The sequence below is a fragment of the Manis pentadactyla genome, chromosome 13, assembly GCF_030020395.1.
Source record: "Manis pentadactyla isolate mManPen7 chromosome 13, mManPen7.hap1, whole genome shotgun sequence".
NCBI classification, from domain to species: domain Eukaryota; kingdom Metazoa; phylum Chordata; class Mammalia; order Pholidota; family Manidae; genus Manis; species Manis pentadactyla.
In genome coordinates, this window is record NC_080031.1 from 4,999,291 (window position 1) to 5,069,807 (window position 70,517).

The 70,517-nt window shown below is 50.6% G+C and overlaps 2 protein-coding genes and 1 pseudogene across 3 annotated transcripts; 2 read left to right on the forward strand and 1 right to left on the reverse strand.

Moving 5' to 3' along the window:
* Positions 1-522: 522 nt before the first annotated feature.
* IL10RA (interleukin 10 receptor subunit alpha) lies at positions 523-12,793 on the forward strand. Of its 2 annotated transcripts, none has more exons than XM_036919888.2 (7): positions 523-682; positions 2,699-2,813; positions 3,397-3,581; positions 4,471-4,640; positions 5,212-5,362; positions 6,842-6,963; positions 10,229-12,793. In XM_036919888.2, the coding sequence occupies exons 1-7, from the start codon at positions 628-630 to the stop codon at positions 11,117-11,119; spliced, it is 1,689 nt and encodes a 562-aa protein (XP_036775783.2). In that variant the 5' UTR covers positions 523-627; the 3' UTR covers positions 11,120-12,793. The 2 variants fall into 2 exon arrangements, with proteins under 2 accessions (XP_036775783.2, XP_036775784.2); XM_036919889.2 differs by having other exon boundaries at positions 4,471-4,622.
* A 7,848-nt stretch (positions 12,794-20,641) lies between these two features.
* On the reverse strand, positions 20,642-27,474 carry SMIM35 (small integral membrane protein 35). The gene is made up of 3 exons (XM_057490659.1): positions 26,978-27,474; positions 25,919-25,952; positions 20,642-25,177 (listed from the first exon to the last, which is right to left on the reverse strand). The coding sequence occupies exons 1-3, from the start codon at positions 27,201-27,203 to the stop codon at positions 25,078-25,080; spliced, it is 360 nt and encodes a 119-aa protein (XP_057346642.1). The 5' UTR covers positions 27,204-27,474; the 3' UTR covers positions 20,642-25,077.
* Positions 27,475-36,901: 9,427 nt separating this feature from the next.
* LOC118929697 (SET domain-containing protein 9-like) lies at positions 36,902-38,810 on the forward strand (annotated as a pseudogene).
* The last annotated feature ends 31,707 nt before the right edge of the window (positions 38,811-70,517 follow it).

Consider the following 70,517-nt stretch of genomic DNA (forward strand, 5'->3'; position numbering starts at 1 on the left):
GAGAGCCGTTGTGGGCACCCCTCGGAAAATATTAAGTTAGGTACAGGGCTGCTTGCCTAACCGTTTGGTTTAGCGCAGAGCTGTAAACACCAAGGTCCTGGGGCAACACCGAGAGTTGCACACGTGTCCTAGCACACGTGTCCTGAGTGCGTGGGACAATCTCCTTCCCTTAGTGTGAGTGGCCCCCACAGCTCCGATTTCAATCCTATTCGCTTGGTTAAATCGGTTCTGACACCACCCCACGTTCCACACCCAAAGGAGGGAGGCTGTCCCTCGCCATCTGCTCCCCAGCGCGAGCGCGGGCACACACACCCCTCCAGGCTGCTCGGACCCCTTCCCGCAACCGCCCTAGGCCCCTAAGAGCGGGGAGGGGAAGTTGGCAGGAGCTCCGCATCCGCCCCGGGGCCGCCCTGCCCCCGCATCCTCCGCACAGCCCGGCCCCAGCTCCCCGGCACTTCGGCCTCGGGGGCGGGGCGTCTCGTGGCCCCGCCCTATGACGCAAGTCTCGGGGCGGGGCGGCCGGGCAGCCAGCCGGAGCCTCCAGTCCCCGCAGGGCAGAGCTGCGGCTGGAAGCGCGCTGCCGGCTCGGGCTCGGGCGCCTTCCGCGGAGGATGCGGGGCGCCCAGCATGGTGCCGCGCCTGGTAGTGCTGCTGGCGGCGCTCCTCGGCTCTCGCGCGCAAGGTAAGGACCCGGCGCTGCACCACCCTCTCCGCGCCCGCCCCGCGGGGCTGGGGTGTCCAGACCCGGCTCCCGCCCCGGCCGCCCCTCGCCCGTCGTCGCCCCTACATTAAAGTTCTGCGTCCCACGGAGAGAGGGACACCCACTATCTGGCTCCTCCCGAACACCCCTCATTCTGGGTCTCAGGCTCACCCGTGTGGAAATGAAGGAAAACCGGGGGCGGGGTTGGGGGAGGGACGGGAAGTTGAACGAAGTTGAACTCCCAACTCTGCCCACCCCTCCCCCTGCAAGCCATACATTTAACCCTGGCTTCTTTTTTTCTGGTTCAAACGATGGGACTGCCCTTCCCTCCCGGGAATGACTTCGCACCCCTCCCAGCCCTCCGCTTCACCTGTTTCTGCCCCCTGCCCCCTCGTCCAGCCCCGCTCTTCTCCCCGATGATCGCCCATCACCCCATCCGACCATTCCTGCGCCTGCTTTGGCCCCTCGTGTGCACCCCCCTCCCTGCGCCGACCCCTTGGCCCGGGGGGGCTGACCCGCCGGCCGTCCTGGAAAGTCTACGCAACGCCCAGGAGAGGGAATGAAAGGGCCGGGAGCTCAGGGAGCGAGAGCAGAGCCAGGGAGAGCGGGGCTGCAGCCGCCGCTACCCGACGCCGAAACACACAGTAAAACACGCAGTCAGCCACTCACATGATCGGAAGCCGAGCTGGGGACCGAGAACCCCACACCGCAAAGGCCAGCTTCATTTTCTCACTTTCCACCTAATGTTTTGAAATCAAGACACGTACTTGAGAATTGAAAACAGTACAAGAAAGCAAGCAAAGGACAGGGACAGATGTGCTGAGTGAGAATGACAGAAAAAAGGCATTATTCGAGAGATGATGAGAAGTTAGAGAACAAGGGAAGCCTGAGACCGTTGCTGTCAGAGACATGAAGGGATAGAGTCAGAGAGAAGAGGAACTGACTGTGGGTACATTGCCCTTGATTGGCAAGAGTCAGAATAGATGTATGTATTTCATCCTTACAAATGACAGAACAGGTTCAGCAAGGTTAAATAATATTCCCAAGTCACACTGGCAACTGCTGGTGTGAGGCTCCTGAGGGTGGAGTGCCCCACAGTGAACAGTGTGTGTTTGGGGGTGAGGGTAGGAGTGCAGGAGATGGAGATGGGCTTGGGGATTCAGTGTCTCACCTTGGGGCCAGGGGTGCTGGTTCTTCGGGAAATGTCCTCAACCCAGCAGGGGCCAGAGCTGCTTCATTCTGTCTATTCTTATCTCGGGCATCGTGTTGTAGGTAAAGCCCTTCTAGAAGCTGGGGAACGGGGCAAGTGCTCCACTTGGCACTGCCCTGGAGACCTGTGAAGACAAACAGGCAGATGCCAACAAGCAGGAAATCTCTGTACCCAAAGAACCCCTGAGAGGGGAACTTGGGCTGGGGCTGGGGCCAGGGTGGGGACCAGGGGTGGGGATGGGAGCAGCCGCTGGGATGAGGCTGGAGCCGGCAGGGACCGGGCAGAGCCAGGGACTGGCTCCTTTGAGAGCTCGCTGCAGACACACCGCGGCCCTCAGTCCCTGCTCTCCCGTCTGGGATGCCTCAGGCCCAGCTCGGCTCTGCTCAGCCGCCACTTCTGCTTCTGATCACAGATAGCACAGGACCGTGATTTAAGGACACAGCATTAGCTCTAGAATCAGACACTTCTGGATTCAAGAGCCCACGGTGCCCCTTACTAGCTCCATTGGTCTTGGGCAAGTCACTTAACCTCTCTGAGCCTCCATTTCTTTTCCTGTAGCAGTGGGCTCATAAATGCCTACCTCGAGAGCTGTCGTGATAATTAAGTGAGACGATATATATAAAGTATTTAGCAGATTGCCCACCTCATAGTAAAGTGCTTAATAGATGGGAGTTGTTGAAACGTTTGCCACCGTCCCCGTCATCATTATTGATGCTATTGATGAAAAGTTGGGAGTCGCTTTCTGCCGTTAAGAGAAAGGGTAATGACACTCTTCTCCCTGGGGACAGAACTGCCCCGCCCTCCATCTGTGTGGTTTGAAGCAGAATTTTTCCACCACACACTCCACTGGATGCCCATCCCGAACCAGTCTGAAAGCACCCTCTATGAAGTGGAGCTCCTGCGGTAAGGAAAGGGGAAGATGGAGAAAGGAGGGAGGTGGGAAGGGAGGGTGCGGGTTCATCTCCTTCTAGTCCTCTGGCCCTGTTACTGAAGTGATGCCAGGAAGGACCCTGGCATGTTCCCATCAGCTGGCAAGTACTGAGTCTCATACATGTCGAGCAGTGGGCTAGGAGTCCTGGGGTGAGAAGGCCGAGGTACGGCCTTCACCCTCAAGATTTTTCCACCTTGTTGGAAAAATAGGAAAAGTATCCATAATACAGTTGGAGAACCAGGAAACCCTAAGGACCGCAAATGTAGCTGGGAAGGGAGAGAAATCAGGTTGCGCTGCAGACGGCAGCAAGTCTTCCAGGGGGAGATGGGATTTCGAGCTACTCATATTCCCATCTAAGAGTCTTCTAGCCCACAGAGATACTGATACACGGCCCCAGAACCAAGGGAGATCTTGCAGTTAGATGCCCTCGACTGGAGGAAATACCCTGAGGGCTATACCACCGGGGAGCTTTCTCTCCTGGCCTCTTGCTTTCCTTGCAAAGAGGTAGTTTTGAGCACAAATTCCTCTACCAGTCCCTCTGCTGCTATCTCCCAGGTATGGAACGGAGGCCTGGACGTCCGTTCCCAGCTGCAGCCAGACCCTGGTGCTGTCCTGCGATCTCACCGTGGCGACCCTCGACCTGTACCACAGCAGTGGTTACCGAGCTAAAGTCCGGGCAGCAGATGGAAGCCAGCACTCCAACTGGACCACCACCCAAACCCGCTTCTCCATGGATGAAGGTGCCTTTCCTTCCCTGGGCCTAGAAAATGGTTGCTGGGGCCCCTTCCAGCTGGAAGCTCTAGTGGAGAACTTCACTCTCTTCCCGTAGCTTGCCAGGCCAGCCCGGCTTCTGAGCCAGGGACCTGCTTGCCCAAATCACTAGTCAGGACTTTGGAGAAGGTTTAGATGAAAATAGCCAAGTTGTTCAAGATCTAAAAGGGAACTGGAGTTGTTTATCCTACGGAAGAGAGGCCCTGGGGTGCATTGGGGCAGCTGAGTCATGAGGGCCAGGCCTTTGTACTTTAGGGTTCCAGGAGAGGAAGTGAATCTGTCAGCACTCCGCATAGGGCAGTGAGCAGTAGGCAGAATTTGGATCAGGCGCTCCCCCTTTAGGGGTGAACTCCCAATGGTCAGCGTGTGAGGCTTTGAAGAGCCAAGGTGCTATTGATGAGAAGTTGGGAGTCTCTCTCTGCAATTAAGAGTAGAGGGCAACCCACAAATTAGTGGGATTCTTCCCTTCCACAGACTGGGACTGACCATGCTTTGCGTGTGTGTTGAGCCTGCTCTACAAAATTCAGAGTCAGAACCAATAGTCTGGATGGTCATTGGCTTCCAGATGCCTGCCTGCAGGCCGGGGCTCAGCTGGCTACAGAAACATTGCTTGGGGAGTGTGTTTAAAATAAATACTTCCAGGCGCCCAGCCTCAAAAATTCAGATTTAGTGTGTCTTGAGTGGGCCTGGGACATCTGTGTATTCACCATGCTCCTCAGGATGTCCTTACATTCTGCTAGGTTGGGAAACCTGGGGCCCAGGTTTTGGGGTGGCAAAGCTGGACCCCAGAGGCTGGCGTGGGTGGGGTGCCAGGCCCTCTCCAGCCTGAAAGGCTCACAGACTTGCTTCCCTCCTCAGTGACTCTGACAGTTGGTAGTGTGACGCTTAAGAAGCACAACGGTTTCCTCCTTGGGACAATCCAGCCCCCCAGGCCCAAGGTGGCCCCTGCAGGCGACACATATGAAAGCATCTTCCCAAACTTCCGGGAGTACGAGATTGCAGTTCGCAAGGTGCCAGGAAACTATACGGTATGGGGCCCCCCAGGGTTGCAGGACTGGGCTTCCTGGGCTCCCCTATCATCTTTCATGCACCCCTGGGGATCTTGGCAGCAGAGTAGAGGGAGGTCTCAGCAGCAGAGGGGGGAGTTGAAAGACCTCAGCCCTCAAACCTATGCTCCTGCCTAGTGGCAGGGAACATGCTGCCTACTGGGTGGCAGGCATCACACACGACATTGAATAGCTATTGTTTCTGGTCCCCTTGCAGTGGGGAATGAGGCTCCGAGAGGCTATGTGATTGCCCAAGGACACCCCAGCAGTGGGAGATGTAGAATCTGCAAAATCCATCCTCTTTCCTCTCTGCAATGGTAGATTACAGCCCCTTCTGGGAAGGTCTGCAACATCTGTAAAACATTCCTTTTCTCTTTTAATACAAAATAAATCACGTTACTCCCAAAAGACCTTGGGCTGCATTGGTAACATGGGGTTTGTTATCTTAGAAAAAGAACACTGGTCACGTGTCTCGAAAAACCCCTCCAGCTGGCAGCTTCCAAGTGCCATGAAACGAGGCTGTTTTGTTTATTGCTGCTGTCGTCTGTTTCAGTTCCCAAACAAGAAGGTAAAACATGAGAACTTCAGCCTCCCAGCGCCTGGACAGGAGGGAGAGTTCTGTGTCAAGGTGAGACCATCCGTCGGCTCCCGACTGAACAAGGGACTGTGGTCCCAGGAGGAGTGCTGCGTGCTCGCCCCACAGTGTGAGTCCAGTAGGGCTTCTTCTGGGAGGGAGGGGAAAGATGGCATCGCACAACCCCAAAAGTATCTGTGGAGGGCTGCCAATGCCAGGCAGTGTGCTGGGGGCTCCCCCACACAGCTCTCCGTCCTCATGGCCCTGTGAGGGAGTTCCGATTATCCCCACTTTAGAGATGGGGGAACTGAAGCTCGGTGCATATAAGCACTTTCCTAGGACGTGGCGGCAAAGCCATGTCCCCTGATTCTGCAGATGCTTCTGTTTGAGCACAGCTGCACTTCCCAGGACCCCCGACCCGCACCCCCACAGCCACCCTCAGTGTGTCATGTCAGTTCCTGTCTGTCACATTCCTCAGCTGTCCTTTCTTGGGACTGGGGGTACACAGGGCCTTCTCCTTACCCTCAGAGAAAGCAGAACTGAGCTGACTCCTCCTGCAGCTCCTAAAGTCAACAGATACGTGCCAGGATCTCAGGCAGATGCTGGGAAGGGACGGCTGGGGAGGGGACATAGGATATGAAGGTCACAGTCCTGCCTGTAGGGTCTTACCATCTGGAGAGACAGGATGTGCCCAGAGGAAGCTGTAACTAGCACCTCAGAATAGCCTATGTGCCCGATGAGTCATGCCCACAGGTCAGTGTGCCGGGAGCTCCCAGTCCAGGGTGGGCAGGTTCCGGCAAAGATGGTAGTGATGCCTTACATTTCTACAACACATTTCGGTTAACGAAGGATGCTCACAAGCTCACTGTCATTGAAGCCTTGCTCTCATTTAAGCAGAGTAAGGCACCATGTGTGTGTCAGGCAGCCAAAGAGCTTTTTCAACATTACTCACTGATACAAGAATTAATTTTGTATACAGGTCTGGGTTCAAATGTCGGTTTTACCACTGATGTGGTATGTGGCCTTAGGCAAGTTACTTAAACTTAGGTCTCAGAATCCTAATCTGTAAAAAGGAGATAATAGTATGTACCTCCGAAGGCCATTACACGGATCTAATAATGAGAGTCAAGGACTTGGTAGATGTTAAGTGCTGTGCATTTCACAGCTATCTTATGGGGTAGTTTTTTCCCATTTTTATAGATGGGGAAACTGAGGCTCAGAGAGGCTGAGTACTTTATCTACAGCTTCACAGCTAAGAAGTGGTGGACCTAGGATTTGAACACATATCTGGCTGCTCCCAAAGCCCATGTTCTTCCCCACTGTCCCATCCTGTCTCACCGTCCATGTGCTGGAGTGTGAGTTTGGTGCAGAGAGCTGGAAGCAGAGTCAGTGTGTCTAGTGAGGAAATCCTTCAGGGCAGATTGGAAGGCCAGACAGGGATTCCCAAGAACCTAGACACGCCTAGAGCTGTGGCCTGGAGGTAGGTTGGGAGGATGGTCACCTGGGCCACTCACCAGGTGGCTCCTAAGAGTGGCTGCAGGATCCCCGGGGAAGCACCACTCCATGTCCCTCAATGCCAGGCTACAAACACACCTCTCTGGGCCTGCAGATTTCACTGTGACCAACCTCAGCATCTTCTTCACCTCCGTCCTGCTGCTCAGCGGAGCCCTGGCCTACTGCCTGGCCCTCCGGCTGTACGTGCGGCGCCGGGGGAAGCTGCCCGCGGTCCTGGTGAGTGTCACAGGGAGGCCTCAGCCCCGTCCTTCCCGGCCACACCACGAGTCGGAGGCCGGGCACTCTCTCCCAGCCCTCCATTCCCCCAGCCCTGACATCATCAGGGGGTGCCTTCGTCACACACTGTGGGGACAGAAAGAGGACTTGAACACAAAACCCGGAGCTGAGAACGTTGCCTTCAAGGGCTCAGATAGCACACATACTGAGTGCCCCAAATCCCGCATGTCCTTTTGTTGCTATTTACTGGTAATTGGCCATGGACCCGCCCCTCTATGCTGGTACTTCTAGGCAGGTATGGTTATCCTTTTTTACAAGTAAGGAAACTGAGGCGTAGAGAGATTATTACATGCAGAGCGTCACAGCCAGCAAGAGTCAGGATGGAGCCGTCTTTCCCAGCCCCAGCGGCTGGCGATGAGGGCTCTGGTGGAGGAGCAAAGGGCTGAAGTGCCAGCCCTGGGCTGCCATCAGAGCGGGAGAGGAGATGCGGAGGGGAGGGCTCATGGAGGACACTGGCATCACCACCCCTTCCAGACGGCCCCCTTTTGCTGCACAGAGCTGAGCAATGTTGCGTTCGTGGTAAGCCAGCCTCCAAAACTCCACTTGGCACACTGAACAACAATTCCAAACCTCAACCTGCCTCTGGCCTGGGAGTCAGGCTGCTCCACGGCTGCGCCCCACATTCTCTGCAGCGGGCATTGCTGTGATGGTCGGGGGCTCAGCTGGGAAGGGCCCACTGCATCAGGGAGGCAGAATGCCCAGGAAAGCTCGCAGCCAGAAGGGTACCTGCTAGAGGGATCCCAGCATCTCTAGGAAAAGTAAGGAGAGCAAAAAAGACCCTCTGGAATTAATATGAGTAAGAAATCCAGGAAGTGAGGAAGCAGGGAGAGAAGAGGAAGGGGTGGGCCTGCCTGGCCTAATTAGGGCCTTTGTCCAGAGGAAAAGGAACTGCATTTCCAGCTCCTGGGAAGAGAGGTGTGAGCCAGAGACCGGGCAGGCAGCACCTACAGCCTTAGGGGATAATAAAGGTCTCCCTTGTGTCTAGCTGAACCGTTAATTGCGAGAGCCCTTTCTGGGTGCTCTGGGGCGAGGCCGTGCCACCAACACAAATGACCACCTTTTAAACAAGTACTTTGAACATAGCCTACATGCAGGGCCCGCAGCTGGGGTGGGTGTGGTTTACAGATGCGTATGCCACGGGGCCCACCTCCAGGGCTGGAGAACCAGGAAGCAGAGGGGTAGGAGAGGGCTGGTCCTGGTGCACTGGATGGAGATTGTCAGGCATCAGGAAAAGCGTCTGGGAAGAGGGTAAATGAGGTGGCAGTTGAGCTACAGTTACTGAGCACCCTTGCCGTGCAAAGTGTGTGTGGGATGTAGCTGATTAACGTGGCCCTGGTCCCTAAGGGTTTGGAACAGCCTGGCGGGGAGGGGGCGTGGCCAGTGTATGAACTAGTCACTTTAATGCAAATCAGTGAAATAGACACAGATGCAAAAATGCCAAAGGAGATACCAAGCAACCTCTGGTTTTTGTTACGTTTGTATGATTGAATCAGAGTTAAGTTGTCCTTGAGAGGTTTTTCCTCCCGAAGATAAATACAGCCCAATTCCCTGCTTCTAGAACCATGATCATGACTGACTACATGAATAACTGACATACACAGAGCACTTTCACATTCATTCGCTTGTTCCCATTGATTAGCTGCTTGGAACTGAATCTGTCAACAGTATATCAAGTTAAGTATTATTGGGCAAGTAAGGATCTCAAATCAGGACAGCTGAGTACAAATACTAGGTTTGTTCTTTGCTGCTGTGGGACTTTGGACAAGTCATTTAACTTTTGAGGTTCAATTTTCTCCTCTAAGAAATAGATAATAAAACTGCTTTAGAGCATTACTGGAGAAAAATTCAATTCACCAAATATTGAGTACTTTCTATGTACCAGGCACCATGCTAAGCACTTTACATGCATTAACCACAATGTGAGGAGGTAGGTACTGTCATTATTTCCATTTTACAGGTGAGAAACTAAAGCACAGAGAGGATAAATAATTTGGCCAAGGAGACATGGCTGACAAGCAGCAGAGCTGGGATTTGAGGCCATGAAGTCTGGCTCCTAATACACATCCTTAATCACCAATCTGTGACATTAATAGGAACTCAGCCAATAAGAGTTGCATTAGAGTTATCACATACAAAGGGAATGAAGGCAGATGTGCAACAGTGAGTCAGTAAGTCAGTCAACAAACCTTATGAGTTCCTGCTATGTAGCAGCTCAGCAGAAAACAAATTTTTCACAACTCTAGTAACTAAGTGCTCAGGAGAAGTAAACTCAGCTGACGTGGAGAGTGTCCAGTCCACTGCTTTAGCTGGGGTGATCAGGAAGGCCTCTGTGAGGAGGAAACATCTTATCTGAGACCTGAATGATAGGAACAGAACCACACAAAGTACAGAGAGGAGTATTCCAAACAGGAGTAGCATGTGCAAAGGCCCTGAGACAACACTGAGCTGCTGTGTTCCAGGGCAGAAAGAGCACCACTGTGCCTAGGGCAGAAGAGCAAGGTGGGGAAAGGAGTTAAGTGACTTCCTGGGACCCTTGGCAGTGAATGGGGAGCAGGTTCTTGTCAGCTGCTAATTCTGTGTTTGTTCCACTGTCCCACATGCAGCCACCCTGAGCTTGTGTGAGTCAAAACCCAGGGAGAAAAGAAATTAATTTGGTGTCTCACATCCAGCATTTAAAAAATTGAAATAGGATAGGATAGGATAGGGTAGGATAGATTAGATCATGGTGCTCAGGTAGTAGTGATAAATATTATTTTGTGAAACTGGTTTCAATTATTTATATGTGAGTTATATATTTATAGGCTATTTATATATATGGATTATTATGTAACATGTTTCTTATCATAGCCAAAAAAGCTTGGAACACACTTGTCGGATAGGTGCCGCCTGCTCTCAGGTTGGGGAAGCACCGCTGATGGGGCCCCTGAGAACGTTCAGGCTCCCACTCTGCCTGTCATTCCGGCTGGACTCTGAGGACACAGGCTGCTTCTGTGTCTGGCTTGAGCCAACCTGGGAGGTGCATTAGGAGGAAAGCTCAATTCGGAAATGAACCAAAAAGAGCTTGTGGCAGTGTGATCTGGGCTCCGGTCCCACGACGGAGCAATACCTCCTTGAGCCCCGCCCCTGGCCCCCTGACCTCGCCTGGCCACACTGGGGTGGATGCCTGCAGGCGCCTCCCCACCTCACTCTGCTGTCTTCTCTCCAGGTCTTCAAGGAGCCCAGTCCCTTCAGCCTCATCAGTCAGCTTCCCTGGCCGGAGGCCAGAGACGCCATCCATGCCCTGGATGAGGAGGCCCTCCCCAAAGTGTTCCCAGAGCTGAGGAACTCAGAACTGCACGGCAGCACAGACAGTGGCTTTGGCAGCACCAAGCCATCCCTGCAGACCGAAGAGCCCCAGTTCCTCCTCCCTGCCCCCCAGCCCCAGGCCAGGGGGACCCTGAGGCAGGGGGCAGCCCTGGGGCTGGAGAGCAGCAGCGACAGCACGGACAGCGGGATCTGCTTGCAGGAGCCCAGCCTGAGTCCCGGCCCGGGGCCCGGCTGGGAGCAGCAGGCGGGGAGCAACAGCCAGGGCCTGGACGACAGTGGCATCGGCCTAGCCCAGAACTCTGAGGGGCAGCCTAAGGACGCACAGGGTGGCTCAGCCTTGGGCCACGTCAACCCCCCAGGACTGGAAGGGCCTGGGGAAGAAGACCCAGCCGTGGTGGCATTCCAGGGCTACCTGAAGCAGACCCGATGCACAGATGCACTGGAGGAAGACTTGTCCCTAGCAGAGGGCCTTGGCCCCAAATACAGGACGTGCCTGGATGCCGAGGCAGGGTGGCCTCCACCAGCCCCGGCAAAGGGCTATTTGAAACAGGACCCCCCAGGAACGACTCTCACCCCCTCAGGGGCCCCAGCGGGACAGTGGAACCAACCAGCCAAGGAGTGGCCGCTCCTGGGCTTTCCCAGCGGCGGCGACCTCGGAGCATCTGACTGGAGCTTTGCCCGGGATTTTGGCACTCTGGACTGTGGGGCAGCCCCAGGTGGTCTCCTGGGCAGTTTTGACTCAGACCTGGTCACCCTGCCATTGATCTCTAGTCTGAACTCGAATGAGTGACTCAGGCCAAGGGACCACTTACGATCTCAGCCAAGCCCTGCCCGGACCACGGGAAGGGGCCCCAGGGCTCAGAAGTAAAGCATGAGGCCAGTCAGGGCACTTCTCTGCCAGCCCAACAAGGGGCTCAGGTGCCCAGGGCAGGGGGAGGCTGCCTTGATAAACTAGAGCAGGGTGCGTGGGTGGCACTGGGGTGCTCTGCTGACAGGGCCCTATAGACAGGCTTGGGAGGGCAGAGCAGAGACCTCCCTCCTCCTTGGAACTCTTCCTGTGTCCTTTAAGGATTGGTTGCTCAGGGCAACCATGGGGTTTTCTGGAGTTGTGAGGCCACCAGGCTGAAGTCAGCTCAGACCCAGGCCTCCCGCTTAGGCCGGCCACATGTCAGGGCCTCCAGCTGGGTGGAGGGCTGGGAAGATGGGGGCTTCAGGGCCTTGCTGCAGGAGTATTTCTAGGTGGAAGAAGGACGGAGCAGAGACCAAGTTGGATGTGTGGGATGGTCAGCGCTGGCCATCAGCCTGGGAGCGCACATGGCGAAGCCCCCTTCTGGCAGTCTCTGGCAGGGAGCTGCCTGTCATGAGGGTCTCAAGGTGCGTCTGCCCTCGTCAGCCAATCATCCATCACTATGGAGCCATAGGGGGATGAAGCCCCCAGTGGCCAGGCCACTCACTATGCCACCTAGCTGTCCCCACCATCCTGCTAACAGTACCAGAGAAACCATGGTTGATGGTATTGGTCAAGACTCAGCCCTTCAGGTGGCCTCTGAGCACCAGCTCTTTTGCCTCAGAAGGTCAGGATTGGGACTGCTTACACCCAGCTACAGGCCCACAGGACATGGCTCTGGGCTGGGATCCCCGCTCTCTCAGTGTCCAGCTTGTCCCACCACTTGTTGGAGGGCCTCAGTTATCCATCTATGAAATAAGAACTCAGTCTTTGGCAGGCCCTCCATGCTGGGTGTTAACCAAGATGGCCGCTGGGCCAGGAGGAAGTGGACAGCAGAGCCATGAGCCATGTCTGCACCGAGCCAGCCTGCTTCTCATGCTGAGCGCGGACATCTAGCAGCAGCCCGTGGTGTCCTGCTCAGACAGCTACCAGACGCTGTGCCCAAAAAGGACATAGGCTTTCCCACAGTCAGTTTGAAATCTGCTAAGCCAGTTTCCAGTCTGTGGGCCAGGAAGCTGGGAGGAGTGACAGGCCTGGGGTGTGCCCCCTGGAGTTCTCCATTGGCCCCGCATCTCTCTGTGGCATGCCAGTAGGCATTCCAGCCAGGGAACCAGTCAGAACCCCTCCATTCTGCCAAAAACCTCTTAGGTGCCAGTCCAATAACTGAACTCCCTCTGGAAACTCAGGCTTGAGGGCTTCCTCAGGGTGCCCTTGAAGACTTATTTATTTTGTTCATTTATTTATTGAAGAGGCAGCCAAGTACAGTGAAAGAATTCTGAGTGTCCCCAGAGTCTTGGAGTTCCAGTTCTGACTCCACTGTTTGTAGCATTGTGTGACCTTGGGAAAGTCACTTTTCCTTATCTGTAAACTGAGGAACCTCAGTTTCCTCATCTGTAAAACTAGAAAACAATGCCTGCCTTGTTTAATTCACAAGGATGTGGAGGTGGATCAGATGAACACAAAGCTCTGTAAATGAGTGATGATATTTTTTATGTCAATAAATTGTCGGGACAAGAATCTTGTGAAACCAGTCTGATTTCTGATGACACAGTGGCCAGTTGAGGACTTAAGGTATCGACGATAAGGAGTAAGATGTTCCTGGCACTTTAAAGTAACAGGACTGAGCTCAGGCGCAAATCAGAACCAGATAGAAGTCACGCTAACATTTACAGTCTGCCACCTTATCCTAAATTCCTGTTTCCTCCCGTCTACAACGGGAATAACAACTTCTCCTGGGGATGTCGTGAGGTTTTAATGAGATCACGTATGAAATTTAACATGGTGCCAGACACATGGCCCTGCATGCATCAATTACGGTTATTGGCTCTTAAAATGGCAAAGGGAAATGGAAAGTTATTCCTGGAAGCAGGTGGAAATGGAAGAGATCATGGAAATGTATATAATGAAAGAATATGTAGAGGGGTTCTTTCCAAAGACTGAAGAGGAAATGGTGGAAAGTACAGTGCAATGGTTTGGAGCTGAATTCTGACAGCCGGAAAGGGAGACCTTGAAGGCCCTCTTTTCCAGGAAGACAGCAAACCGGACCTCCCTGGAGCCCCACCGCCTGCTCCCCTCGGCCTAGAGGTGCGTCCCAGCGGTGCTTCTCATAAGTGCGGAAGCCGTCCGCACGCCGTTCCAAAAAGCAGCCTGCTCTTTCCACGAAAAACCACGTGTGGGTTGAACCTTTTTCCCCAGGCTCAGCCCAGCAGATAGAGCAAACCCAGGGCCCAGCGCCTGAATCTCTGGTGCACTTTGCTCTTTGTCCCAGTCCAGGTCCTCAAGGAGGTGACTGGGGACACCTGGTCTCTTTTCCTCCGTATCACCCCTGCCCCTTTTCACTATGAAAATAATGGGTTCTTGGGAAGTGCTGATTCTATCATCTTCAGAGAACTTGACTAATATCACACGTTTGGGACCTCACACTGCTGCCCTGGGGGCCTCCTTGTCCTATTGGTAGGACTGTGGGGTTGGTCACTTCCTCCTGGAGATGAGTGTGGAGATGGCTTCTGCCAGCAAGAAAAGGACCCCTGGGGCAGGCAGGCTGGATGAAGACTAGCTGAGAGGTGAATATAAACACTCAGAGCCTTGGGAAGAGACCAAACGCGGAGAGCTGGAGGGACCCGGCGGAGGGGCTCTGGCTGCTGGCATGCCTGCTCTCCTTCTGTAGAAGGAGTAGGCGTTTGCACTGGGTCTCCTCTGCCTTAAAGCTGCTCCCTGCCTGCCAGCAGCCAGGGCTGCAGGAGAAACTGAGTCCTTCCCAACAGCCAGGCGGTGGGACCCTTCCAGGCTTCTCAGGAATTTGGATTAAAGTCCCCAGCAGAAGGTCCCATTTGTTCTTAAACTGAGTAATCTCCTTTTGGGCTTTCCCAGGCTGAGGAATGTGTGATTCTGCGTTACTGTGAGCTAATGGAACTTCCTCTTAGTAAGGAGAGAGGGGAAATGGGCCACCATTGACCGAAGAGGAAATTCTATTGAACTGTGTTTTCCCAACTTCCTAAACAGCCATAGTCTAACAGTCTGCCTTGTCTTCCACCAAAGATCTCTATGCCTCCCCGACCCACCCCCGGTGCACACCCGGTCACAGAAAACAGAAGCTCTAAGAAGGCACTCACCCACAGAGCGCACACCGCCCGGCGATGGAGGTGCTCTGAGCCCCGCACGCCAGGCAAGGGAGCTGCAGGCTCCCAGGCTCCCACCTGAGATGGCAGGAGGGGTAACCTGGTGAGGCAGGTTCAAGCAGTTAGGGCTGATTTCATCAAGCCTCAACCTAAAGGACACGAGTTGGTGGGAGGCATGACTCATCCACGTCCTGTAGTGCTCATGAGTTTGAGGGTTTCTTCTGCTGCAAATTCATAATTTAAAGTCAAGTGCCTTTTTATTCTCAACCCATAGCACCTTTCCTCACCTTCACCTTGATCTCAACTTCACCTCAGCCCATAAACATTTGAGAAGGATGGTGGGGCCCAATGAACGCTCTGGCAAGGGAGGGCTGGGTCAGGTGAAATTAGTGTTGTGATAAGACAACCCTGGCTGAAGCTTTAAGGAGTCAGAAAGGACAGGGAGGGGTGCAGGGAGGGCTGACTGGAGCCGTCTGTAGTCAGCATTTCACTTCTTCCAGAAACCTGTTATTAAGCATCTACAATGTGACATGGTGCCCAGCCCTGGGTCCCAAGTGGTGAGCAAATGAGGCATGGCTTCATGGAGGATGTCATCCAATTATGAAGAGAATCATCAGGCCAATTAGGAGACTCACAAATACATGATTGCAATCACTGATAAGTGAAAGAAAAGAAACTAATACTCCACACGAGGGACGCAGGCAGGAGGCAGAGAGGCTGGGTTGGAGGCTGTCTTAGCCCGGGCTGCTGTCACAAAGGACCAGAGACAGGGGGTGGCTTAAACAATAGACATTTATTTATCACAGTTCTGGAGGCTGGGTGGTCCAAGACCAAGGTGCCAGGGGATTCGGTCCTCAGCTCGCAGAGGGCCTTTGTCCTCACATGGAGGGGAGAAGGGAGGAGAGGCACTCAGGTCTCTTCCTCTTCTTAGAAGGACACTCGCTCCCTGCTGGGGCCCCACCTTCAAGACCTCATCTGACCCTGAGCGCCTCCCGAAGGCCCCAGCTCCGGACACCATCACGGTGGGGAAGGGGAGGCGGTGCGTTCCGGCTTCCATGACCGGTCAGCCAAGGACAGGGCCCTCCAGGGTTGGCAAGGCAGGCCTGGCACCAGGGGAGGGCTGAAGCCTGGGAGTTTCGGATGGGAAGGGCTTTGTGCTCACTATGACCTCCCAGGGGGTGAGCCCACAGCCAGGGTGCGGAGCTGAGGACACGGACATGGACAAGACCACCAAGTGCCCCGCAGCCGGCGTGCAGCTGGATCCGTCACCAGCTCAAGAGAACCAGGCTGCCACCCCTTTGCTCTTCCAGGGACAGGAGCCACAGCTGTGCTTGCAGACCCCAGCCAGGAGCCCCGCCGGGGCCATGTTGTTCCTTTGACAACCACAGCCCATCACAAGGGTGCAGCTGAAGGTTTTTAGTGAATCAGCTCATCTGTAGGGCTGGCGAGGCTCTGGAGTGGGCATGGGCAGGGGTACCTGGTGAATGACTGGCAAAGGTCTGGGTGTACAATGCCACCCCCACAGACCTCGACCTGCACAGGGAATGAAGGGTTGGTGGAGGTTCAGGCCTCACGATGGCCCTGGAGGGGAGAGAAACAGTCTTCAGGATCCTGCCTCCAGGCCACCCCAACCCTGCCAGTACTCCTTGCCCTCCACTTCCCAACACTGCCTTCTACCTATCCCCAGGGGCACTTGGTCATCGTATCACCTTGTCTTGCCAATGGGTTTCAGCCCCAGGCAAGTTTGCTATGGATTCAATGTGACCAAAGAAATTGACAGCAAAACATTCTTGGGGTGAAAGGCTTATACCCAACTTTATTTCCAGGTGGCAGGTCAGTCAGTAGAATCCCATTCACTCAGAGCAAGTCTGCGTGCAGCAAGTCGTTCTCTGCCTCTGGGCCTCTCTGCCTGCACAGCCGCATCCCCCACAGCCATCCTCTGGGCCTCTGTCCTCGGCGCTGCCACCACTCCAGCCCCTGCTCTGCTCTCCTGCAGCCTTGCAGCCCTGCCACCTTGTCGCACCCAGAGCACTGGGTGGAGCTCTTTATACAGAGTCAACAGCCATGTATTGCCCACAGGTGTGCAGTGAGCTAGCCAACCAGGGCCAGGTGAGAATCCTGGCCACAGGAGCTCTCATTTTATCCACACACCTACTTCAGAATCACCTCAGGGTGCTTGTCTTCCTAAGCTTCTCCCCAAGGCCCAGAATTTCTGAATTCTATTTCCCAGGGCCTGCTTAGTACACAAGTTACAAGCGATCGGGTGGCAGGTGATGCCCATCACACTAAATTGTGAGAGTCCTTCCTTTAGAGAATAACTGGACTTGCTCCCTGACCCTTCTCTCCCCACTGCCCCTAGCTGATGCCACCCAGTGCATACCATTCAATGCCCCCCGGATGCTAATGACATCCAAATGTCCCAGCAGGACTTCTGCCCCGAACTCTGCTGCCTCCTCAGCTGCTCCGTGTGGACGGCCAGCACGAATCTCCAACTTACTATATGTACAGCAGAACTCTGGATTCCCGCACACCATCATCCCCCACCAGCTCCCCTCCTGAGTAAACGGTGCCCCCCTTCACACCCCACATCTGATCCATCAGGTCGGTCCTTCAAATACATGATGAACGCCACCCTGTGTCACCACCCCACACCATCATTCCAGTCAAATCCACCATCCTGCCCCGCCTGGACCGCTGTTTGTTCCCTGACTGTCCTTCTGCCTCCCCACCTACTCCCTTAGCCTCATACGGCTTGATTCATACTGATGGTCCAGTACAGTAGCCAGTGTGAGCTTCATAAAATACTCCTCCTGAAAGTCCTCTCCTTTGCTCTTGGTCCAAATGAGAGGTGAGACCCAAACAAGCTGGTATCTGCCACCTCTCCCGAGGCACCCCCTGCACTGCCCCCGTGGCCCACTCTGCTTCAAGCTCATTTCCACATCAGGTCATTTACCCCCTGCTCTTCCCAGGCGTCCTCCTGATCTCCCTCCTCATTTGATTCAAGTGTCTTCTCAACGGCAGCCTCCTTGGAGAGGTCTTTGCTGACCATCCCTCCAGCCATCTTCCCCATCTCCGTTCCACCCCTCTCTATCCCCAGCTCTCCCCCTGCAGAGCACGTGTCATTATCTGGAATTCTAGGGTCTATTGATGTGTTTACTTATAATTCTCTCTCTCCCAATAAAATATAAAATCTATGAAGGCAGCAACTTTCTTTTGTTCACTCCTGCATTCTCACAACCTAGAACATACAGTAGATACTCAGTGTGCATTTGTTGAATGAATGAATGAGCAAGTAAGTAAATAAAGAAATGAATATAGCCCTACAGTATAAAGTGGTAAGTGCTATCTTAGCCAGGACTGCCCCTCCAGAAGCCAAACCTGATTCAAGGTCTTACAGGCAGGTGGTTTATTTGGAAGGTGATCACAGGGAACAAGAGAGACCAAGAGAAGAAAAAGCCAAAAAAATAAGAATACATTATCAAGCTAGTCATGCTGGGAGCAGCTAGGACTTGATCTCACTGGAATATTCCTTGCAGCAAGTAGAGGCCTCTTCCAATTATTCCCCAAGCCTTGACAGGAGAAGCGGGTCTATCAGCTCCTGCACCCTGCTGGCTAAGACTTCTCCCAGAAGTGTGACTCCTCTGTACTCTCAAGCTGCTGGTGCTCAGGGCTGCACGGGCTTCCCCAGAACAGTAGGCGCCAGGGCAGGGCCTGAGTGATGTAGTGGGCACTGGAGATGAGACTCATCAGTGCAGAGGAAGATGCAGTCCAATCAGAACTGGCTGGAATCAGAGTTGGAGCCGAGAGGATGTGAGCTTAATTCATACCACATAGTCTAGCACAGTAGCCCTAAGAGGCATTAAGAGGCATCTGCTGTCCATGCTGGGTCAGATATGTGCACAGGGGTCATAGAAGGGGCTTTTGGCCCAGCTGAGGTGTTCAATGCACATTAGTTGGGCTGAACTGAAAAAAGTGAAATACGTGATTTTTAAATTATGCTAAGTGAGGTTGGGAGACTCTCCCGAATTTGAGAGATGGTAAGATCTGATCGCACAATTCAAACGTGGGGCAAGGAGATGACATATGCAGAACAAGCCTGTGTGGTGGAGCAAACAAGTGAAGAAAGCAGGCCACTCACACGGGGGGCTGGGGTGTCCACCAACCCACCCAGGCTTAATGGACAAGTGCATGGACAGGCTTCCATGACAGGGCTGTCAGTCTGGAGATGCCCCAAGGTGACAGGAAGAGGTAACAGCCCACGGAGCGAAAGAATGTTGGGCAGGAGGGGAAGAGAGGAGACCTGGGTTCAAGGCTCCCCCAGCGCAGTCATGCAGTGTCAGCTCTGGGCCTCAGTCTTCTCATCTGCCAAGTGGAGAGAGAAGTCTTCAGTCCCACTTCTCTCATTAACGCCTTGGGCACATTGCTATGGAATGGACTATAGTCAGTGCTCATTTCACTGTGAGCCCTTAGCAGAAACTCCTCCTGATTTATCTCTGAATCTTTCACACCCAACCAATGCCTAATACACAGCATAGGTGCTCGGGAGATCTGTGATGAATAAATAAATGCGTGGTCAGATGGGTTTCCTCACAAGGAGAGGCGCGTGGAGGAAGCGAGGCAGACTTATCCCAACAGGAGGAGGCCGTGGTGGTCAGGGCGCCTGCGGCTGCATGCGTGCTTGGGAGGCGTTAGACTGCACCCAAAAGAAAGCAGGCTGTATTTAAGTTTTATTTAAAATTTTGTTTTCAGGCTTGTGATCTTCTTAGCTCACTCACAGCATACCATGATTTTGCCCTTCCCTGCTCTTTTTACCTTTCAGTTCTTGGGTGTTATAAGGACTCAGGGCAGCAGACCAAACAGGAAGTCTAGGGCGAAGGGATGTGGTCAGGGGGCAAGGCCGAGGAGCATGAAAATAGTCGCCATGCAGTCATTCACTGCTCAGCGTTCATTGAGCATCTGCCACGGGCAGGCCTTCTGCGAATACGGCGGGCGACAAGACACGATCCCTCTCTTCCTTGGCTTTCCTCTGCAGCACACACACACACACACACACGCACACACACACACACACACGCACACACACACACACGCACACACACACACACACACACACACGCACACACACACACACACACGCACACACACACACACACACACACACGCACACGCACACGCACACACACACACACACAGGTGTCTCTGCGTTCCTCCTCCCCCGCCCCCGCCCCCAACACTGCAGAGCTGAAGCCACCCACCTTCTGAAATAACCTCACAGCTGGAAGTGACCTCAGCATCCTCAAGTCCTACGGCAGCCTGACACAAACAAGTCACCTGGGCCACCAACGAGTAGGGCTAGAACAGGAGCCGCTTCTTACGTTTTCCACCCACCTCCCTCCAGGAGGTCCCTGCTTGCATGGGAGAAACCTCATGCTAGGCTTCGGGGAGGGAGGCAAATCCCACAGCTCTGCAGGCAGAAGTCTAGGAGGCTGGGAGCCCACCAAGGCCTCGGCCTCCCGCGCCGCCCCACCTGCTATTTTGGTGGCCGGCTGCTCTCTGAGCAGGCAAAACATTTTCACTTCTGGTCCCCAAATGTGAGAATTCACCAGGCCACTAGCTTCCTGTTTTGTACCAGATCTGGTTAAATATCACGCTTTTAGATGGTTTTTGATCACTAAGCAGTTTTTTAAAAATAACAATGATATTCTCATCTGCTCCCATTTTGAAGTTTTCAGATCCCTGGGGCAGAGCAAGGGACACCGTAGATGGCGGTCCCTCTACAGCCACTGGCTCAGAGCAAGGTCGTTAGGACAGAAAGCGAATCTACAGAAAGAGCAGAGCCCCTTTCTCACCTGCCCAGCCCCTCCGTGGGCTTGGCCACACCTTGGGTTACAGCTTAAATAGAAAAAGCCACTGTCTATGCGGGCTCTGTCTCCAGAACTCTATCTGAGGATGATCACAGGGTTGAAAATAATTGAGGATGGGAAGCGGGAAGAGAAAATCAAAAGCTTTGGTTTCAGAGCACCCAGGGTTGGACCTGGGACAAGGCACAGCCCAAGATTCCCTGAAGAGACTGAGGAAGCCTTCAACCTAGTTTCCTGAAAAGTTCCTGGCTATGGCAAGAGCCATACTAGGCACCATAGAGAACTCAGGGGAGGCAGAAGGCCTGAAGTCGGCCTGGAAAAAAGGCCCAGGAGAGAGCAAGGTTACTCTTGAGAGAAACTGGGTGCCTAGTACAGTTCCTGGCATATTCTAGAAGCTGCATGAATGAATGAATGGATACAAGGGAATAATCAACAATTAAGTTATGGGAGCCGGAGAGCACTTCTAATTTATAGTACACATATTATATATAAATTTTTATAACATGTTATAAATGTTAAGTAATAATTAAAAGAAGACAATAAGGCCTTGAAGAAGGCTCCCTGGGGAAGTGAGAATTGAGCTGGCATAAAGAATGGACAGAATTTGATGCTTTGGACACCAAAGGAGGTATAAAAAATAAAAGGAAGAATGTAGAGTGTGTCAGTGAGAAGTTCAGAGCTGAGGACAGGGTCTCGGGAGCCCAGGCTGCTGAGAAGCCCCCTCACCACACCAGGGGACTCAGCAAAGAGAGGAGCCCACTCCCCTGGGGGTCAAGGAGCTCAGGGAAGCTGCCAGCTCGGGCAGAGGATAAACGTGGGTGACGAAGATCATAATGAAAGTCCATTCTTGCCTGGCCTTAAGTAAATCATTTCCCCAGACCCTGAGCCTCTGCACCTTCACCTGTGAGGATGGTGCACCCACCCTGCAAACGTCACTGTTCAGTTTCTGCGTGAAGAAGGGTTTGCTGGGAATGGTTCAGTCCTGGGTGCCGGTCTGACTCATCCAAGGTCAAAGGAAAGCTGAGTGATATTTAGGATCCTAGACCTTTGGGGCCTGAAGGACTGTGCGAGTCACCTTTCAAAGGCCACCTCCTAAGTTAGAAAGTCAGGACTACACTTGGTGCTTGCATCTTTTGTTTATTGAATGCCTGCTATGTACCAGGTCCTATGCTATGCACTGAGAATACAGAGGTTTTCTTAGAAAAAAAACAGGTAAGATCCTTTTTCTCCTTCAAGTGAAAAAGAGGAACTTTGGAGAACTAGTCCAATCCTTTGATTTCCAGATGCTGAAATATGTGCCCAGGGTGACAAAGTGGCTAGCCCACAGCCACACAGCGTGGCAGGGCCGTCAAGACCAGACCCTGTTCTACAGTGTGCAGTCCTCATCCCGCACAGCCCTGAAGTCAGGCCGCATGTGTGAGGCCCCAGGACAGTCAGTGGCTGGCTGTGCAGCCTTAAGCAGTGTGTGCTACCTTGCTGAGCTTCAGTCTCTCCATACATAAAGTAAGGCCGGTGAAAACCCCCTTATCACAAGGTTGCTGTGAGGCTCAGGACGTGGTGATGTGCCCAGAAATGCCTGGTACTCTTTAGACTGTGTGCTGCTCAGGCAGTTTCTGCTCCTCAGTTCTCCTGGGCATGTTTCTCTAGGGTGAGGCAGCCTTCCATGGCCACACCAGCTGTTTCTTCCTTGCCTGTTTCTTTAGCTGGCACTTACATTTAGCATCTCCTACGTGCTCCACATTTAACGGTTACTAAAGACCTATGGGACATAACCCTGCCCACAAAGAGCTCAGCCTGGTTGGGGAGCAGCACAGATGGAGAAAAAGGTGACTATTGTTAGGACCAAAATGGGGGCGTCGAGTCTAGAATCATGAGGGAAGTGAGAGGAAAGAGACTTGAGCCGACCACAGGGAATAGATGAGGGAGGTGGGTGGCATTCCAGGCAGCCCCGGCAAAGGCACCAAAGAGGAAGGGGGTGGCAGAGGCCTGGGAATGCCAGCCTAGAGAGCTGCTGGCTCCTGGGACTTGCGTCCTGGCTCTGAGGGCCGGTGGGATGGAGAACAGCTAAGAGGAGAGGGAGGCTCCCGGGGAGGCCCTGGCACGGCCTGGGTTCGGATGCTAGGGCAGTGCCCAGCGCAACCATATCTATAGCCAGATTTCTGGGCCTCTGCCCCCTACACATCTCCAAAGTCGCCAGCATCTGCCACTTTAGGGTCCTCATTAGAAACATGGAGAATCCTAGGGCGGGGGCTGGGGCCCAAGGGTGAAGAAAGCTGTGCTCGCCAGGAGGACTGCGGAAGTCAGGGAAAAGAGGGGGAGGCAGAGAGGACAGGGAACACGTCAGACGACCCGAAAAGAGGAAGTAGCCCAGTCTCAGTTCCTCTGCTGAGAATGGGAAATACCCTCGGTGCTCCCAGGCGTCAGCAGCTGTCCCAGTCTCCTCACCTGAGGCCACCCAGCCCGGGCAGGACCACGCAGGCCCTGGGCCCCATCTTCTCAGGTTCCCCCAAGGCAGCTGGGCCCTGAGCACTTCCAGGGGGCCTAGGGGGGCCCTGCATGGACTGAAGACTCGGGGTCCATACTGAGCAGGGCATGGTTGAGAGTTTTACGGAGGCTGGACATCCCATGGGTTTAGGAAAGGGGCCTGGCCCCCAGAACAGAGAACCAAGGAGGAAGGATGCCAAGATTGGCCTGTCTCCCCGCCCCGCTCCTCCCCAACTAGGCCATCAAGGGAGGGAGGGTCCAGAGCCCCTGGGGATTCTTTCCCACCCCTACCTCCTCAGGGACAGAAGACTGGGGCCCAGCTGAAGATCTCCAAATCCAGAGACGTGGTTGATTAAGTCAGAGCCTGGCTACACTGGCAAAATGGTCCCCAGGCCTGGTGGGAAGTGTGGGGTGGGAGCTGGTAGGTTCCCTCTCTCTCCTCCCTTCCCCTGCAATCTTCTACTCTCCAAAGCAAGAAAGAAACCAGCCTCAGGAAAGAGTATAGGAAGGCAAATAATATGACTTCTCTCCCCCTCACTTATCACTGTCCTGGGCTCCCGTATCCTGCTAGGACATCAGCAGGAAGACGGGGGACTGGGAGCTCTTCAAACTGCAGGTTCCGGGGGGGGTGGCGCCCCTCCAGGCCCTGCTCCACCCACATCTGCCCCAGGAGCTCAGCCCGTCTGGACTGAACAACTGTGCTTGGAAGCGTCCGCTAAGATGCCATCCCAGTGCAGACTCCACCTCAGGCCTAGTAGGGCACAGAGCAGAGAGAAAGAAGGGATGACTCGGTGTCCTGCCACCCACCGAGCTGCGCTTGGCTCTTGATTTCCCACGTGCGTCATCTGGTTTCTGCAGGCTCGCCTGGATTCCTCCCCACCACTCCCACCACTTCTGGTCCACCTTCCCCATCCCAGGGCAGGCCTTGCCCAGGGCCTAAAGAGCACAGGGAGATAGAGAACCCCCTGCCCCATGCCCACCCCATCACAGGGTCCTAGAAAAATAAGAGCACATTTCTAGATTGTTCTAAGCACTGCCCTCAGAATTGTTTGTGAGGCGCTGAGGCTGGTCAGCAGCGCGGAAAGCAGACCCAGATGGGGAGCGTCAGGTACGGCTGAAAGTGCCAGAACCCGGCACAGTGGGGATAAGGCAGAGAAAAGGCCCAAGCCCAGCCTTCAGCTCTTACGGGAAGTTGGCTTCTGATAGGAAGGTTAAAAACAGTCTGGAATCACCACCATTCCCACGTGACTTTGCCTTTTGAGGATATGACTGGTTTCCCAGCCCCTGGGGTCAGCCCTGCAAGGGGAAGTGACTGGGGACACCCATGCAGACCTCCCCTCTGGAGTCTCCAAGCCCTGTCCGCCCTGGGAGGGCTCTGCCTTCAGGACACCTAGAGCTCCACCCACAGGCCCAGGGGCCTCCCGGAAGCCAGTCCTCCCGCCCCGAGAAGCAGCTGCCTCTAGTTTCCCGGAGAAGGCCTCTGCTACTCTGCCGGACTCCGTGTCCAGAGGCCCGACTCTCCTGGGAACTCTGCCCCCGCAGGCCGGTGGTGCTCCCAGAGAAGAGTCCTCTTGTCCACAGGGAGAGCAGGCCAGGCCTTGAGGGAGGTGAAGGCTGGTGCTGGGCCAGGAGCCACATCTGCAGAAAACGAAGAGGAGCACAACAAAGAGATGAGACCTGGGAAGGATTCCTCTAAAGCACTGCACCTGGCTAGGCTCCTCCGGTGCAAGAGGCACGCGGTGGGGGGAGGGACACGCAGAGAAGCGGACTGTGGTGGTGGGAGGAGATGAAAGAGAAGCTGAGGGTCCACGAGGGACTGCTGGGGGCAGAAGATGTTTGATGGGCAACGACAACTGTGGCATGGAGAAAGCATGGGCTTGAACGTAAGGGAGGAAAGTTGTGACCAAAGGGTCAGTGAGCTGTGAAGCAGGGAAGGCTCTGGGTTTAGAAAGCTCGGAAAGGAAGCTCCAGAGAAGGTTGCCATCTGGTACCTTCAACTCAGAGTAAGGGGCTCAGATAGAAAGCTCTACTCTAGAAGCTTCCATATTAGAAATAGAAACTCCCCAGGATGAAAGGCAGGACATTAGGTAGACAGGTGGAAAAGGAGCGGCCCAGTGCTGGCCGGAGACAGGGACAGCACAGCCCTGGGCCTTCATTGCTGAGCTCATCTCCTACAACACCCACTCCACAGAAGGCGGAGGATGAACCACATCATCTCTCTGGGTCCCAAGCCCGGACCATCTGCGGACCTTCCTGGGATATCAGACTCACTCAGGAGCTCACCGACACCCACTCACCTGACACACACAGAGGCTCCTGAAGGCTGATGCACCCCTCATCAGACTAGCCTGTTGGAGAACTTCGTGTAGCCACCATCCGGACTGCCGATGTGGCCACTGATGGTGAAGGGTGGACCCATCTCCAGATCCTTCAGGTTCCTGAGCAAGATGATCTGATCACATTTTGGGGCTGAGAAGCTGGCCTCTCCCTGGAGCCCAGCTCCTTAGACCCGGACACGGGAGGAGCTTTCTGGCAGCGACTCATGGACTCATTGACTTATCTTCCAGAATAGGAGTTACCCCATCTCTCAGGGCCAGACTAGGAACAGGCCTGCCCTGAGGCAGACAGTGGATGCGATGACTTAGGCCAAAAGGACTTTCTGACTCCCACTCCCTAAATCCCTGATTGTCTTCATTTGCTCCTCAACTTGACACCATATTGTGCCTGAGATTATATTCTTTGTTATCAAAACCGTGTCCACCATAGACAGTGAAATGCTTGAAGATAGGGACCATGCTCAGGTATGCTTTATCCTTAGAAACTAAAACCACAATACCTGCTATAATAGGTCCTTTTTGACTAAATGATGAGTAGATGATGAATGATGAGGGAATGAATGGATGAGTGGATGGATGGATGGATGGTAGACAGATGGCAGTCCCTGCCTGGAGGTGAATGTTAAGTTGACCAGTGTCAGCAGGGTCTGACCTGGACCTGTCCATGTTCAAGTTTATACTCACAGCACGTTCTGAACGGACCCTTTTCCCCTTGTTTGCTTAGGGGCACGGTGAAGAGCCAGGGAAGGGAGACAGTACATCTTGCCTCCACTCTTGGCCCTTCCTCAAGTGTATCTCACCTCCAGTCCCCACCCCATCCGGATCTGTACTCAATCTACTCACCGGATTTGGTACAAGTTGAAGACAAAATTAGGCCCTGGGAAGACAATACAAAGAGAAGGTCAGTGCCTCCAGGGAGAGCTACCCATCACCCTCTGGGGACACCTGGTGCCCCCTCACCCCTGTCTGGGAGGAGGAGGCTGAGCTGGGCCTCAGGATGCTGGGAGAAGGTCCCAGGGTCTGCTTCCTGCCGCACACCCGTGGGCGTGCCCCACCTTCCAAGACAGAATCATCAGCTTTTCCGGAGCAGATCCTGCCACTGGGGATCCTCCATGAAGGGCACTGGTTAGCTCAGAAAGGAGGAAATCCTAAATTGGAGCCCAAAAGAAGCAGACCCGGGCTTGAATCCAACTCCACCACCTTCCAACCCTGTGACTGTAGCTCACATCCTCATCTAGAAAAGACAGACTCTAAGAATTCCATCCTCCCGTGGAATCCTAAAGAAAACCGTATTGGGCAAAAGTGCGTTGGCCCACGGTAGGTGTTCAGCAAACATTTACGGGGGTGGTTGACGTTAACTGCCGATCCAGGAAACGCTCTCCCCCTGTCGGCATTGCAGCAGCCCTCCCAGCTCTCCCGTCCCGTGGGAAGTGCAGACATGGACCAGCGTTGGGAGGACCACGGCAAATTCCAGGAGACTCCCGGCAAAGCTGAAGCATCAGCAGCCAGGAGAGGGCCCCAGGATGCACGGGTAGGGGAAGAGGGGGACAAGGAGCCAGCCTGGGGGCACCTGGACTGCGGCCTGTATTGCCCATTGCCCGTGACCATGAGGCCCACACAGGCCTGGGGGACGGACTCCTGGGACCCCCGAGGGGAGAAGAAGCTGGCTGCTTGCTGGGGTGGGAGGATCCCCTACTCTGCCCACAAAGGCCCCGGCACTCCACCCCCACCACCTCAAGTACTCAGCCACCCACTCATGTCTTCAACCACTGTGGCCACCACAGGAAATATTTTTGCATGATGCCAGGCTGAAGAGTTTGCAGCCCCACCCGGCTTCAGCAACTGCTACAGGAGAGGAAGGGCTGGGCAGAGGTGGGGTGACGGCGCCCAGCGCTCACTCACCGTCCCAGCAGTACCCGCGCTGGTACCACTTGGCCAGGCTGTAGCCCAGGATGGACACGAGCAGCAGAGACAGCCCCACGCCGAGGATCAGGCCCAGGGTGCTGACGGAGTCCTCACCTGCAGACAGACGGGCATCCTTCACCCGGCTGCCCCACGGCCTGGCCTGCGCCGTGTTCCAGATCTCCTCTCCTCCCTGCCCGCTGCCAGCAAAATGGCCCCTAAGCATCTTGGCCTGAGCTCACTGGTGCAGCTAAGCCTACTAAGATGTGAAAGTCTGCTACCTGCTTCGTTTAGAGTTTGCTTGTTTATCCAAAGTGACAGTTGTCCAAGAGTGACAGTTTGGAGCTGGGAGGGCTTCCCGAAGCCACAGGCGTTCTACTTGAAAAGGCACTGCTCTTTGGAGAAGCTCCCAGGAGGTCTGTCCTCAGCATGAAGGCTGACAGTCGGGAAGAGCAGAGACCGAAGATCCTTGGTACCCTTCCTGCAAAGCCCAGAGAGCCAGTTGGCTCTTTGCCTCTGTTTGCTGCTTATATTTGTTGCTTCTTCCCTTTTTGTGGCATGAACTCTTAACACATCTATGCCTTATTTGTAGAGCAAAATCAAGAGAGATTGGAAACCTACAGAGTGATGAGATGGGCTCAAGGCAGAAGCAGAGAGGGTAATCAGCTTTGCAGGAAGAGGCTGACCATGGGAGCCAGAGAGACAACCCACCCCTGGCAGGCAAGGAAGAGGAAGGCCAGCCCCACTGCCACTAGATGAGGTGCCAGGAGTGTGGAAGGATAAACTGATTCCCTGTCTACATGGCCCAGTGTGCTTGCCAAGAGGCAAGGAGGGACAGTGGTTAAGCACAGCCTTTGACACAGCAGGCTTGCCTAGCAGGCTTCCATCCTTTGCAAAATGCAGGACCTGAGGAAATCCCCTGCCCTCAATAGACTTCAATTTGCTCCTATGCAAACTAAGCATGATAATAAATACATGACATTGGATTGTCATGTTGATTAATGGGGATGCATGGCTGATGCTCAAAACCTGGTCCAGATGGTGGCCATTGCCGTGGGTGCCAGTGTGAACAGATGGCATCGGGAACTATACACGCCTCCCCCACTTTCTAAGTTCCCAAGAAAAGGGGGGAACAGGTATCCCCAAAGCCACTAAAGGCATCTTCTCTGTGCCAGGCACTGTTCTAGGCACTTGTATTACAACAAATGTAAAGCATAAAAATCCCTATCCTGCTGGAGATTACCAGTGGAGGGAGATACAAAATAACAGAGTAAAGAAGTAAATTAGATTGCGTATCGGAATGTGATACATGCGAGGGAGAAAGAAATAAAGCAGAGGAAGAGATAGACAGCACTGTGGGGATGAGATGCAGTTTAAATAAAGAGGTCAGGGAAGGTCTCATGAAGGATGTGACAGTTGAGGAGAAAGTCCCAAAGGAAGTGAGAGAAAGAACAAGCCATGTAGATAATGTTCCAGGCAGAGGAGGCAGCAGGTACAACTGAGGTAGGAGCATGCCAGGCAGCTGCCAGGGGCATCAAGGAGCCCTGAGTGATGAGCAGGGGCTGAGGGAGAGCAGCCAGAGCTGGGATAGTGGGAGGCAGACAGTGTAGAGCTTTGAAGGCAGTGAGAGGAACTGGCCTTTCCTCTGAACAGATGGATGAGTAGAGAAGGGATCCGTGATCTGATGTTTTTAACAGGATCACTCTGGCTGGCTACTGTGCCAAGAATAGATGAGGCAGGAGTTGATGATGAAGAAGGGAGACCAGTCAGGAGGCTCCTGCAAAAACCCCAGCAGGAGATGATCATTGGAGGGAAGTAGTGCAAGAAACTGAAGGTCAAAGCCAGAGAGAGGTCCCCTGTGTGGATAATAGAGAGTGAGGATAATAGAGTTCCCGAGGACTCAAGTCTCTGGGAACTTGGAGTAGCGACCCAGGGGTGGGCAGACAGATGGCTCCACAAGGCTTGGCAGTAGTGCTTGGGGTGTTTGTGGGATCTGGAGTTTTACAGGGTTTCATTGAAGAAAAGTCTGTCCAGGTGTAGAAAGTACTGGTAGGAGGGAGCCAGCAGGGAAATCACAGGCCTTCTGGGGATCCACCTGGAAGGGGGTGCTCTCTTTGCCACCATTCTGTCCCCACCCCAACGGGGCCTCCTGGCTTAGGTGGCTTGGATGCAAACACATTTACTCTCTTTTATCTCTTTATCTTTCAAGGATGCTCCTTTAACTAATACTGTGTAGTTATTCTCCCTTGCACATACCTCTAAATTTTATAATTATAAAATATTTTATGCACACAAGTATACGGTATGCCAAATAAACATCCATGTATCTATTCCTCATCTTCCAAGAATCCTAAAATGTGACCATTCTTGCTTAAGTGTCTCAGTTTCAGAGAGGTCCTCTTCTACCTCTTCCTCTGAGTAACTGTTCTCCCAGGTTTGGTGTTTAGCATCCCCATGCATGTTTTTTATACAATTTCATTTTTTTTCACCATAAACTGTATCTATACCTGTATCTAGAGAGAGAGGGAAAGAGAGGGAGAGAGATAACATTGTTCTGCATGTTTTCAAACTTTGTAAAACAGATCCTAGGATTACTTCCATTTCTGGACATGGTAGAATAATGAAGACCAGACCTACTCTCCCACCTTAAGTAACTAGAAAAACAGACAAACCATGTAAAATACTGGGGAAAGGTACATCAAAGAAAGCCTAGACTATTCTTAGGAAGGGAAGGACTCATTTCCCTTCAACCAACCCTCCAGGAAATCACCCTTCTCCACTGGAGGGTATGTGTCAGTTGGAGAGAATGCAGGACAAGGGTATGGTTCTGGGAAGAGCTTGGGGTACATGTTTCCCACATTTCTTATAAAGGGCAGAGCTAAATATTTAGAACTAACAAAGCAGATGAATACATCAGGATGTATCTTTTTAGGAGAAATGGAGAAACTTGACCCTTTCTCTCTCCTGTGCAATGTTGGTGCCGGGGTGCAACAATCTTCAGGCTCAGCCAGTTTTCCTCAGAAATAGTTTCAGGATTTCTCTATTGTAGGAAAAATTAAAGATGACCAGAGAATCCTTCCTTGGGGTTTTTCTATAGGGAAATAATATTTCTACCAACTCTGATACATTCCATTAAAATGTGCATTTTAGTTAAGTCTCAGTAACTATCATTTATGGTAAACTGATAAACTTAATAATAGCTTTTTCCTCTCCACAAAATCCAAGTTTAAGGAAAGGTCAGTAAAACAATACTGGTCCCAAACATGATGCCATAGGTAAAAATTCTCACGGATGTTTCCATGAGGCTGTCAGATATGTGTCCGCCCTCCCCCAAAACAGTAACCATCACTTGTTTTCTGCTTAAGTTAATTTTTATTTTGTTAGGCTTCAATATTATTGCTACTGTACAGTTTAAGGAAGCTGTAAATAGAGCTCATGGATGTTAAACAACCACCCAAACCCAGCAACCCAATGCCAGAGCCACAGCAAGATCCCAGTTCTTTCTGTTCCAATGTCCATGCCCTTTCCTATCTTTTATTGTTTAAAATGACCTGCTCTGCAAAGTTACAAGACAGAACTCAAATAAATTTTAGATATCTCCAAAACAGTGAACTCATTTTTAGGATAGTGAAGATGGAGCTTCTTGACATCAGTAGTTAGATAAAGGTATTAACTGATCACTGACCCTTCCCCTAAGTCAATACACCCGTTACCATCAGCTCACGCTTGATTATCTACAGCAGGAAGGCCGTAATTATCCAAGAGCAGTTTAAAATCATGAAGATGTTTGTTAAAAATTGTGTTGTTCAAAACGGGAGTCCTATTTTGTGCCACTCGTCATCGTTATTTGATCTGAAGCAGGAATGAGGGGCCATTTCTCTCAAATCCTACTTTTACCATTAAGATGCAGATGTTGTATATGGCTCGGTAGCCCTACAGTCAAGGCTATAATCTTGTATTAGTCCTGATCCCACAAAGGACCCCGGAGCTCTAAGGGAAGGGATGCATTCAAGACCACACTTTACATCCCCTTTCTCTTTCTGTTTTACTACCTCCCCTGAGTCACGCTGATTGGCCCAAGTTGGCCAGTGGGCTGGGTCAGTGTGTGTTAAAAGGTCAGAGTTATGGCTCTTCTATTCCGCTTCTTGCTTCCATATGCCTGGAGCAGCAGGGAGCCAGTCTAGCCATTGTGCCCCCTCATTTATGCCCAGGTAGTCTTCTTATGATGGTTCTATCACAGAAGAGAGTGTGGTAAGATTCTGGATTTGGATTTGGGTTAGAGAAGAGAAAAAATCCCACGGGTCTTCACCCCAGTCATTGCTCCAGCTAAGTCTTCAAGCCAGGTCTGCAAGGACTTGAGACACAAGGCCTCCCGTATAATGTTACTTAATCTTTCTTTAACACTCGTCTCCTGTTTCTGTACAAATATCCATCCCCCCAAAGATTCTGTGTAGTCCATGGTAGGATTGCAGTGTTCTTAAGATACAGCCAAAATATCATCTTAATTCCATCAAAGCCCCTTAAAAAAGAAAAAGAAACCTGTACAAACTGATTTTACAAATAAGCCTATGCTTGTTCTTATATAAAATAATGACCTAGGAAACTCAGGTTTTTTAGTTTGTAAAGAAGAAAACTGGCATAAGGTTTACTTAGAATGATGAAGAAGACGGAAGAGGAAAAGAAGAAGCCAAGAACAAAACAGGGTGCAGAGGTAAGCTAGGAGGCCGGGGAAGGAGAAGGAAGAGGAGGGAATTGAGAGGAGGAGAAGAAGAAATTAGTGGGTATGCAGTTTGGGATGAAAATAATATCCTTTTTTGAAAATAGAATCAAGATGCAGGAGAACAGAGTCAGTTGTCAATGTGTCAAATATAATGTCTAGACTGAGCCGCCACACAAAGTGTAGCATATGCATATAAAAAACCTAAATGCAAAAGGACAAAGACCCTAGCCTAGAACAAAACATTTACTTTAAAAAAAAGAAGAAATTCCTCCAAATTGCTTCTCTCTCTGGAACCACTTACTAAAAACATGCATTAAAGCAAAGGAAAGTTACAGGAGAAGAAAGATCCAAGAAACAAATTGAAGACCACATAATATCATTATGGAGATGCTACAGTCAACAGATACTGCAAAGAATGGAATAAATATCATTCAAAATTAAATGAAGAAAAATCCTGAGAAAAGCACAGAGGATGAGTAAGAAAAACACGAAGAAATTTAAGCAGTTAGGAAAAAAAGCTAATAGTTACAGAAGACAAAGATAATCTAACCTAAGAAAAACTAGGAACCCTGAGGTAGAGAACTCCATAAATTCAATTTTAAAAATAGTTGCAAAGCTATAACACAAGAGAATTTCCCTGACCTGAGGGGGCAAATGGCATCTGCAGATTAGGAGTATGCCAGGCTCGGGAAAAATCGATTCCGAATTTCATCACCGATGTATATTCTAATCAAAGTGCTGTTCATTGGTTCAGGTACTGTTTCTCTACTTCGAGCCTCTACATTTCACTTTGTGATGCTGCCGCTGGGACCCTGCCAACCGCGCTTCTCCTCTGCCAGCTGGAGGAGGGTCTGTTGGTAGGGGATGACAGAGGGTGACGTGACAGGAAGGCTGGAGGGTGGGAAGGGACTTCCGCCGGCCTGTCTGCTTCCCACTGTCCTCTGGTGGATTTCAACCACTGCCAGCATCACCCTTTGCTTCTTTTTCACCCTGGTGGTCTCTTCTACAAGCAATTGGGTCTAGTTTCCAGTTTCTCCGAGTTCATAAAGCCAATCCCATTTCTCCCTCCCTCTCACCTGCAGAACCGTGAGCCCCAGACTGCCAAAGCTCCCTCCCCCAGGGGTCCGAGATTCTCCTCCCAGCCCTGCGTTCTCATCCTTCCAAGTTCTCCCTTCCATCCTCCCAGTCCTGAGGGAAGGACCTGCTTCTTGCACTTACTGCCTCCATGATATCTTGGTGTTCTCAATCAGCTTTTTCAGTTACTTAGTCAACAATTTTTTTTTCTATAATAAATTCTCTCTGTTAAAATACCCAGTGTGGTGTCTGTTTCCTCACTGGACCCCGATTGTGCGGGCAGAAATATAAATATCTCTTGGGGGAATGGCAGGGGCGTGCAACATAATTCAGGCTGACCTCAGGCTCCTTCACAGAAGCTTAACGCTGGGAGGCAATGGAGCAGCATCTACAACTTTCTAGGAGGAAAAAACTGAAACCCCAAAATTTTTTTTCTGGCCAAGATATTGCTCAATATAAAGATAACAGGCAGACATTCTCAGATATGAAAGAACTTAAAGAACCAAGTATCTACACATTCTCTGTGGTCCCAACTACTGCTGGTGGGGGCAGTGGTACCGTGGTGGCCCTGAGCAGGATAAACAGGGTAATCCATGGAGGAGAGCTGCTCAGTGCAAGGTGTCTGATTCCAGGGGGGTGAAGAGGGTCAGGAGGGGGGCTGCCTGGTGTAAGGAGCGGAGATCAGTGGGCAGAGGATCAGGAGCAGTGGATAGAGGAGGAATCCACATTGGAGGTGAAGGTAGTCTAGCCCAGGGTGGGGTGGGCAGAGCCCAAGCAGAGTGGGGAGGATATTCTTGGGGGAGTGGCCTGGCATGTAGAATCAGAGCCTGAGTGGAATAAGGAAGGCACCCATGGGAGTCAAGCCCAAGCAGGGTGAAGAGGGCACCCCCTGGGGGAGTAGCCTGGCACAGGGTCAGAGCCCACACAGGTGAGGAGAGAGGCCGTGACGGGGCAGTCCAGTCTGAGGTGTCAGACCCCAAGCAGGGCAATAAGGGCATCAGTGCTGGAGGAGGAAGGGCTACAGAGACAGGAACTGGTCACATGCAGGGGGTTAAGCGAATAAGAAAATATATTATGCATAATGGAAACCATATTTCTCACTGTTGAAAAAAGGTGTCAGAAATTCAAGAAGGGAAAAACCTAGAATAAACCCTGTAGGGTTGTATTGGGTTGGAATTAATTATGTGAATTCAGGCTTTCTGCATATATAAATAGATAAAGAAATAAATGGAGATGTGTATGTATGTAGCTCTGTCCTCTAACAGGGCTTGGGGGTGGCAGTGTTGCAGTGGCAGTGAACACACCTACCACCAAAATCTTGGCTTCTAAATACCATTTTTCCACTCTAAGAAACCAGGGCTCCTTGGATAAAGGGCTGATTTCAGGACTAGCAGGGAAAGTGTACATGAACTTGAAAATCTTCTTGTGCCCCTCTCAAAAACAAAGTCTTAAATAATAATGGGGACATGTCAAAAGGACATATAAGCCAGCTTCTGTTGGCCAAATTGTGATGGCCTGAGCATCAAAATAAATGGTATCTGTAACAACCCATGAATAAAACAGAAACCAGAAATCCATACAGATATTAACTAATAATTAAAAGCTTAGTACATAATAGAATATTTATGTAGTTTCAAATTCCCTCCCCACAAAATACTTATTCATTACAAAGAGAAAAAAGGGTACCCCTACAGAGGGGAAGCCTGCAAACACCACCCTGATCAAGTGATCAAAGTGAACAAACAGCACATCAATGAGACAAACACAAATGGTGTGCCTCCTGATGGGACACAATGAGAGCACAGCATCATTCTATGGCTTTCTTCCCTGAGATGTAGAACTTGAGTCTCATCGTGAAGAGACATCACACAAACCCAAACGGAGGCATTTTACAAAATATCTGGCCTGCAGTCTTCCAGTGTAAAGTTCATGAAAACCAAGAGAAGATTGAGATGTTCCAGACCAAAAAGACATAACAACCAAATGCAACCTGTGATTCTGAATTAGGTTCTTTTGCTGTGAAAGTGATTACCGGAGCAATTGAAAAAACTTGAATAATCTCGGGATCAAATGAAATAATGAATTAATATTAATGTTCTGATTTTGCTCATTGTATCACAGTTATGCAGGGAAATGTTCTTGTAAGAAACACACTCTAGAGTATTCAGGTGTGATGGGGCATCATGTCAGTAACTTACTCTCAAGTCATTCAAGGAAAAATTTTGTTTTGCTTTTTTTTTATGTTGTTTCAACTTTTCCGTAAACTTATAATCATTTAAAAATAAAATTTAATAATTTTTAAAATGCAGTTGGTCTCTATTTACTGGTTTACAAAATCTTCAAGGCATTTTATAAATTAAAAAGCAAAGTTTAAAGGGATATAATGTCTTTGTATACTTTTGAAAAGAATATATATTTTGTTTACATACATATACAAAATTTTTCTGAACAGATGCAGAAAAAAGATAATGTGGTGATCTGGGAGAATGAGTGGTGGTGGGAAGGGGCTTTTATTTTTCATTTTGTATCTTCCTGCATATCTGGTTTAATTTTATTACCAGATAGTTACATTAGTCTAATTTTTAAAAAACATAAGAACAGGAGTGTTCTGGTATCTTGCCAATGGGTTTCAGCCCCGGGCAAGGTCACTATGAATTCAGTGAGACCGAGGAATGACAATGGACCGGTCCTGGGGTAAAAGGGTTCATTACCCGGCTTGTTCTCCTGGTGATAAGTTGAGCACTAGAATTACATCTGCATCTAACAGTCTGCAGGTCTGTAATTCTCCTTCGTCTCTGCCTCCACCCAGAGCACTGGGCAGAGCTCTTTATATAGTGACTTGGTCAATAATGATTTATTGCCTATGGCTTGGGAGCAGCAGCCTAGCAGCAGGCCAGTTCCATCATCAAGCAGTTTAGGTTCAGGTGAGGATCCTGGCCACAGGAACTTCCATTTTCCCCCCACATCTGGAAAGTGAGATTACGTGCCATTTTTGTTTTCCTGTATGTTTTTATGTACCTAAAAACTAATAATATTAAATGTTTGTGTGCACACACATTTGGAAATGTAGTTTTCTGTCTGTAATTAAGGTAAAAGGTTAACAAGGTTCAAATATCATCAAGTCAAGTTTGCACAATATCGGTAGTGGAAAGTCTTTACCTAGGAGTTTTATTTAATTTAGGCTTTTAATTTAAAGAGCTATCCAAGGAATTTTTCTTGGTTACCAATTAACAAGGATTCTAGAATACACAGACTTCAAGGCAATTTTCCCAGGACCATGTGGTTGAGAAAAGAAGCTTCTCGTATAATTAATTTAATTAATTTTTAATTAATTTAGGTTTATACTTTCACTACTTCTTTTACCAAAATTCCAGCCTGTGAAATGTGTTTTAAAACCTCTCCTGTTTGGTCCTAAGACCTTTGATGAGTATTTGCCAGACTTAAACATTTTAGATTTTTAAATAAGTAAATAAGTTTAAGCAGGTTTAGATTTGAGAAACCCCTGTGTGTTCTCTTCCATATTTCTTTACATGCTGCCTTATTGGTACTATCAAGGGGCTTTTCCTGTTGTCGTTGTTGTTCAGATTCCTGACAATGTTCTTGTAAAATCAAGAAAGTCTACAGCAAGACTCACATTTACTCAAACATGGAAAGATTAAAACATTTTAGTTTTTAATGATCTCTTGATAAGCAATGAAATGATGCCTCTCTCAAGACACCTAAAGCTGAAAGTTTCAAAAGGCACTTCAGAAGAAAGTTTACAGGAGGTTTAAGAAGACCATCAGATGGCAAGAAATCAATTACAGAATTCTAGAATCCTTTGGCAAAACAGATCAGAAGTTAAGGGTTTGTGGGCTGATGCCAAACAGATGAGTTGGAATCTCAGCTTTACTGTTTACTTACAATGTGTCATTGAGCAAGGTACTTCATCTCTCCCAAGCTCAATTTATTTATCTATGAAATGGAAATCAAAGTACCTACCACCTGGAATTTTTACAGATTTCTTTGAAATAATGTGTCTACCACAAAGAAAGCAATTAATATTAGTAGTAGTAATTGCTGTCATTGATGTGTACTTTAAAAAATATCATTGCTGTCTCAATCTGTATTCCCAATCTCACACTTCAAATATGGGTTCAAACAGGCTCAAGGACCACAGCATCAAGGGTAAAAGTAAGGGGGGAATGGCTACTTTCTATCTGCACCAAGAAAACTGACCACAAGTATCCTAAGAAGAAAGAGGAGACACAATTTTCTCACAATCCTAACCCAGAGGTGGAGCTGTTCAGTGAAGCTTCGCTTGGAAAGTGTGTCCATTAGGCTGTTAGTTAGTAAGACCAGGTTATAGTTATAAATATACATGGTAAGGAGTTTTCTTCTGAATTTGACAACTTCACCTCTGGTTCCAATCAGCTCTAGGTGGAGCCCTAGGACTCCACTCCCAACCCTGGCATTGTATGCTCCACATAGCATTCATTCCCACACTCAACAAGGATGTATGAAGTCCCTAGTCTGCTCCAGGTCCTGCACTAGACACTGAGCATAGAGTGGTCAATGCAGACAGGATCCCTGCTTTCATGAGCTCATCTTCCATGGGGAGGAGTTATGTTAAATAGATAATCATCCTAGTAATCATGTGAACAGAAACATACATTCTATGAAGTATGGGGTGTCGGGGTGCCATTAGAATAGGGGACTTGAACTATTCTGGGAGGTTAGAGAAGACTTCTGAGCAGAGGTGACATTTAAGCAAGACCAGAATCAGAAGAAGTTAAGAACAACATTTAAGCCAAAGAGAACACATGCAAAGGGACTGAAATAGGACAGAACATGGGATATTGTACAACGAAAATAGCACAGAGCTTAGGATATGCACAATGAAATAGGACAGAGCATGGGTTATGCATAATAAAAGTGTAAAAGACTAGTGGGAGAGAGCCGGGGGTGGGCCCGAGCCCACGACCCGCCTCCCCCGCCCGGAGCTCCTTACCGGCAGCGCGGGACAGCCATGCCTGGTCGTCTGCTGCAGGGCCTGTGGCCGCGGTGGCACCGTTACAAGTACCGCTTTGTACCTTGGATCGCGCTGAACCTAAGTCATAACCCAAGGTACAGTATATCAGAAGTATGAGCCAATCTTTTTCCAGTCCATTGGAAATCCATTTATTTTTAGATGCCTGGATAGGGTGTCATTGATGGAAATGACAAAGGAATATCAAAAGTTGTGTACAGATCTTGCAATGGGGGGGATCAACTTGGCCCTTTAAAAATGAGTGATAGTACATGGCTAACATCAGAAATTCATAATCCACTGGTTGTAGGACAGTATGGCAACAATTGTTCAAGTGATAGAGCAGCTAGTGTCTGTTGTCAGGAATTTGGTGTGCCTGAAGTTTTCCCTTCAGAACTGAAGCAGTTTCTTCCAAACATCGCCTACAGCTGTGACAAATAAAGCGCCCTTCGATGTGTTGTTCTTGTTGCACTCGGGGACATTCAACAAGGAGAAGAGCTTTTTTCAAACTACTATGCAATCGTCGGCTAACTCTGAATTACAAATCCTGAGAAACCAGAGGGGTTCATCTTGTAAGAAAGCCAACCTACTTGATCGAGAAGATCCTGTCACCCAGAACTTCATGTGAAATAGAGAAACTAGCTCCTGTGGACATATTAGATGGGCTGAAGTACTTATGATTGAAGTTTTGCAATGTCAATAACATTTTTAAAATAGTTCAGAAAAAATGCATATTGTATAGAAAGAGATAAAATATGGTAAAATGTTAATTGTTCAAGCTGGCTGTTCTTTATACCATTCTTTTCATTTTTGTTTTAAATATTTTAAAAGTTGGGAAAGTCACCATAAGCTTAAGAGTAATGTAGGTCATCAAACATTTAGACAATACCTACAATGTGAAGGCTCCCTGGAGACTGGAAGAATAAAACGTGATTCTTTCTCTCATAAAATGCTCACAGTGGGAGTATAAAACTTGCATAGTATCAAGACTTAGTCTGCATCAGAGAGGTGAAGGATTTTTCTTTATAATAAAACTGCTATTTTTAAAAAGAAAATAAAAAAGACTAGTGGGAGGCTAGAGTATAGGTTGGTGTGGGCCAGAAGGGAGAGGTGGGGCAGGGAGTGGAGCACACAGAGAAAGAGGCATGAGAAGTGGAAGAGATAAATGGAGTCCTATTTCTCAAATTAGTCAAATCCACATTAAGGGTTTTGAACTTTATCAAAAGAACCATGGGAAACAAATCAAACATTTAAACATTTAAATGGTATAATGTTATGACCAAATGTGCTTTTTCTAAAAAGTACTCTGCCACATATAGAATAAATTATAGAGGAGAGCAAAAATAGAGTCAGGAAGACCAGTTGGGGGGCAAAACAAGATGGTGACTTGAACTTTGGAATTATTATCTCTGCTATGGAACATATTGAATGCATAATCCAAACATCCAGATATCTGAACAGACACCTTTGGTGGAAAGGATATAGTAGTGAGGCTTATATTCAGCTAATTAGGAAAATAGATTGGGCCAAAACAGGATTTATTACCTTGGTCCAGGGAGCTCTGTGACATCCACTCTAAGGTTGTTCAAGAATAAAGGAGTCAGAGAGAAAAAATTCTAGCATGACAGCATGAGAAGATCCACTGTGAAACTGTTGAAAATTATTTTTTAAAAAAACAACCATTTAAAGTTCTGGAAATAGTTCTAAGGGCAAACAGCAAATGAAGAAACAGCTTTTCAAAAAAATCTATGAAAATTTGGTTAGAAAGGGAAGAATATGTGCTGTTTGAACCAAGACCACGGCCTCCCTTCCCTCTCTGAGCTCAGCAAGGCAGAAGCCCCACTCCAGACTCCTGCATCTGAGAACCCAGAGCTCCTTCTCCCAAAGCGCCCAGTTGGAGGGCTTTCTTCCCCAAAATAACAAGACTTCAGTATTTCCTGTCCTGTCCCCAGCTGCTGCTGCTGAGCCTAAGTTCCAGGTGAGTGCAGTTGAGACGGGAGAGCCCCCTCTTCCACCCAGTCCCCTCTCATGGGACGGAGGCCCTACCTTGGCCGCGACATGCTAGAAATATTGGCGCCCTGAATGGTCTTGACTCATCTCATGAGGCGACAATTGCACCCAAGGAAAAACAAGCCCAGAGAACCTCAGGCTGCTGCCCCTACCCAGAGTGCTCAGCATCTAGAGTAAAGCTGTCACTCAGAAGTTTGCCATTGTCTTCATCCGCAGTTCCAGGGCTCTGGCTAATAGGTATTTCCTGAGGGGGAAAGCAGGCCATAAAACAGCTCAAAATGTTTTCCCAAAGGAACTGACTTGCTCTGCAACAAAGCATGGAGGAATTCAAACAAGGTCTGCTCCCAAGACAGTGAAGGTCGCAGAGAAAAGCAAATAGAAGGAAATTCATGGATTTAATAAACATACAGCCAAGACAGTAGGCTGGCTAATTTGTAGGAGAGGCCAGAGACATTTGAAAAAAGATTTGGAGAAATCTTTGTGGGACCAAAACAAATACCAAACACAGACTTCGGAAACTATTCCTTCAAAGGATCCACAGTTTTGACTGGATTCATTTGTAGAACAATTTATGCTCCCTAGTATTGTTTAAAACAATAGAGCAATCAACCAGCAATGAGTGGAGTTTAACAGCTAGATGTGGTCAAGGAAAGCAAGGAAGAGAACCCTAGGAATACCACTGTCTTCCCGGGTGATCGTGGGCATACCCAAGGCTGCATCTCCCTGAGCAGCAGCATCAGAAGCTGAACACTGGTAAGGAGGAATAGAAGTCACTGAAATAATCCTGCCAATCTCTAAAAAATAAACCAGAAATAATAATAACAAGTCTGGAAGGAGAGAGACAAAGACTTAGAATTGCTACAGTATATCATCTAAAATGTCTAGTTTCCAACAAAAATAAATATATGACACATGCAAGGAAATAGAAAAATAGAAACCACACACCAGAAGAAAAAGCAGGCAACATGAACCATCTGAGAGAGCAACTTGACACTGGATTTAACAGAAAAAAACTCCAATTTAGCCATTATAAGTATGTTCAGAGAACTAAAGGAGAGTATGATTAAAGAATTAAAAGAAGATAACAACGTCACATCATATAGAGAATACCAATAAAGCAATAGAAATTACTTTTTAAAATAAAATTGAAATTCTGCAGTTGAAAAGTACAATAAATGAAATTTAAAATTTTGTTAGAAGGTCTCAACAGTCTCAACAGTGGATCTCTGAGCTGGCAAAAAAGAGAATTAAAGAACTTGAATCACTGGATCAGTAGACATAATGCAAAAAAAAAAACAGGAAAAAAGAATGAATAAAAGTGAACTAAGCCCAGAGAAATGTGAGAAACCAAAAAGTGCACCAACATACATGTAATAGGAGTACAAAAATGAAAGGAGCAAGAGAAAATATTCAAAAAATTAATAATGGCAGAAAACTTCCCAAGTAAATTGAAAAGTAATCTACACATGCAGGAAGCTTAATGAAGTCCAAATAGGATAAACACAAAGATATCCACAAACAGACACATGGAGTAGAAAATGCCAAAAGTCAAAGACAAGGAGAAAATCTTGAAAGCATCAAGAAAAAAATGACTCGCTTACAAACAAACCCCGAGAAGATTAGCAGCTACCTTCTCATCAGAAACAATGGAGATCAGAGAGGCATAATAACAATATTCAATTTGTTCAAAGAAAGAAAAAAAAAACAAGAATTCTACATTCAGCAAATCTATATTTTAAAAATGAAGGTGAAAAAAGGGTTTTTCCAGATAAACAAAAGCTAAGAGGATTTGTTGCTAGCAAACCTACCTTACAAGAACTAATACATGATGTCCTTCAGGCTGACCTTACAGAAATAAAAAGTATTATAAAAGAATACTATGAACAATTGTACAACAGATTAGATAACTTAGATGAAACGGAAAAATTCCTAGAAAGACACAAACTTCTAAAACTGATTGAAGGAGAAATAGACTGAGTAGATATAATGAGTGTTGAGATTGAACTAGTAATCAAAGACCTACCCACAAAGAAAAACCCAATCCCAGATAGCTTCACTACTGAAGTCTACCAAACATTCAAAGAAGAATTAATACCAATTCTTCACAAACTCTTCCAAAAAAAAATTGGAGGGAATAGTTCCCAAATCATTTTATAAGGCCAGTATTACTCTACTACCAAAACTAGACAGTGCTATCACAAGAAAAGAAAATTATTAGAATAAAGAAGTTCAGCAAGGTTGCAGGATACGAAATCAATATACAAATATTTCTTATGAATATGGCCACAAAAGATCCTTAACAAAATAATAGTAAACTGAATCCAGCAACATATAAAAAGAATTATACACCATGTCCAAATGGGATTTATCCCAGGATTGTTAAGTTAACTCAACATCTGAAATCAATTAATATAATACATCATAACAAGAGAATAAAAAACAAAAATCACATCATTGCCTCAAGATACAGAAAAAGCATTTGACAAAATCCAATACCCTTCCTTAATAAAAGTGCTCAACAAACTAGGAATAGAAGGGAACTTCCTCAACTTGATAAGGAGCCTTTCTGAGAAACCCACAGCTAACATCAGACTTAACAGTAAAAATACTTCCTAAGATAAGGAACAAGACAAAGATGTCCACTTCTGTTCAACATTATACTGGAGGTTGTAGCCAGGGCAACTAAGGCAAGAAAAAGAAAAAGAAGGCATCCAGATTGGAAAGAAATAAATGAAACTATCTCTATTCACAGATATCATCTACATATAAGATCCTAAGAAATACACTAAAAAATTATTAGAACTAATAAACAAGGTCAGCAAGGTTACAGGATACAAGATCAATATACAAAACTGTTTATTTTTATACACTTGCAATAAACAATCCAAAAATGAATTAAGAAAACAGTAATTCATGATGCCATCAAAAACAATAACATACCTAAGGATAAATTTAAGAATATTACAAACCATTGTTGAAAAAAATAAAGAGGGTGTAAATAGATGGGAAAACATCTCATGTTCAAGGATCAGCAGATTACCACTGTTAAGATGGGAAATACTTCCCAAAGAGATCTATAGATTCAATGCATCCCTATGAGAATCCCAGATGACCTCTTTGTAGACTGACAAACTGATTCTAAAATTCAAATGGAATTGCAAGGGACCCAAACAGCTAAAACAGTCCTGAAAAACAAGAAAAAGTAAGATAATTCACTTTTCCTAATTTCTAAATTTTTGTTTTACTTTTTAATTTTTAATTACAAAGCAATAGTAGTGAAGGCACTATGGTCCTACACAAGTATAAACATATAAATCAGTGAAATAGAATTGAGAATACAGATATAAGCCCATTCATCTATTTACATCTATTATCAACTGATATTTTACAAAGATGCCAAGACTGTTTAATGGGAAAATAATTTAACAAATTGTGCTGGGAGAGCTGGATAGCCACATGCAAAAGAATGAAGTTGGACCCTTTCCTTACACCATATACAAACATTAACTTAAAATGGGTTAAAGACCTAAATGTAAGAGCTAAAACTAAAAAACTCTTAGAACAAAATATAACATTAAAATTTTAAAACATTGGATTTGGCAAAGGATTCTTGGCTAAGGCACCCAAAGCATGGGCAATGAAAGAACAAAACTGAAAAATTGGATTTCATCAAAGCTCAAAACTTTGTACTTCAAAGGATACTATCAATAAATGAAAGACATGTCAAAGAATGGGAGGAAATATTTACAATCATGTATCTGATAAGGGACTTGTATCCAAAATATATAAAGAACACTTACAACTCAAAAATAAAAAGACAAATAAACCAATTTTGAAATAAGCAAAGGACCTGAATAGGTATTTCTATAAGGAAGATATATATATGGCCAATAAGCACCTGAAAAGATGGTCTGGATATCATCAGTCATCAGGGAAATGCAAATCAAAACCACAGTGAGGTACCATTTCACACATCCTAGAATAGCTAGAATTAAAAAAAAAAGGTCAGATAATAGTGTTGGTGAGGATGTGGAGAAATTAGAACCCTCATAAAGTGCTAGTGGGACTATAAAATGGTGCAGCTGCTTTGGAAAATAATCTGACAGTCTTCAAACACAGTTACTGTGTGCAAATATTCCAGCAATTCCACTCCTAGGTATATACCCCAAAAAAATGAAAACGTGCTCACACAAAAACATATTCATGAAATGTTTATAGCAGCATTATTCATAATAGCTAAAAGCCTTCAACAGAGGAATGGATATGCAAAATATGGTCTATCCATTCAATGGAATAGTACTGGCAATAAAAAAGAATGAAGTTACTGATATATGCTACTACTTAGATGAACCTTGAAAACATTATACTAAGTGAAAGATGCCAGTCACAAAAGTCCACCTATTATATGACTCCTTTCATATAAGTCTTAAACAGGGAAATCTAATAAGACAGAAAGTAGATTTTTTGGTTCCTTGGAGGTGGGAGGGATGGGAAGGTAAGGGGATTTATAGCTAACAGTTACGGGGTTTGGGTTGGTTTCCTGAGGCAATGAATACGCTCTAATGCTGGCTGTGGCGCTGGTTGCAGATATGTGTGAATTCACTAAAAACATTGAATTATATACTTGAAATGGGTGAACTATATAGTATATGAATTGTATCTAAATAGATCTGTTCTAAAAAATAATAATAAACTGACAACCTGTATTTACCACTATTTAAATTATCCTCACTTGTGGCTGGAAAGAAGGGGTCCCTAAATCCTTAAACTTGAAGAAAATTCACTGAAATGCATTTTTTGTATGAGCCAAATTTCCTGAAGATATATAACATTTAAAACTCAGGCAACAAGCTGAAGTATCAAAATCCTAACAGTTATGGTCCCAGAAAAGATGTCTTAGTCACTAAGAAACCTACCAGGACTGGGAAAATGTAGCCATTACCTTTATGCAAAATAGTGTTTACTAATCCACTTGGATGAAGTGACCTAGAACCAGACGTTGCAAATAGTTGCCCACCTAGATCATGAATTCCCTCCGGATTCCCCTCTGACTCTCAGTTACAAGTTTATTTTATTAAAAAGAAAAATCCTAGTTTGAGCCCTTAGAGGGAACCTCTGACAAATGGTTGGACCATGCTAGCTTTTAGTTTCATACTTCAGGGAGCTTAAAAACAAAAAATTCTAATCAATAGAATTAGCAAATACATCCAACAAAATTAGAAGGAAGTTACAATTCGAAACCTCACTATAATGAACCCTCGTGGGAAGCCCTAGACTTACCTCTTAGGATTAGTGGTGAAGGCAAACACGGCTACATGACCCATGGCCCAGCTTTGGCCAGAAAAAAACTGGATATTTTAATCTCCTTTGACAGCCAATAAATCCGGTCTCCTTTGCCTCCTACCCCCAAAGTTTTATGGAGAAAGAACCCCCATTTTTTATTGTTCACTTGATCAAATGATGCAATAAAATGATGTAAAATTTGGGTCCTTTTTCCCACTAAAACTGTTTAAACTCACTAGGAATTGTGGAACCTACAATTCTTTTTACTTAAATTCACTCCTCAGTTATATGCCAAATCTGAAATGTAGTTGATCCCACTTTTAAAAGACCCATCCAAGTTGCAAAAGAATGGGTACACGTCTCACTTACGGTATACATACACACAAAGGACACTCCAAAGCTACGCACCAATTTGTGTGCGAGCAGGGTATGGGTGGGAGAACAGAGGCTTTCCAGTTTGCCTTACTGTTGGATTGAACCATATAAAATTGCCATTTTTGTAAACCAAGAACAGATATCAGCAATTTCATACCATTTTAATTTTCTGCAATAGAGAATATTTTTGTGTAATTAATTTTTTAAAAATCACTGAAGATGATTAACCCATCACATAAAAACAATAAAAGAGCAAGTGTTTCCTTTTTCAAAACTGGTCCAGGGGCTTGGAAGGGGTGAGTAGGTGGAATACAGAGGGTTTTGGGGGACAGTGAAACTACTCTGTATGATATAATACTGCATACCTGTCACGATGTATTTGTCCAAACCCATAAAATATATAACACCCAGAGTGAACCCTAGTGATAACTATGGATTTTGTATGATAAAGATGTGACAATGCAGAGCTATCATTTGTAACAAATGTCCCACTCTGGTGGGGAGACTACTCATGTGTCAGGGTCAGGCGGTATGTGAGAAATCGCTGTTTCTTCCTCTCAATTTGCTGTGAGCCTAAAACTGCTCTTAAAAAATAAATTCTTAATTTAAAAAAAACCTAGATACCTTGGTTTGCATACTGCCCCCCACCCCTCTGGATTTTAACCTTGTTTTCTCCTAGTCTTTCCACCCAGTTTTGTGAAAGAGCTGACAGCAGATTTCAGGCAGATGTTCCTAACTCTTGACCACCAGAATGTTCATTTTAGAGGTTCGAAATGATGGAATGTGGCTTGGAGTCAGGCCATCTGGAAGAAGAAATATTGTTACTTTGGGGAAGATTACGTTTCAGTCCTCCCCTGTATTGAAATGGAGATAAGAAGATTAACTTCACAGGGTTATTGTGAAGATCAAGTGAGATGCATGATGCTAAGAGGAGCTCTCTCTGCTTCCTGACAGTTAGATATTCAGTCAGTTATTTCCTTCACTGAAGGTGAAGTTTCTAGAACAGCATTAGAGTGTTGGCAGGTTTGCATTGATCTACCAGCAGCCTTTGACCCCCAGGACAGAAATCAGCTAGGCACCAAGCCCATGAGCCCACACGGATTGCCACCTACTGATGTTCCAGAGTCTGCCTTGAATCCCTAAAGCAAGAATGAGGGTGGGCAGAAACATCTCCGGACAGATCCCAATCTCACATGACACAAAATGAGGCTGATGTTGGGCCCCTTTCTCTTTAGATAATGCCATATGACACAATACCACATTCAGATTAGGTGGCTATGTGGTCACCTCCTAAGCACACAGGAAGATAATCATCACCCATAAGGTTTATGAAGAATCAGGAGGAGGCCTCAAGAAACTCTAAGCCCTGGTACCTGCCTGTGCAGAAGGGCAATCTTAACATTACGTGGTTCCCTGCCTACTCGGTCCTGAGCCCCAACACACTCCTGATCATGGACCCCAGCCCGGGTTCAAGCCAAATTCTCCCTGCAATTTAGTCAAGTCAGAGCAGGTGTAGAGGAGGTGTTCCCAAATGCTCCAGAGTCCCTGAGGGATCTTTCACAGACGGAGCTGCCTGCGACCCACTCCAGACCTGTCCAGCCGAGCCCTGTGGAGGGGGAGCCCAGGAATCCATCATTTTCAATCAGTTTCCCCGGGGGAGTCTCTTGTGGCCAGACTGAAGGACAGAGGGACAGGTCCCCCAAAGTCTGTGAGAGTCAGTGTAGGGAGTTTCCCATAGAAAATGTTCCCGTTATCTCACACTGAAGAGGAAGACACTGAGAGTCATACTGAGTATACTTAAAGGTTAGACATAAAGATGTTTGGGTGTGGAAATGCTGTAAGAGTTTAAGATAAATAAACATTTTAGATTTCTTGGCAGATTCCAGTGCCAAGAAGACTTAGTTCTAGGATTTCCCTGAGCAAGATAAAGCCATGAGAAAAGTTATAAGTGGGCTGCATTTCTAATCAGTGGGCCTGAGGAGAGAATTGCTGGGGGTTAGCCCCCACTCCTCATGTGGTGGTCTTAGAGAAACGACCCAGCGGGTGTCCAACACCAGAGAGGATGAGAAAGAGTCAGAGATGGAGAGAACACACAAAGGCGATCCCTGGCCCCGGGTCAGCCTGCTGAGGCTGGCCTTCTAGGGCCTTGCAGACAGATGACACCCAGAAACTCAGTCCCTGAACAGAGGCTGTAGATGTCCCAGGAGAGCCAGGATGTCATCTAGGAGAGGCACAAATAATCCGGCCACCTTGGAGGACCCAGGCCTTAGATGGCCTCCCCAAAGGCCAAGGGTTGTGAGAGATGGGTAAGACTCTAACCTCCGCCGGATACGTCAGGCTCCCATGCACGGGAGATGCAAGGAAAATATTTCAGCTGCCAGCAACTTGGAGTATAAGCTGTGGTCACTCACCTTGGGGGTCAAAGCAAAGGTCCCTTTATATCAGCTCAAGCCAATGACAGCTATGGGCTGGGTCACTGCGGCGCCCCCCTCTGGCCCCATCTCAGGTCACCCATTTTAGTGACTAAGGTTTGCTGGACAGGGTGGAGTGTCTTGGGAAGCCTGGGATGCAGAAAGCACCCCTGAGTGTTACAGGGGCTTGACAATGGTCTCTTAGGAGGTGACCTGTCAGGCTCAAATGGAACCTGGCCAAGGACTCGCTCTCCACCCCTCCACACCAGCGCTCCCCACAGGGTGGGTGCACACGGGAGGTGATTAGAGCACACCTGGAGCCTTTTTTTTCTTTTTTTTTGCTTACCAGTTTTGCATTTGTTTTAATATATTTAAGAATAATTAGCACATCAAATCTGAGTTCCATGGACTTTAATGCTTAGGATAGGGTTAAAGGAGGCATTTAATTTTAAAGACCAAATCAAGTTTAAAAAAATAGTAAGTAAATAATGGTACAGGTGGTTGGGGATCAAGCAAAGGTCACCAAGTGGTTGAGAAAACACAGCTCTGGATTATTATGTGAGTAACAGTCAAACACCAGGCCGTCCCAGAGGAGAGGGAGACGCCTTCTAGGAAGGAACTTGTTCTAAAGGAACAAAATGCCACAGGTCCAGGGCCAGGAGGCAGGAGGGGACGCCTGCCTCTCCTGTCTCCTTCTCCCACATGCTCAAGCCTACAACCCAAGCTGACGGGCTGCAAAAAAGAACAAAACCACAACAGCTTTGTCAGTAATCACAATGCACTACTTCTGTAACCAAAAATATATTTTTTAGCTAAAAAAAAAGTGCTTTTTCACTAAGCTTCCCATGGGACATTGCAAGCATGAGCTTGTAGCTACAGCAGGAAACAGGCCCTTGACACAGACAACAGGCCCTGGACCTCGAACATCCGCAGGTAGGAGGCTCTTAACCACGTCCAGCAGCCCTGGCATTAGCAACAGGGGACGATGCCACAGTGAGCCAGAGGGGGGAACGGCTCTGCCGAAGCGTGGCTAAGACCACGGGTCTCGATAGTGCCCCTAGGGAGGATTTTAAAGGGCAGGTGTGATTCTTGTATGTTTGCTCAGTCCTCATTTTTAACTTATATTTTTTGTGTTTTACAGTGGTCAAATATACAAACTTAACCATTGTAAAATAGAAATACAATTTATAAATACATAAATATCAGAGTGCACGCTCACATTTTTTACAGATGGGACGCAGGATCAAAAGGTTTGGTGACTGTGAGCCTGAGCGACTCAGGCACTGCAGCCGCCTGGACTGCTGTCAGCCTTGATGCAAACTGCGCCTCCCCCGCCGGTGCTGAGGGAGGAGGCTGGGACCCGATCCGGAGCTCAAACCACCTCATGCTGCAGTGGGGTCTCTGGGGGCTGCAGAGGGCCAAGGGGCCGGCTCCTGGGGAGGAGGCGAGCCTTTGGGAGGCTGTGTAAATTTATTTAGGTTTCTGGAAGGAGAACAGGGCTTGCCTTCAGATGTGCACTGGGCCCCAGCCCTCCACACACCAGCTAGGCGATCGTGGCTGAGCCACTCTGGACTTCAGGCCAGTCTTCTGAGAAACGAAGACTAATGAGTGACATGCACCTCATGCCATTATTGTAAGGCTCACATGAAGTAAGAGAGAAAGCGCTTTGGGGGATCACAGAGCACCCTCCTCCCAGATCATGTCCCAGACACGGGGTGGCCCCAGGGGCTCCCAGCTCCAAAGCCTGCAAGGAGGAGGCGGCCCAGGGCCAGCCAGGGGGACCCATGCCGAGGCCCCTGCCGAGACAAAGCCAGACCTCTGCTCACGTGGCCTAGAAGTCATGCACGGCCCAGGTGAGCTGGGACTCAGGCACCCAGCTGCCCACACCAGCCGTCAGCACCCCTGCGGTCTCTGGGCTCCTACAGATGCTGGGGAAGTTCAAGGGCAAGGAGGCGTTCGCTCTTTGACTCTTCTTGCTGCGGTCTGCCTGACTTTTGGAGGGAGAAGGAGGAGAGGAGAGCTAACACACGCAGTGGCAGACACTCATGCCAAGCACCCCAGGGTCCTCCTGCCTCACAGCCTCCATTTCACGCAAGCCTCCTCTGGTTCCTACCGCTGGCTTCCTGGCCACAAGAAGAGACTGATTGCATGCACACTGCAGAAAATAAAATAAACCGGGGCTGCTTTGTATGGTTGCAAGTTCAGAGGCTTTGGGGTTTTCTGACTCTGGCCTTGAAGCATCTAGAGACACCTGAATACTTGAATGATTAGTCCCCTCTCCCTCTTGTCCCCCGAGTCACCCTGAAGTGTATGAACCCCAGACCAGAGGCTCCCAAACCTTTGTTCACCCTTTGGGGAAAGTGGCTCCACTCACCTCCCCCAGCTCTTCCCGTCGCATCTCCTTCCTCTAAGTCCCTGCAAAAGAACTGTTCCCAGAGCAGGAACCACCTCAGACTCATCTACTCTCCCATTTCTCATTCTTACCTCGTGGGAAACCAGGAGAGAGAGAATATTCTGCTATGCACTTAGGTGGGAGGCGTGAGGGGGGCAGGAGCAGGCTCATCTCTGCCTGTGTTCAGGGCCAAGGAAGAATTAGAGGAGGCCAAGTCTTGGCTTTTCACTAGAGCTGGAGGCCAAGAAGCAGAGAAAGTATCTTCCCCACCTTTGTACAGACTACATTATGCCTTTACTCTTCTCCACTGACATCCTGAAAAAGATTGTGAGCATCTCGTGTGTAGGCACTCGGCCACTCAGCCATCTCCGGGTCTCCCTGCCCAGCTCCTGCCTGGCAGGTGGATGCTGAAGTGAGAGGGCACCAGCGTGGCTGGTCCGGCTCTGTCCTCATGACCAGCACAGGCTAACACATGTTAGACACATGTTAACATAGCAGATGCTCAATACTGCTATCTGATCAAAGCGGTTGAAATTAGCAGCCACCCCTCCTCCCCAAGCCCTGGCTGACACCTCCAAATTAAACACAGGCTTGGGACCACTTAGATCTTGCAAATCAGTGCTGAGTCTCAGAGATCCTTTGCCTAAGATCAACAGCCTAAGATGGAGGTTTTACCCAGGTGTAAGCTCTCCCAACAGCCCAGGAAGGGGGTGAAGGTGAGAACTCTCTCACCACAGCACAGACAGACAGACAGGGTCAAAAAGGCAGAAAGCTCCACCCTACCCGAGCAAGACTTCCCCATCAAAACACCCTGCGGGGGGGGAGAATACCAGAGCCAGCCTCATCATCTGTGGTTTTACTTCTATGGTAAATGGTTTTACTTCTATGGTAAATCGTTTTCCTGGGCAGGTGCCCAAGTAGGACAATCTCAGCTTTGTCATGCAGATAGCAATCAAGAAGCACCAGGGTGGAGCAGGGCGGGCCCTGGTGAGAACCCCCACCTGCTGTGGCTAAGCGTGCCAGGAAGCCTCAGGCCAGTCACGAGCCTTCTAGAGGGAACAGGTGACCCGCCTCACTGAGATGTGGTGGGATGACATGAGAGGTGTGAAAGCACTTGGCAAGTAGGAAAGGCCTCCACACTTGGGCATCATTTCGGGCATTACCAGGAGTTGCTGGACAGAGTCAAAGGCACCCCTCGGAACAGGTGCAAGCACTATTTGCAAAGACTCAGTGTGAAGAGTCTTCCCCACCCCACCCACCCCCAGCAGAGCAGCTCGAGCCTGCCTTCCTGCCGAAGAGACTTGAATTCAGTTCCCTGAATTCAGCCTTGGGCCGCTGCTCTGCTCGGGGCTCCAGGGCCCCTGAGAAGGGAGAGAGAAAGGAGGGAGCAGCATTTTGCTGCTCAGCAGGAGCAGCTGAGGCAGACAGGAGACCTGAAGGGTCAAGGACATGTCTCCCACTGGAGGGGGATTTTCCATGAAGCTAACAGCTTCAGGCCCCTCACTTGCATGCATCCTTCCAAGAACCTCTACCTAATTTCATGTTTGTAATTTTGTATTCTTGTTCTAAGAAAGCCTCCAAAACTGTGTAAACCTCAGGCCCCACAAACCCTGGGTCTGGTCTTGCTCCCAGTAGAACTCTTCTCTCTTCAGAGAGAGGCTCCCATTTCTCCCCAAATCTGAATCCCATACCCAAGACCCTCGGCCTGCCAGCCTCGGACGTTCCCCTGTCTGGCCAACTGGGAAAGGCTGGTGGGTTCCTGCCCCAGGCCTGGGCTCATGACATCCCCTGCTGGGACTGCATTTTCCAAACGTCTTGGCCTTTTGGACCCTGTTCTTCAAGACCTGCAGCAAATACACGACAGTAGGAAGCTCGCCCCCGAGTCCCAGGAGGAATCAGCATTCTCTCACGGGCGCCCCACGGCACTCAGGGTGCCCCTCTGTCACAGCGCAAATCCCTCAGTTCTGAGGGTCTGCCTCCCTGCTCAAGCTGTGCCCTCCTCCAGCGTCTAGGTGGGTGCATCTGATTCTTCATCCCCAGAGCCCACCAGCTCGGAGATGGCCCCTCCCAGGTGCTGGGCAAATGTTTCTTGAACCAGGGAATCGGTGAATGGCCCTAGTGCTGGGGACGATAACAGAGCGATTTTGAAAGTTCAGAGTTCTGCCCTAGTGTCCTGTCTGGAGTCGTTGCTCTCACACGCCAGCCACCCCTCCTGGGCATCTTACTGAGCAGCTGGAAGCTGAGCCCTGAGAAACCATTCCTGGAGCCTGTGCGCCTCCCTGTGGCTGTAATGGCCACTAGCACCTTCCCCAGAACTAGAGGCAATGAGCAGGGCCGTCCTTGGACATCCTGCTGTAGATGCTTGCCCCTCACCCCGCCCCCGCCCTCAGGGCAATGGGTTTCCCAGGGTCTCATTCCTTGGGGGCTCGATGCTACAATTTCCTTAACTCCTTAGGTTCCTGGCAGGGGCTGTGAGGACTCATCCCACTGCAGACCTCACCCTGGTTCCCCTAACAGTGATGACGGTGTCCACATCTGTTTAAGAGGTCTCAGAGAAGAAAAGGGGGACAACACCTGCTTCCTGTGTCTCCGGTCTGACATTCCTGCCTGTGGTCAGCCTGGCAATCTCTGAGTACCCCAAATCCTAGGGCTCTGAGACACCTGGGCTTGGTACCAAGTCCAGGATGAGCTGTGGAGACCACCAGCGTAGCCAAACCATGCCCTCCTTCGGGGCTTCCTAAGGAGCCCACTGGCTACTCTACCCCAGCAGACTCCCTCACTCTGTACCGCACAGGGCAGCCACAGCGCCCAGCCCTGCCACCTGGCATCAGGGACAGTGGGCGGCACTGTAGTCACACTTGAATTGATGCCCTTGGGCGAGGCATGCCCTGTGCTGGCACTCCCTCACCCCCTGCTAAATATATCTAGTCCTTTCTGTTTCCCCAGCTCTGGCAGGAATCTGAGTGAGAGACCCCCACTCTATCCAGGTCAGTCACATCCTCCTTTTCACACCGTTTCATGTCTCCCTACAAAATAGCACTTACTAATAATTGCCTTTTCTAGGAAATTTTTCTTGATTACTTATTCAAATAATCACATAACACCGCTTTGATGAGCAAACCAGGAAGGTGGAAATAAAAGATATGGCCTCAGACCTCTGGTCAGGGAGACGGAGGAGTCCAGACATTATTACAATGACTATTATAGGACAAGGTGCCTTAAGAGATGAGCACGGGGACTCTGAGAGCCCTGGGGACCTGCGAAGGACCCGGATTTGGGGGGGTGTCAAGGAACTTTTCCTTGGATGAGGTGACATCTGCACTGAGTCGTAAAGGATGACTGAGTAGTCAGCTGCCAGGCAGGGGAGGTGGTGAGGGAAGGAGACACTCTAAGCTGAAGGGTGAGAGGCAGAAGGGCAGGTGGCCCAGAAGGCTCAGTGCAGCCAGGGGCTCTGTGTGACAGGTGGTATATGAGGGGGGGCCACGGGGAGCTTGCTGCCCTATCGCGAGGGGCATGATTTTATGGCTTAGAAGGGTCACTCCAGCCACGGTGTAGGCACGTACTGGAGAGGAGCAAGACCAGACCAAGGAGACCCCTCAGGCAGCCACAAGTGCCATCCTGGTGAGAACGATAGCCAGAATCCTTGCTCCTGGTCCAGAGCAAGGGCGCTGGGAGAGGCAGATATGATATTCGAGAGGGAGATGTTTGGCAGAATTGGGATGCCGTGAGTTCGGAAGACGGGGCAGCCTGATGGCTGCTAGGATGATGGCAAAGGCGTGTGGGTGGCCGTGCCACTAATCAAGATATGGACATACAGGAAGGCAATCCCATTTTGCCCTACTGGAGTTGAGGTCCCTTTGGACCCTCAAGAGAAAATGTATTCTGGGCAACGGAGATACAGGTTGATTGCTTGAGAGAGTTCTCTGGACTAGAAAACTTAATTTGGGAGATATCCACACCCAGGGTAGGTGCAAGTTTGGCCTTGGGTGAAATCCCCAGGGAGAGGATATAAGAAGGGAAAAAGAGGGGCCACAGAGGGAGCCCTGTGGAAGGCTGACCCAGGAGGCAGAGGAGACGGAGAAGACCCAACCCGCGGAAGAAGGGCAGTCGTGGCAGGAGGAAGTTTCCAGGCAGATGCACAAACTCTGCAGAGAAGCCCAGGAAGGTCGTCTCATGTCGCTGGCAGTCAGTCACAGCAGAGGTCACTGAGGACTCAGCAGACGCAGGGGCAGGGGGAGAGAGGAGGTGGGCCCAGGCCACTGCGGGTGGACAAGAGAAGGCACGTGGAAGGGGTGGTGGGCAGTGGAGCAAACCAGAAAAGCCACGTGTTCCCAGGAGACGGGGAGGTGACAGGTTGGCCGCCCTCTCCCCAGGCTGAGCAGTGTCCTCCTAGCCCACCACGGGCACTGCGGGAGAGAAGGAAAGCTGTCCGCCAGTAGGGTTAGAGCTGGTGTAGCATCACGGGAGCTGTGTCAGAGAGGGGACACTGGGTGCACCCACACGCTGTGGAAAGGGGACAGAGACCCAGAAGGAGCTGCTCACAGTGGTGAGCAGCTCTCTCCTTCTCAGTTCTTGCCTTAAAGAGAAGGGAATGGAGTATAGAACTTACTGAAGGGACGAAGAACGAGTCTTGCATTGAAGCTGAAGGGAAATTAGGGAGAGTGTTGGATGCAGATATGCCTGTGGCTGTGGAGGGGAAAGGAGAGGCGAGGAATCACAGGCATTCCTACCTAAGAGTCTGTATTTCCTCTGGGCTGTAGGAGGTCGGCACATCTGCTGAGAGCACTGGGGGGGAGGCACTTGATGGGGGACTGGAGGGCGGCCCTGAAACTCTGGCAGAGCCCCTGCTGGGAGACGACTGTGGGCAGAGGGATCACCGGGGGCAGGGAGAGGTCCGCCGGGGTCAGGACACAACGCCATTGCTGAGGCTGAAAGATGTTTTTCAGTGTCCCGGGTGCAGGAGTGGTGTGGGTGGGTGGCTGGCTCACGCTCACTCCGGGGCTGATGTCTTGCTGGCCAGGTGTGGCAGAGGAACAAAGGCGAGAGTATCTGCATGAGAGCCGTGTGCCGAGGGGATTAGCGCTGGGTCTGGGCAGGGGACGGCTGACGGCAGAGCGGAGAAGGTGCTGATGGATTGAGAGAAACCGGCAGGTTCCGGAGCTGGAGGTCTTTATGAGGCTGAGGGCAGGTGCGATGAGAGCAAGGGAACCGGAAGGCTAGGAGGGTGGGCAAGCACTAGACAATGGGCAACTAGAGACTGAAGTGTATGATGCCAGGAGGACGCAAAGCCACGGGCAGTGTGGGGGTGACGAGTGGGGCCTAAATGAAAGTTGGTCAAAGAACTGTGCAATTAAGGTGTTGGCCAGGACTCATCCATTCAAGTCACCCCTGGAGAGAGAGTGGATGTGGAGAGGGTGCCAGCCTCTCCACTGAAAGGAAAGAGTGGCCAGGTCAGCAGTGGGAAGCAAAACTTGGGGGTCAAGGATGGTACAGCCAGAAGGATCAGGCCCCAAAGATGGAAGGGTTGTACTTTCTGTGAACTTGGAGGTGGGGTCCTTAGACAGCGACAGCGGTGAGCTCTTCCCATTGCCCCATGTACCTCCTAGCTTGCAGGCTATGGGAGACGACACCCCTTCTGGCTGCAGAGGAGAAGAAACCAGGGATCCCTGGGGCTGGGCTGAGGAACAGAGATGACAGGCCTTCAAGAGAAACATTGAGGAGACTTAGCGGAGTTTTTCTCCAGGAATGGGAGCCCTGGGAAGGAGCAGGGAGGGGAGGAGAAAGTCAGAGCAGTTTGGGAGGACAGAGGTGCAGGCTTTGCCTGGACCCAGCAGGTAGCCTCGGGTGACAGGGGTGGAGGCTTTGGGGCTGGGGGCAACTAGCTAGAACTTTAACCGTTACAGAACAGACTGTGAAGAGAGACCTGGGGTGCCAACCAGACAGTTCACCCTGTCCACAGGATTCTAAACTGCACGTGGGTAAGAGGTTATTATAGTACCCACCCCAAGAAATCCCAGCCATGGGTAATGAGACCAGCCAGGTTCCAGGACCCCATGACTGGAGCTATAGAAGCACAGCAGACCCAAGTTCCTGGGGCCACCAGGTCTCTCCACAGACAGTGACTGTAGCCCAGTTGGGTGTTGTCCAGGGTAACTGACCCCGAATTGAGGTAGAGCAGGGATATGGGACAAGCATCATGATTAATTTTTCCTGCTTATGATGAAAAATGCTGAGGTATAAATAGTATAATAAGAACAGGAGGGATTCCATCTTAAGGCTAAGAATCCATTTCAAAACCTAGGGAGTTAGGAGGTAAGATGCCTAACATACTCTATGGTAACCAGCCAATAACCGACCCAATCTTCAGGCAGGGCAAGCAGTCCTAACCGCTCTGTCCCCACTGCTTGAGAGTAACCACTGTCCTGTAAAAGAACAGGATCAAGAAATTCCCTGGGTTACGTTTATCTTACAGACTGTCTAGAGGACTGACTGAAGGTGCCATAATGCCTTCTCACTGGACAGGGACATCATGAGACCACAAGTCAAGCCTACACCCCCACCCCACTCCTGCCCTTTGCCCCATTCTTGAAAGCCTTAAGACAGAATCCTAAGCCCTTCAGTGCACCTCTTCTCTGAGGTTGCCCACACCCCCCTTCCTTAAAGAGTCTACTTTAAACAAAGCCTTCCCGCTGCTCAATTTGTGTTTTGTCTCTGCACTCCTCCAATGATAAGCATCTTGTTACTTAACTATTTCATTCTATTTTCTAGACGTAAGCACAAGTTTTTTCTCTCTCTGTTATACTTCAGACAAGTAGGGAAGGGCTACTGAGCTCTCTGATTTGGGTTTGTAAGTTCCAGTCGCCTGGGTGACCCAGGCAGGATTGCAGCTGCACGATCACGCTCCTTAGCAGCCGGCCTGAACATCTCCTTTCTTGGCTTTGGGAAGTTCTCAGAACATAACCTGACTCCGTCCAGTGCTCTGCGGTCTCCCCAAATCCTGGGGTGCTGGGGGCTTAGTTCCCACACCTGCAGATTCAAGCAGACACTGGCCGCCAGGTAACCCTGGCTTCAGGCGTTGGCGAGGGATCTGCCCTGTGCCGAGCAGGAGTTCAGTGAGGCTTCCTTCCCACCTCTGTTCTTCCGTGCACAGCGGCTGCCATTCCCTGCTACCCTCGCCCTAAGGAGTTCCTTCCTTAGCTACACTCCTCTGACCTGTTCGAGAATTCTCTCTCAGTCAGAGTCAAGGACCCTCCCCTGACCAGGTTGAGGCTCCACCCAGTGCACAGAGACCTCCCCAGACGCAGCTGCCCGCCGACCCAACCACTCCTCAAACAGCCTCTAAACCCCAAGGACTCTGGACGGTCTCCAGCCTGCTGATCCGCCCACGCGACCCCAGCGGCGCACATACACACGCACACACGCACACACACGCACACACACACACGCACACACACACACGCACACACACACGCACGCACGCACACACGCACACACGCACACACGCACGCACACACACACACACACGCACGCACACGCACACACACACATGCACACACACACACGCACACACGCACACACACACACGCACGCACGCACGCACGCACGCACACACGCACACACGCACACACACACACGCACACACGCACGCACACACGCGCACACACACACACACACACGCACGCGCACGCACGCACACACACACGCACGCACGCACACACGCACACACGCACACGCACGCACACGCACACACACACATGCACGCACACACGCACACATGCACACACGCACACACGCACACACACGCACACACACACGCACACACGCACACACGCACACACGCACACACGCACACACACACGCACGCAGTCTGCACACCACTAACCCCTCCCCGCCACCTTCCCTCCCAGCAGCCTGAGGGGCTGCTATCACTACAAAGATTAATAATAGTAGGAAGATGTAATGGGCACTCGGCAACCTGGGCCTGAGGTACCGTGGGTAAGTAGCCTGGGCACAGGCCAGGGTGGCTCAGAGGAAGGAGAAGACGAGGGTGCCCACCCTTTGGGTGGTCCCCAGAAGTGAAACACGGGGCGCGGTCTGGGTCTTACCCCTGGGACGTGGTGCTCAGTGGCCAGGCAAGAATCAGGGAGAGTGGACCACAGACCCCATTACCGTCCAGTTGGCTCGTCTGATTTCCTTCCAGCACTACCATCCCCGTCACCCACGGGGGCCCTGGCTGTGGAAGGGGCACCCGCAGCCCCAAGGTCTCTGGAAGCCTGGACAGCCCCACCCACGGCTCTCACCGGCATCTCCACCTCCGTCTGCTTAGGCTCCTCATCTTCCTCCCTGAATCCACGCCTGGCCTCTGCCACCGTGGAAAACGGTACCACTGTTTGCACAGCCACCCAGAGCACTGGGACTGGCCCCGGAGCCTCCCCCTGCCTTGATTCCACATCGAATCGGTCTCCAAGTCCGAGTGCCATGGGAGATCTCTCTCTGCTCTCTTGGTTCCCTGCCCTGGTCTCAGGACCTCTTCCCCTCTCACCTGGACCTCTACGATGATCCACCTCCTGTCCTCTGTCTCCCGGTCTCTCGCTCCACACTGCGATGGGGTGTCTCCCCAAATCAGCAAAACAAAAAAGCAAACAAGTCATCCTCCTGCTTAAACAGCTTCTGCTGGCTCCTTCTTGCCCAGAGCTGAGGCCGCCAGACCTCTTCGATCCCTTGCAGGTAAAAAAATGTTAAGGCCATCTTTAACATAGGTGTATTTATTTATGTATCCATCATGTTTACATGTACTCGTCATTAGCCAGTGTCTGAAGGACAACAGACCTTTAAAGAAAGAGTATTACTAACATCAGGAGATTTTGATCTGTATTTCAAATTATCTCAATAATTTTGAGTATTCCTGGTCAGCTCCCATTGAGATTAGATGGTTATAATTTTTCATTCAAGGTGGGAAGATAACGAGGAGCCCCTTTCAGAGTCGGGGAGCAACAGCCTGCTTCTGCCAGCCTTTCTCTCTGCTCGGCAGTGTCTTTTTCAGGGAACTTGCTAAGTACCTTGTCCGTTGTATGAGGGTCAAATTAGTTAAAACTAGATAAGACCACCCCTAAATCCACTTTGTGAGCACGCATAAGTATGTCAAAGGGAGCTAGAAGTGAATGAGGCGGAGGACTCCCTGCCGGTTGTCACAGAACTACCCACCGCCCCCTCCCCCGGGACCTTCTCAAATGCACACATGTAAGCAACTGACAGGGGCCAGGGGCGGGCACCAGGGTCAGCGAGTGCAGAAAATATTTAAAAAGCTCAAGTTCTTTGTTTTTAGCTTAAAGATACATATTAATAGAAGTTTCAGGGTCTTTTTCCTATCCCAGGTATCATCTAGCATAATTCTTGGGTTCAAGAATCCTAGTTTGGGAACTTCTAGTCTATACATGAGGTCTGTCTCCAAATTCCTCATTTTACATACAGGTCCTGCCAAAGAAGAAAGATGTCATGGGAGTTTCTCACAATTGGGCTGCATTTTATTTACCTTCCCAGCCCCAGCACAAGGCTGGCATAGAGAAAGTGCCAGGTAAATATTTGTAGAATTAATAGCTGGTTCTCCAAATACACCCAGCCTCCCTTCTGTGCTATGAGTGCTAATCCCCCCTTAGCCCCACTTTTCCACCTGACCAAACCCTATTCATCCTCATAAGCTCAGTTCAAATGCTACTGCCTCTGGGGACACTGCCCAGCCGTCCAGCTCTGTTTGCTCTTCCGCTGCAGACTCACTAGCAGATCACAGTGGATGTGAGGGCACGTGTCCCGCCCGCCTTGTTAAAGAGCCACAGAGGCAGGAAAGGTGCCTCGTTCATCAGTGTGCCCCAACACCCAGTGCCCTGAGGTGCTCAGTAAATGTCTGCAAACGAGAGACTCTCACAAAGCCAGGGATGAGGTCAAAGGATGGTCTGGGCCAGAAACTTTCAGGTTCCAGAGCGTTGGCCCAGGGTAATGGGCAGGGAGAGGAAGAGGCCCATGGGACAGCCTGTGAGGGGCACCCAGGACTGTGTCCGTATGCTGAACCTCACAAAGGATGGCTCACTAACGGCCTTTCAGGCCAGAGATGACGTCTACTCGGAGGAGAAGCAGAGACCCCTGGGAGAGGGGCGAGCTTCAACGGTCTGGCGGCTCTTTGTCAGCATCCCAGCAAAACCTCACAGAGGCCGAGTGGCCTCGAGGAGCCAAGCAGCCTCTCCCAAAGCATCAGTCGGTGGCTCAAATCACTCAGTCAAGCCAGAGGCACCAGCACAATTAATAAATGATGGTCCGTGGGATTTGTCAAGGCCTGAACTTAAGACAATACAAAAGCAGGGTCAGCCCACTGGACTCATTCATTAATGGCCCATCGTCAACTCCATCACTCACACAGAAACCTCAGAATCATCCCCGACTCCCCCCTCAGCCAGTCCTGATTCTGCACCAGCACTGCCTCTACGCTCCAGCAGCCTAGCACCCTGCACTGAGCTTGAGCTCTGGGTGGGCCTGCCAAGCACAGGCTGTGTGGTGTGGGGCCAGCTCCTTCAGGTCCCTCATCCGTAAAATGGAACATTAAGTCTGAGTTTGCAAGGTGATCAGAAACCTTGCATATGGCGCGTAGCATAGGGCATGACGAGGGAGGAATGTCAATAGGACCGCGTGTCTTCCCTTTCTCCGTCTTCTCTGTCCCTGCAGACCACGCCTCAGCTAAGATCTGCTCCATCTCCCACCTCCCTCCTGACCTACTGCAATTGCCACCCACCCGGTCTTCCTATCTCCCCTCTGCACTGCCGACAGAATTATCTTCCTCTGTGGAAGGACCTGTGTTTTAAACTGAACTCACTGGGGCAACATTCAAGGTTGCCCTTAATTCTAGGCATTGTGCTGGTGCTACGGATGTAATAATAAGCAAGACCTCTCAGGAGCTCAGCACAGCGTCCATACACGCTTGAGACTCTCTTTGCTAGAAGGTCCCTAAGCTGGGGCTCAAATTAGAACCTTGTTCCTTCCAGTTCCCTAGCCCATATCCATCACCCCCATCACCCCTCCCGGGCCCTCCTGTCCCACTCCTTAGTCCCCCTTCAGCACAGGACAAGCAGCAGGAAGTCCCAGCGCAGAGACACTGCCCAGGCTGGTGAAAGAAACCGTGAACAGGCAATCATTATGACGCAAGCATCACCATGCATCTGGCTCGTGGATCTGGTGGAGAAAGTGCCTTCTGTCAGGGCCAGAAGGGGGCACCTCCCTCCCCAGTATTTCCCTTTAGGTGGCAACCTGAGCAAGATCAGATCCTCATGTGAGAGGACTTGTCACACAGAAGCAGAAACCCCGCACCTCTGACCATCAAAAACAAGCCCACGGTCCCAGGCCCCCATCCGGTTTCTTGGGCAGCGCTGGTCCTGCCTGGACCTGCAGGCCGAGAACGAGATCCATCAAGACTCCTCGACCCAGCCTGAGACTGCCAGGCCCCAGGGATTCTCCGAGGGACCTGCAAATGAAAAGCCTGCTCCTAAGGCACGGTGGCCACATCGCCTCGTGCTTCCCCTCCCAGACAGCAGCACGCCAGAGGCAGACGGGACCCCCTCTTGGTGTAGAGGAGTTGCTGGAAGTCACACTGAATAAAAGCCAGAGGCGAACGGGATAGGCAGGCACATTTGCTGCAGTGAATGCATAGGTTGAGGATTGAAGTCCTGGTCTACACAGGGCGTGAGCTGCCAGGGTTAGCCATTGTGTGTGTACACCCGCCACTGGGAGGGAGAAGGAGGTGGCAGCCCTAAAGGAAACTGGAGGAAACACAAAGGAGCCCAAGACCCAGCCCCTGCCATCTGCCCTCTTGTCGTTTCCTGTGGTCAGTGGCCGAGTGTCACAGCCTAGGCGGCTCACCAACAGAATTCGGTTGCGTCACAGCTCTGGAGACCAGGTCTCTGCAGGGCCGTGTTCCTCTGAAGCCCCTGGGGGAGCCCTCCTCGCCTCTGCCAGCATGGAAGCCCCGGAACCCCATCCCTGCTCCGCCTCCCCACGGCCCCTCCCCGCTGCACGTGTTCAGCTCCGTGTCTTTTCTCGTCAGCCTCACTGGCTCAAGGGCCCATCCTGCTCCCGTGACCTTATCCCTAACAAATGGCATCTGCAATAAGTAAGGTCACATTCTGAGGACTCAGGTGCACATGACCTCTTGGGGGACACTCGTCAACCCAGTGCAGGCCTCTACGGTCCAGCAGAGATACCGCCAAGTTGCTACTACCTGCTGGAATAAAGTCGCCTGTGAAGGGGCCTGGGACTGGCCAGTTCCAAGTGGTCATCTTAGTAGCTGTGCAACCCTGGATAAGTCGGTCAACTGCTCTCAGCCCCAATTCTTGGGTCACCTGCACAGGGTTGTTCTGAAGGTCCAATGAGAAAAAGTGCTTTGTTACTAAAAAGCCCTGTGCGTAGACCCGTGTGACGTTTCTTCACCAGTCCGGGCACTGTGTCCTCAACAATGCCAGATAAGACACTGACACTGCGCAGCCACTTGTCTGGATCCAGCGTTTCCGCTAGAATGCCCCAGGTGCCCGTGAGGTCCGTCTCACTAGACCACGTCGGCTTCCTGAATGAACTGGGAGCTGCTCTGACCCCATCCACAAGCATTTGCCAAGGTGCCTCCACAGGAAGTCTCAGCCGGGTCATTTTATGACTCAGGAATTATACATGGCGTCTGTAAGCAGCTGGGCCAGAGGATTTGGGTGCGTGTCCTCTGTAGCCCCTGACCGGCTGGCCCTCTCCCCTGGGTCAGACCCCTGCCTGCACCCGGAACTCTGCTTCTGCACCTCTGCAGGGGTCCCTTCACCGTTCCATCCCTGGAGCAGAGTGCCCGAGAGCAGGAAATGCAGGGGCTGGACCTCCTCTGCAAGGGTGGGGCCATGCAGACTGAGCCAAACCCCAACAAAAGCCCGGGGGCTCGGGGAGCCTAGAGGGACTGCAGCTGCAGGACAGGAGGGCCGGGCCGGCCCTTCCCAGAGCAGGCACGCAGGTCACCTCAGGGCCCTCTAAGGCCTCACAAGTCCTACTCTGTCCACAACTCTTCCCTCACACTGACGGTGCTCTGGACGCTGGGCAAAGCCCTTACACACCATCAGTCCTCCGGCCTCACAGCCATGTGCAGCTATTTCAACCGTGCAGGCAACAGAAGCCAGAAGGGTACAGTCCTGCTCTGTCCCACACAACTGACAGAAGATGGGGCTGGAGCCTGAAGGAAAAACCTAAGGAAATGCACTGTTAATGAAGCAATAAAGAATGCCTGACAGGGTAGAATAGACAGCACCCAGAAATCAAAAACTACATGTGGAAGGTAATGATTCATTCAGCCTGCGACTGAAATCGTAATCATTTTTCACTTCACTGACCTATTTACATGGCACGTACATGGGCCAGGCACCAACCACTGCAGGCACTTTGAAAATATTAAATCACTTACTCTTCACAAAATCCCTAGAAAGTACGTCTTATGATTGTCACCCACTTTACAGATGAGGAAAGTGAAGCACAGAGAGGTTAAGTGACACAGCCAGCAGGGGACAGAGTCCATACGGTTAAGATTTGAAGCCATGCGTAGATGTTATTCCACGTATAAGCTGTTGGTTATCTGGACCCTGAGAAAGTAAATATGATAAAATTCCCATCTATACTATTTAATTAATAGCCAGATTCTTTTAAAACAAGTCATCAAAGTGCTACGTGTTCATAGTTGGAGATCCGTGGTGTGGTTAGGATGAAAAGCGGTGTCTCCCAGCCCCACTGCCCTCCCCGCCTCTTTAAACCACAGGCCACTCCAGCGTGAAGTTCAGCATGTCCTCTAGAGACAAAAGAAAAGAGGGGCTAGACTCAGGAATACTCTGAAATTCATTCCTTGCCTAATTTGTGGGGAGAGGGCTGAGTGACAAGGTTTTTTTCTGAGACCAATTTCAGATTACACGGGCAATGTGCAGACTACCCTCTGACCCACATGGAACTCTGGTGCTCCAGGGACCCAGGGCTTCTCAGTGTCCCTGGGGGACCGCAGAGGCCATTGCAGATCCTCTCCACAGCCCATGTGGGGTTTATCCATGCACAATATAGCAGAAAAGGCCTGGGAGTCCTGGCTACGCAGATCTGGGTCCCAACCCTCTCTGAGCCTCAGTTTCCTCCTTTGTAAAAGGAAGGAATGGCAGCGTCCACATCCTAGGGTGGCTGCAACATCCATATGAGGTAATGCAATTTCTAGGCAGAGGCATAAACACCTGGCACACAGGAGCACACATTATGTTAGCATTTTTTACTTCTGCAGCTTATTGAAGCAAACGTGTCCTGTGGTTCTGTCAGACACGCCTGTCTGCCCCAACCCCGCCCCACCCATAGTTCCAGCACAGGAGGAAGGTCAGCACCCACCCAACAGAGATCTGCCAGAGTTGAAGAGTCTGTTTTCCCAGTTCTTCCTCACCAAATCTCTGGTGCAGAGATCTGAGTTCACCTCTACAGCCCCAGGGCCTACACCAAGTCTTGGGAGAGGTTTGCACAGGAGCAAAAATCCTCTGCAGAAAGATAGTGAATCAACAGAGCCACACCTGCATCCTCACAGGGAGCCCAGGGGCCCCTGTCCCCACAGACAAGCACTGCAGTCCCTACACACTGCCTTCAAAACCGCATGGCCCGGGCAATGGGGCTGGTGGCCAGCCAAGTCCTCCACCGCGCCCTTCTCCACGGAGTCTCCTGGAAGAGGCTCGAACCAAAGGGTCTGTCACTGAACCTGATCTCAGAGTACTTGGGCTCAGAGGAAAGAGCATAGACTTTGCTGACTGGAAGGAACCCTAAGGGTTCATCCAGTCTCTGAATTCAGCTAACTCCAGAAAAAACAGCTCTACCCACTGAGCAGCATTTCTCAAACTTTAATGTACACGAGTCACCCACGGACCTTGTAATGTAGATTCTGATTCAGAAGGTCTGGGGGGCAAAGATGGGGCTAAGATTCTGCATTTTAACAAGCTCCCAGGAGATGCCAAGGCTGCTGGTTTCACCAGCGTGCCTGGAGCAGGAAGGTTCTAGAGGGCTTGCTGCCCTCTGCAGCCCCTGCCTTAATAGGGGAAGTGCAGCACATGGCAGACTGATTCTCCAAGGCAAGAGCTGTTTATTTTCTCCCACCACGGTGCCTTTAACACCATAGAACATTTTTTTGAATGGATGGGTAGATGGGTGAGTGGATGGATGGGTGGATGGGTGGATGGGTGGGTGGGTGGGTAGGTAGGTGGGTAGATGGGTGGGTGGGTAGGTGGCTGGCTGGCTGGATGGATGGATGGATGGATGGGTAGGTGGATGGATGGATGGATGGATGGATAGATGGGTAGGTGGGTGGATGGATGGATGGGCACATGTGGATGGATAGGTGGGTGGCTGCTGATATTAGGATCAACTTAATATACTTTCTTATCAATTACATATCTAGGTAAACATGTCCTAGGGGGAAAATAAAGGAAGGAAGGAAAGAAAGAAGGGAAAGAGAGTCCACTGAAAGACAAAGAGGGCTCTCCAAACCACCAGAAAGTTTCCCTTTTACATCTACTGGAACATCTTTTGAAGTTAGTCTGATAGACGGATGCGCCCCGCCTCCTCCAGTAGACGGTGAGGCATGCTTGTGCAGGGCCTGGGTCTGGCCTCCTCATGGCCAGTGCCCAGCACTAGAGCTGGCTTCAGCAGGAGCTCCACGGCTACACGATATGTGAACTGAACAGAAAGAGCTGCTCCGTTCACAAAGCCTCTTTGGGCCCAGGCACAGTTCCTCTCATTTAATCCTCATAACAACCTTATGATGTCAGGTCTATTATTATCCCTACTTTGCAGATGAGGAATGTGAAGCTCAAGAGAATTAAATGAAATGCCCACAATCACACAATCAGGAGGTGGGATTCCGGGCTGCCAGCACCATGCTCTTGACCAAGGGAGAACCTGAAGCTTATACATTTTTGAGGGGCCCTCACTAAGGAAAATTATAGCCAAAAAAATCTGCTGCAAAGTTTACAGAAATATAGGACCACGTGAACAAATCGCTGGGGCCCCGCCCGGCCTTGGAGCAGCCGTGCTTGGGGGCCTGGGGGTGGGGGTGGGGGGTTCTGCGGCTTCAGCGCAAAATTGCCTCTGATCTTGATCCTTGTGGTGGAAATGACAGGAAAAGGAAGAAGGAAGAGGAAAAATGGGGAAAGAGAGGAAGTGAGAAAGGGGGAGCAAAAGGAAAGTGGGGGGATGGAAGTTCAGGGGGGAATGGGAACGTGAAGGAGAGGCAGCGGCTGGGTGGGAGCCGAGCAGGCCTGGATGAGTGGGTGCCAGCCAGGAGCTCCCAGCTGGCCCCTGGAGGGTAAGCCCCCTGCTTTCTCCAGGCCTCTGGGCCTCCGCCTGCAGACCTGGCAGCCTCCCTGCTCAGGTGCCTCCTTCCCAGGCCTCTCCTCGGGCTCCCAGACCCACCTGGGAGCTGGGCGCACAACTGGAGCCAGCAGGGCTGAGCGATCATCCCCACGGCTGGCCGTGCGCAGCAGCTTTCTTGCCGGGCAGCCACCTCCTCCCTGGTTCATCACCTGAGCGCCCAGGGAGGAGCCGCCGACCTAGGGCTAGATGTTTAGCCTGGCACAGGGAGGACCAAGGCTAGGGAAAGCCCGCTCCAGGGTGGCCGTGGGCCTCTTGCCGCCCAGCTGCTGAGTCATCCTTGAAAGGGAGGCACCTGCCGAGGTCCTTGCAGCCTGTGCCCTGTCCCGCTGTTCTGACACCGATGGGGCTTGACTGCCTAAAACCTCCAATTCTACAGGCCATCACCCTAGAGTTGGGGAGGGTTGGTGCCAGATTGGCTCAGAAGACCCTCCAGATGAGCCTCCGATCTCTGCTGCTCAGAGACTAGTCCAGGGCCACACCGCCTTGAGCAGTGGAGAGCTGACCAGCAATCAGTTAAATCTACCCATTATCCCTCCGTCTGCTCAAACCTCATGCAGCCTTACGTGGGCCAAAGCCCCCCAGAGCACACTCCTGGGCTTCAGATGCCCGCCTAACATTCGGCCTGTTCACATGGCTGGGAGTGGTAGCACCTGATTCAAGATCCGGTTCTGCCAAACGCAGTGTGACCTGGGGGCCACTCACTTCACCGCTATCAGCTATGATGCCTCGGCTGTCAAATGCGGACCAGACATTCCTCGTGGGGAGAACTAAGGAGGTGGCCCCAGAAGCATGTTGCCGGTGGAAGGGCAGGACACATGTCTAACCTGGGCTGGTCCCCGGGAGGCTCAAGGCTGGGAAATGGAAGGCCTGGATTGGTCTGGAATCTGACCCTGATTTCCAGGGTTCTCTTGAGCACTTGGCTTTGCGTCTCTGGAATTTGTTTCCTCACCCACAAAGTGGAAGAATAGGGGAAGATCGTTCCAGCCCCCTGGCTCTGTGGTTCCAGTGTGCCACCCTGTACACGCCAGCCAGGGGGAAGCTCAGACCTCAGGATGTGCCAGGATGTGGACCAGAAGCGACCCCGTGAGCGGGGGAGACCTGAGGCCGGGCCAGAGCCCCAAGGGTCAAAATACTTGGTGAGTGTTGGGGCAGAGGCAGGAAGCCCTGGACAGCCATGCCGGCTGCCATGTCCTATGTAGGCCCTGCACACCAGCTCTGCTCCTGGGGCCCAGGGGGTGGGAGGCAGCAGTTCTCGTCTTCCTAAGAGAAGAAACCGCTCCTTCTCTGTGGCTTCCCAATTCTGCCGCTCCACACCTGGCGACAGCCCAGTTCTACTGAGCAGTAAATTCTGTCATCCCAGCCCCCAGACCCCTCCACCTCCATACACCCCCAAGCCAAAGCACCTGCACGCTGAGAAGATGCACAACTAGGAGAGAAAGAGAGAGAGAGAGAGCGAGCGAGAGCCTTCTGACATCACCGTGAGCCAGCACCTGGTTGGGTGAAGTCACTCAGGCCGGAAGGCTTTGCGACATCCTAGGTGTGTCCCCTGCTCTGAGGCCAAAGGTCATAAATGACTCCAGGTGTTCCAGCCCCTAAGGTGAGTGTCAGGTTACAAGGCACATAGTCATTCCAGTCTGGCAACTTCACCTGTTTTAATCCACCTGCCCTACAGTCCCCAAATCACTCCTGGACTACAGCGGCGGGAAGTGGCCCTCGCGCCCAGGGGCGAGGGATGCTGGACAGGAGGCGCCGAGGCCTGCCCTGCACCTAGGCCTCCTCCAGCCAGCACGGCCCGGAGGTCTCTGACCCGTTGGCCAACCGGGACCCAATCCAGGGAGGACCTCGCCCTGGGTGGCCGACCTCAGCTCCAGACCGCAGAGGAACCGGGAAGATCGCAGAGCCAGCATGGTGAGTGAGGGGGCCTTCTGCTCCTAAGACCTGGGGAGGGTCTTCCCAAAGGGCCTTTCAAGCAGCCGGACAGGTCACCAGCTAAGGATTTTGTAACACCTTCCAGGTTTAGAAAAAGAGGTCACCGGGAGTCCCCCCCACCGTCCAGCCCTGCAGGTGTCAGTACCGACCTCCTCTGCTCCTTGCCGACCAGCCCTCGCACCAGCACCAAGGAAGCTGGGACGCAGAGGCCACGGCTGGCCCTCTCACTGCCCCTCCTAAACCCCACCTGCTTTCTTATCCAGTGTCTCCTGGTCTGTTGGCTGGACGCTGGCGTTACTTTTCCAAGCGCAAGGGGCCGTTCCGCTGCCCTCTGCCCCCTCCCTGGGGAAGCGGACTCCTTTTCTTTTTAAACAAAACAGTGGAGAGCCGCCTAAAAAGAACCCAGGGTGCTTGTGGAGATCTGCTTGGTCTCTGTTAGGCCCTGCCCTGTCTCCTCCTCTGAACGCCTAGAGCTTCTTTACTATCTCGGGGCAGAGAACCAACCCCATCTTTCCAGGACGGCTGAGGGCAGGGAGGGGAAGAGGTAACAGCCAGCCCCCGGTGGGGCTCGGGGAAACCTGCTTTCCTGGTCCTCAGCCAAGAGACAAACAGCGGGAAAACGAAAGGAGAGGGAAAGGCAAGCATTCCGTCCAAGGGGAAAAATGTGACCCGGGGGTCCTCTCCAGTGACAGTCCCCTGACTCCCAGCCATGAGATCCTCTGAAAATCTGGCACAAGCCTGGCCCGGCGCTGGGGCGGCCGAGGATCAGAAAGGGAAAGCAGCTCCCCTGGTTTACTCTGCGGTGCACAGCGTCCCTCCTCCCCATCGGGGAGGCAGCTAGAAGCCCAGCCCGTGCGCAGAGACGCTCCACCTCGCTGGGCTCTCAGCAGGGAGCGGGGGCAGTTGCCTGGTCGTGAGCTGTTTCTTGGTGGCCCTGGGGAAGTCCACGTGCCCCTTGAGGCAACATAGGTTACTAAGGCAGGCAACGAGAGGGCTAAGCGTCAGTCAAAAGGTCAAATGGCCAGCTCCCTTCTTGGCATACTATGCTTGAGATTTTCCTCTTTCTGAGACTCATTTTCTCCATCTGTAAAATGGAAATACTATCGTATGCACGCACCTGAACTGAACGGGCTAGTAATACCCACGAACAGGTGGGTGAACCACGACGTCTTGCACACGTGTGAGGACGGATGACTAAAGTGGAATCCGCTCCAGGAAATGGCCGCTGGGAGGCACGGCCAGCACTGGGGTCACCTCACTGCCCAGGGAAGGAGCTGGCATTGCTGTCTGCAGAGGCAGAGCAAACTGTGGTGGAAGGCCAGCCTGGGGCCCCCCAGGGAAGGCGGCAGTGAGGCCAGGTTGCAGGGGAGGACCGGAGGGCTTCTGGCCCCTGAGCTGGCCCTAAATCTCCTGCGCCTCATAACCCAGTCATCTCCCCCAGCGAGGCCAGGAGGACCGTAGCTCCCAGCCCCGGGCGAGCCCAGCCCTCTCTTCCCGGCCCCGCCCTGCCGCCTCCCACACCTGCTGCCCATCTCCCACACCCCTCCCCGGACAGCCGGAGTCCTGCCTGGTTGCTGCCTCCTAACCATGCTTCTCCCTCAAGTCCACTCAACTGAATGTGCCCGGTAACAGCAGAAGCTGGGGGAAGCCCTGGGCAGAAATCTGAACCCAATCTCTGTCGCCAAGGGGAATGTGTCCCTTGCTATCTAGGCTGCAGCTGAGGCCCGGAGGAAAGCCTGGGAACCTGCGATTGGCCATCCTGGTCTTAACTCATTACTGCCCAGAAGACCCCAAACACACCCTGAGCCCCCGGAGTGGAGTGTTAGATGCCTGGGCCAGTCCAGCCCTTCGGGCTGCTCTGGAGGAAGAACTCGCCCTACCCCCTCCCTGTTTCA

Coding starts and splice junctions, on each gene's coding strand:
- IL10RA (XM_036919888.2), top strand. CDS start 628: ATGGTGCCGCGCCTGGTAGTGCTGCTGGCGGCGCTCCTCGGCTCTCGC. Junction 3,582..4,470: donor CCGCTTCTCCATGGATGAAG/GTGCCTTTCCTT, acceptor TTCCCTCCTCAG/TGACTCTGACAGTTGGTAGT. Junction 6,964..10,228: donor GGAAGCTGCCCGCGGTCCTG/GTGAGTGTCACA, acceptor TCTTCTCTCCAG/GTCTTCAAGGAGCCCAGTCC.
- SMIM35 (XM_057490659.1), bottom strand. CDS start 27,203: ATGCTTAGGGGCCATTTTGCTGGCAGCGGGCAGGGAGGAGAGGAGATC. Junction 25,953..26,977: donor GCGCGGGTACTGCTGGGACG/GTGAGTGAGCGC, acceptor TTGTCTTCCCAG/GGCCTAATTTTGTCTTCAAC. Junction 25,178..25,918: donor TTCAACTTGTACCAAATCCG/GTGAGTAGATTG, acceptor CATCTTGCTCAG/GAACCTGAAGGATCTGGAGA.